The sequence below is a fragment of the Odocoileus virginianus genome, chromosome 20 (assembly GCF_023699985.2).
Source record: "Odocoileus virginianus isolate 20LAN1187 ecotype Illinois chromosome 20, Ovbor_1.2, whole genome shotgun sequence".
In the NCBI taxonomy this organism is placed as follows: domain Eukaryota; kingdom Metazoa; phylum Chordata; class Mammalia; order Artiodactyla; family Cervidae; genus Odocoileus; species Odocoileus virginianus.
In genome coordinates this window covers 10104176-10174513 of record NC_069693.1, presented here as the reverse complement: position 1 = coordinate 10174513, position 70338 = coordinate 10104176, and the positions used below count along the sequence as shown (strand labels likewise).

General features: G+C 47.5%; 3 protein-coding genes across 5 annotated transcripts; all 3 read right to left on the bottom strand.

Moving 5' to 3' along the window:
- Window positions 1-14885: 14885 nt before the first annotated feature.
- Window positions 14886-19608, bottom strand: LYPD3 (LY6/PLAUR domain containing 3). Its single transcript, XM_020871112.2, has 5 exons — window positions 19214-19608; window positions 18345-18476; window positions 17393-17563; window positions 16986-17147; window positions 14886-15930 (listed from the first exon to the last, which is right to left on the bottom strand). The coding sequence occupies exons 1-5, from the start codon at window positions 19296-19298 to the stop codon at window positions 15404-15406; spliced, it is 1077 nt and encodes a 358-aa protein (XP_020726771.1). The 5' UTR covers window positions 19299-19608; the 3' UTR covers window positions 14886-15403.
- Window positions 19609-24759: 5151 nt separating this feature from the next.
- PHLDB3 (pleckstrin homology like domain family B member 3) lies at window positions 24760-50501 on the bottom strand. Of its 3 annotated transcripts, none has more exons than XM_070450759.1 (16): window positions 50421-50501; window positions 49600-49952; window positions 48783-48965; window positions 48433-48570; window positions 43053-43181; window positions 42656-42817; window positions 41254-41364; window positions 41050-41133; window positions 40312-40422; window positions 32193-32292; window positions 31948-32038; window positions 31777-31858; window positions 31623-31679; window positions 27357-27576; window positions 26669-26754; window positions 24760-25187 (listed from the first exon to the last, which is right to left on the bottom strand). In XM_070450759.1, the coding sequence occupies exons 2-16, from the start codon at window positions 49831-49833 to the stop codon at window positions 25053-25055; spliced, it is 1923 nt and encodes a 640-aa protein (XP_070306860.1). In that variant the 5' UTR covers window positions 49834-49952; window positions 50421-50501; the 3' UTR covers window positions 24760-25052. The 3 variants fall into 3 exon arrangements, with proteins under 3 accessions (XP_070306860.1, XP_070306859.1, XP_020726770.1); XM_070450758.1 differs by having other exon boundaries at window positions 31777-31864; window positions 50421-50498; XM_020871111.2 differs by lacking the exon at window positions 40312-40422 and having other exon boundaries at window positions 31777-31864; window positions 50421-50500.
- Window positions 50502-51686: 1185 nt separating this feature from the next.
- Window positions 51687-69581, bottom strand: ETHE1 (ETHE1 persulfide dioxygenase). The gene is made up of 7 exons (XM_020871106.2): window positions 69423-69581; window positions 68823-68967; window positions 68502-68650; window positions 53976-54105; window positions 52712-52801; window positions 52223-52339; window positions 51687-51896 (listed from the first exon to the last, which is right to left on the bottom strand). Exons 1-7 carry the CDS (start codon window positions 69501-69503, stop codon window positions 51844-51846), a joined length of 765 nt encoding a protein of 254 aa, XP_020726765.1. The 5' UTR covers window positions 69504-69581; the 3' UTR covers window positions 51687-51843.
- Window positions 69582-70338: the final 757 nt, after the last annotated feature.

Genomic DNA, 70338 nt, shown 5'->3' with positions numbered 1-70338 from the left:
ACTGAAATAAATGCATCATGAAACAAAGCATAGTCTTGCTTAAAAAGATCATAACACATAAATCAAATATACTTCAATAAATTTTTTAAAAGTATAATAGTGAATGGATTATCATATTAAGTGAAGTAAGCCAGACAAAGACAAATATTATATGATATCACTTTTACGTGGAATCTAAAAACTAATGCAGATAAATTTATAAAACAGAAACAGACACACAGACACAGGAAACAAGCTTATGGTTACCAAAGAGGATGGGGGGAGGGATAAACTGGGAATTTGGGATTAACAGATACACACTATTATATATAAAATATAAACAACAAGGACCTACCATATAGCATAGAGAACTATATTCACTATCTTGTAATAACCTATAATGGAAAATAATCTGAAAACAAGAAGTACACCTGAAATGTTGTATATCAACTTCAGTTTTTTAAAAAAAGGTAATATCAAATATGGTTTTATAAATGGTTAACATAACACAGGAAGAAGAAATTCTAAGACACACAGAAAAGAAACAGACTCCAAAAGCACTGGTGGAGACTTACTAAATTGACTTCCTGACCTACAAATTTTGTCCACAAGCATATTATTAATATAAGAGCAAATACATATATAGGTTGTATCATGCCCTGGGCACTGTTCTAAGTACTTGACAAATACTGCTTAATCCTCACAACAATCTTAGGAGGAAGGTAACATTCACTCCCATCTTAAAGGTAATGATACTAAAGCCAAAAAAGTTTAAGTAATGTGCCCAAGGTCACGCAGCCAAGAAAAGGTGGGGCTGGCTTAGAATTTTAGGCTGCCTTCACAAAAGGCCTTGCAAAAGGAATATGATTATCCCTCATTTGACAGATTGGGTAACCAAGGCTCAGAGAAACTAAATGACCAGTCCGTGGCCAGGCTCATGCTGAAAGCAGAGACTAGTTCTCAAGAACAGACTTGCATAATCAGGGAGAAATGATGTCAGTGCTTAGATCCCAAACCAGGAACCACTGTTTGCTCATCCAACCCAGTTACAAGAACAAGCCTCCTACTTTCACCAGCACTCAGGCTGTCGAACGAAAGCTTCACTGTCCAGCATGGTAGTCACAAGCCATAGCGGCTGGTTAAATTTAATTCAAATTAAACAAAATTAAAACTTTGATGTCTCTCACTCACCACCTTTAAACATGCAGCTCATCGTTACCACAAGGCACAACATAGGCTAGAGACCATTTCCATGCTCACTGGAGGTTCTGTTGGACAGGGTGGAATCTAGAGATTGCCTTGCAAGGGCTTGACAATTGTTTTTTCAAAAGCAGGGACTGGGATACTCTGGATTTTCTTTAATTATATGCTAGAGCACATCCTATCAGATTTTTTCCTAACAACCACATTTAAGTGTGTTTTTATTGAAGTCATGGTCTTCCCTGGTGGCTCAGATAGTAAAAAAGTCTGCCTATAATGCAAGAGACTCAGGTTGGATCCCTGGGTCAGGAAGATCCCCTGGAGAAGGAAATGGCAACCCACTCCAGTATTCTTACCTGGGAAATCCCAGGGACAGAGAAGTCTGGCAGGCTACAGTCCATGGGGTCACAAAGACATGACTGAGCATCTTTCACTTTTTTTCATTCATTGAAGTCACACTATAAGATTTTTCATATAAACTAACAAAGTAGTAAGTAAATAAAGCCCACAAACTCCAACTTGGGTTTCAATCCATGGCCGTGATTCCTGATGGCACTTGTGAATTCCCACTTTATTTATTTATTTTTATTTATTTATTTTTTAAATTTTATTTATTTATGATTTGGCTGCACTGGGTCTTAGTTGTGGCACATGGGATCTAGTTCCCCGACCAGGGACTGAACCCTAGCCCCCTTCATTGGGAGCTTGGAGTCTTAGCCACTGGACCACCAGGGAAGTCCCTAAACTCCCACTTTATGAATTTCTTTTTTGTTTTTGTTTTTTCTGGCATGTGGAACTTCCCCAATCAGGGATCGAACCTCCACCCCTTGCAGTGGAAGCTCTGAGTCTTTTCCACCACCAAGGAAGTCCCACCTTGTAAATTTCTAATCCGTGGCTTGAAACCCTAGATCTTGCTTCTAAATGTGGCATTCTGGGCCACATGATGTTTGTATTGCCCTGAAGAATTACAAGTGCAGAAAACAGAAAGTAAAGCGTCTGCAAATGACAGCAGCTACCAGTCATTAAATGTTCTACCCACCTAGGGCTGTTACAGACCTAATCTTCACTATTTTCATGCTAACCCTAACAGGGCTTCCCTGATAGCTTAGTTGGTAAGGAATCTGCCTGCAATGCTGAAGACTTCGGTTTGATTCCTGGGTTGGAAAGATCCACTGGAGAAGGGATAGGCTACCCACTCCAGTATTCTGGCCTGGAGAATTCCATGGACTGTAAAGAGTCAGACACAACTGAGCGACTTTCACTTTAACCCCTAGGAAGCACATGTGATGATCTTCATTTTACAAAATGAGACACAGTGACTCACAGAGGTAAAGTCACCTGCCCAAATCCTCATAGGTAATAAACATAGAATACAAACTAGATCTTTCCATCTCAAACTCCACATTCATCTTCTTCCTTTACCCGACCTAAAGAAGGGCTTCCCAGGTGGCGCTAGTGGTAAAGAACCGGCCTGCCAATGCAGGACATACGAGTTTGATCCCTGGGCCAGGAAGATCCCCTGGAAGGGGCATGGCAACCCACTCCAGTATTCTTGCCTGGAGAATTCCATGAACAGAGGACCCTAAAGTCGCACAGAGATGGACACAAATGAAGCGACTTAGCACGCATGCAACCTAAAGCAAACCAAGGAGAGGCACGATTCTAGCACAAAAATAATTCTGATTCAGCCCACTGGAAATTCATCATGATATGGATCAAAGCAGTTAGGATTACAATAGACTAGCAACTGAATTTATGCTGATGATAGACATGTCAGAGGGAGGGTGGAGGGTAGGAAAAAATAACAGGCATATGGGGGCAGATGAAAAAAGCCTGCAAGAAAAAAAAAATAAAGATTAAAGCTAAGAGTGAGGAGAGGAAATGTCCAACTGGCTAAATTTTTCCCCAGTCTGTTGCTGACACACCCTCTAACCGGGCCCCAGTGCTCATCAACATCACCTCTGCTGTGAGGACTGAAATTATACACCTTTTCCATCTTACCCACTAGGGTCCAGTGCTGTGACAGAAGAAATTTTCATATGTTGAGATACAGGGAACTCATTCTGGCTTATGTATGAGCTAACAAACTTTCTTTTTTTTTGGCCTCGCTGCTCAACTTGTGGGAACTTAGTTCCCCCACCAGGTATCAACCCCAGACCTTCAACAGTGATAGCGCAGAGTCCTAACCACTGGACCACCAGGAATTCCCAAGCTAACTTAAATTTTATGCTAATTAGAACAGCAAGTTTTGTGGCATATCAGAAGAAGTTCATCTGCTTTAACCATGAAAGAAAACGCATTTAAAAATTCAAATGGCGTAACTGTGGTTCAGTCATTAAAAACGGAGCTGAGAGGCCACTGCGGATGTGGTTTCAGACACATTCCTGCATCACTTGAGAACTTGCATTTTTTGAACTGTACCGGATTTGAGGATACCTCCAGTCATGTTCAAAACAATATCCACTAGCAGCTGCCAGCTGCAACCTTATGGTCTCAAGAACCCCCGTTGTAGCTAAGCAACCCACTTTGGATCCCAACCAATCCTTGCTTAAACAGCACCCTTCTCGCCAGCTCCGGTCCTGACTCTTGACAAACAATTTATGTAATTTTGTGGTTTTTGCTTTTACAAGCCTCCCTCATTTTGTAGTCTAGTGGAACGCAATTCAAGTGCTTCTGGAATCTGTGTCTCCTGGGTTATTGCTCTGCTTGGCTCAAACAAAAACTCAAATTTTCTATTCCTATTACAGTTTGTCTATTGCTTATGTCCACTGACAGCTGTAATAATGGGAAGTTTTATGTCTGTTCATACAAGGGCCACAGGTGGTAACCTGAACACTGAAAGAGCACTGAGAAATTGAACTTAAATTTTTTATTTAATTTTAATGATTTAAAGTTAAATGTAGGGACAGGACTTCCCTGGCGGTCCAGTGGTTAAGAATCTGCCTGCCAATTCGTGGGTCACAGGTTCGATCCCTGGTCCAGGAAGATCCCACATGCCTCACCTGCAACTAAGCCCTAGCGCCACAACGACTGAGCCCGTGCTCTGCAGCAAGAGAAGCCGCCGCAATCAGAAGCTGGAGCGCAGGGGCCAGAGATTAACTCCCGCTCAACCGCAACTAGAGAAAGCCTGCAGGCCGCAGTGAAGACCTAGCACAGCCAAAATAATAAAGTTTCAAAAGAACAGGAAGTGGAATCTAAAAATAAGTTAGATAAATGTAGCCACATGTGGCTAGCGGCTACCGTATCGAATAGCATAGCACTAAATGGTATGATGCAGAAGTTAGGGCAGGGCTTTCCCATCTGTGTCCCCCAAAATCTAACATGTGAACTAGTTGTTTTAAGGGGCACCATCGGAGGTCAGACTCCCTGAGTCCAAATGTCTGTTCTGGGAAACTTTGAGGAAGCACTTAATTTTGTTTGTACCTCAGTGTTTGCATCTGTAATATATATATATATATATATATATATATATAAAAACAGAGTATTACTCAGCCATAAAAAGAATGAAATAATGCCATTTGCAGCAATATGGATGGGCCTAGAAATTATTGTATTAAAGTGAAGTAAGTCAGAGAAAGACAAATATCATATGATATCATATTCTGGCTATTGTAAATAGCCCCAATGAATACTGGGGTGCATATATCTTTTTGAATTATGATTTTTTTTCTGGATATATGCCCAGGAGTGAGATTGCTGGGTTATATGATAGTTCTATTTTTAGTTCTTTAAGGAACCTCCATACTGTTCTCCACAGTGGCTGTACCAATTTAGAGTCCCACCAACAGTGTAGGAGGGTTAAATCTACTAGTTTAAACCTGTATGTTTTTTCCAATACTACAAGCAAGTAACTCAATTCTGACACTATCTACTGAGAGATAGCATCAGATTCCATAGGTCAAAAGCTCAGTCCAGCCCTCCTGCCACCAACTACAGATGTCAGTCACAAGTCCAGGTTGTCACCTGTGCTTCTGACTGACGGGCTATAGTTTAGAGGTTTCCACAACCCTCTCCTTGGTGTTGGTTAATGAGCAACTCAAAGAACTCAGAGAGGGATTTCCCTGGTGATCCAGTGGTTAAGACTCTTCTCTCCCAATGCAGGGAGCCTGAGTTTGATCTCTGGTCAGGGAACAAAGATCCTGCATGCTGTGCTGCCAAAATAGAAGGGGGGAAAAAAAGATAACTGAATAAAATGAAAATACAACATAATCAACTTAAAAAAAATTTTAATAAAGAACTCAGACATTTTACTTACTGGATTACTGGTTTATTACAAAAAGATGGAACTCAGAAACAGTCAGAAGGAGGAGATGCACAAGGCAAGGTACCAGGAAGGGGCGGGAGAGTTCCAGACACACCATCCTCCTAGCACCTCCACAATTCATTGACCCAGAAGCTCTCTGAACCCTATCTTTTTTGGGGTTTTGGTGAAGGCTTTTGGGGTTTTGGGTGGAGGCTTCATTACACAGAGTGATTGATTAAATCATTGGCCATTGGTGATTGATTTCAACCTCCAGCCCCTCTCTCTTCCTGGGAGGTGGGGGTTGGGAGGGCCTGAAAATTCCAACCTCTCTAATTACATGGTTGATTCCCCAGTAATCAAATCAAATCAAATCAATCAAACCAGCCCCCATCCTTAGGTGTTTTCCAAAAGTCACCTCATAAGCATAAACTCAGGTGAGGTTAAAAGGGGTTTATTATAAATATCGAGACTCTTTTACCACTCTTATCACTTAGGAATTTCCCAGCATTTTAGGAGCTCTGCGTCAGAAACCAGGATGAAGACAAATATAGGTTCCTTATTATAAATCACAATATCACAGTATCTATGGTTGAATCTTGCTTGAATTGTCATTATAAAGGTTGTCAAATGGTGACCTTTATAATGATAATTATTCCTTCTACATCATTCTTTAATTTGTAACTCTAAGAATGTGCTTTTGCTCCTTTTTATTTATTTTAAATCAGTCTGTAGTCATGAATTCTTGTTCATTCAGTGGATTATAATTCTTTTTTTGTTGCTGTTGTTTAGTGGCTAAATTGCATCCAACTCTTTTGCGACCCCATGGACTGTAGCCCACCAGGCTCCTCTGTCCATGTGATTTCCCAGGCAAGAATACTGGAGTGGGTTGCCATTTCCTTCTCCAGGGGAAACTTCCCGACCTGGGGATCGAACTCAAGTCTCCTGCATTGGCAGGTGGATTCTTTACCACCATGCCACCAGGGAAGCCCGATAATCCTTTACTATCTTTATTTAATCTGATGTTCAATTTGTTCCAGATTTGGTCATAAGAAGCCTCTTTAAGATGTCTTCCTGTGTCCTTCTGACATCCCCATCATTCTTTGAGTATTTCCTTACTTCTAGATTGCTTTTCTTTTAAAGATGGAGAAACTGAGGCACAGGGAAGTTGAATAACTTGCCCAAGTGGTCCTGATGTTAGTTGGCAGAACCAAGATTTGAACACAAGCAGTGTGGTTCCAGAATCCAAGCTCTTAACCACTCAACCATATTCCAGCTCACAGGGGCAGGAATCATGACTTTTTCTTGGTAGCTAGTTCCCTGACCAGGGATTGAACCCTGGATGCCAGCAGTGAGAATATGGTGCCCTAACCACTGGACAGCCAGGGAATCCCCCTTAATATATATATATATATATATACAGTGGGCTTCCCAGGTGGCTCAGTGGTAGAGAATCCACCTGCCAATGCAGGAGATGCGGGTTTGATCCCTGGGTCAGGAAGACCCCCTGAAGGAAGAAATGGCAACCTGCTCCAGTATTCTTGCTAGAGGAAAAAGTCCCATGGACAGAGGAGCTTGGTGGGCTACAGTCCATGGGGTCACAGAGAGTCAGACACGACTGAGCAACCGAGCACATACACGCACATATATATTAAGTATACATGCTTGGATTTATTCTGGCATTCTCTTTTTTTAACTGAAGCATAGTTGATTTACAATGTTGTGATAGTTTCAAGTGTGCAGCAATGTGATTCAGATACACATATATCTATATCTATATTCTTTTTCAGATAAACCATGACTTCTTGTTCAAAGCTATATCCCCATCAGTCAGCATGATGCCTTACCCATGGTAAGTATTAAATATAATATGTTAACCCTAACCCTAACCCTAACCCATAATATATTAAACAAATGGATAGATTGTCTGTCATGCCCCTCAGGTCCTAAAGCCCCTCCCTTTCAACCTTAAATTCTACTCTTCAGCCATAGCATCACATTTTTGCATATACGCTCAAGTCCCTGACTTGATCTTGTTTGTAAGGCAATCTGCCAATACCCAACTTTCTCCCCACTCAGTGCTTGTACCAGAGTGATGTAAGTGACAAGAGTTGGTGTCAACCCCCAAAAAAGAATGCAAATTAAAAAAAAGAGTTTATTGGTGGTTTTACGAATTGCAGTTTGGGAGACATGGACCAGGTTAAGGCAAAAGAGTTCCGAGGAAGAGAAAAAGTCAGAGGCTCATAAGCACAAAAAGCCACAAGGTTGGTAAAAGTTGCCTGGCGAGAACTATGATTGACTCTAATGAGAGTCAGAAAATATTTGTCCTTAGGGAATCACAAGTTGTTTTAGGGTAGAAGTCCAACAAGTAGACAGATGGTCACGAGTCATTTTAGGGCAGTGTGTGATAAGTATCTTGATTTTCTGGCAGGTGATCTGATCAAAAGATCAGATTCCATCCAGGCTGAGCATGCAGAAGTCACACTTCCTTACTGGCCTCCTGGCTTCATCTCAGAGTCCCCACTTAGCAATACCAACTCCATTTTATAAAAACTTTTTATTTGTATTGGGGCATAGCTGATGAACAACATTGTGATAGATTCAGGTGAACAGCGAAGGGATTCAGCCATACATACACATGTATCCCTTCTCCCCCAACTCCTCTCCCATCCAGGCTGCATAAAACAATGAGCAGAGTTCCATTTGCTATACAGTAGGTCCTTGTTGGTTATCTGTCTTAAATAGAGCAGCCTGTACTGTACTATATTCCAAACTCCCTAACTATCCCTTCTCCCCATCCTTCCCCTGGACAACCATAAGACCAACTCCATTTTTACCTTCCTCTCAAACTAGAAGAAAATCATTCTACCCTGTTGAAAATTCTGACTTTAAATCTGTGATGTATAACCTTGAGGGGGCCCTTAATTCTGCCTAGAAATCAGCCTAGACTTTTCTGGTCCCATATACTTGCACGCTCTATTTTCTTCTCCACGCTCCACGAAGCTCCTCCCATCATTCTCTTGGATACCACACTAGTGAAAAGTTACTCGGAATGATTAGGGACTAGGGCTCCCCTGGTGGCTCAGAAGGTTAAGAATCCGCCTGCAATAGGGAGACTTGGGTTCGATCCCTGGGTTGGGAAGATCCCCTGGAGAAGGGAAAGTATTCTGTATTCTGGCCTGGAGAATTCCATAGGCTGACTGTATAGTCCATGGGGTTGTGAAGAGTCGGATACAACTAAGTGACTTTCACTTTCACTTTCTGGCGGTCCAGTGGTTAAGACGCCACACTTCCACTGCAGTGGGTGGATAACCGATTTTGAAAAGGGTCTGCTAGTTTCTTATTAAACTTAATATACCCCCATCCCTGAACACAGCAATTCCATTCAATATTTATGCCAGAGAAATGAAAGCCTGTGTTCACAAAAACAAATATACAAGAACACTCACACCAGCTCTATACATAATAGCCCCAAACTGGAAACAGGTATCCAGCAATAGAAGAATGAATAAACAAACCATGACAATACCATATTTCAATGAGTGAAAGAAGCCTTACCCCAAAAAGGATACACAGTATATCTTCATTTATACAAAGCTCTAAAGCTTTAGATATTGAGCACTTAAAATGTGGTTAGTGCAAACTGAAATGTAACATAAGCATAAAATACACATGGGACTCCAAAAACTTAGTACAACCTCCCCCAAAATATCTTATGAATAATGCTTTCATATTGACTATATATTTAAATGATAACGGAAAGTTAAGGTGTTGGTTGCTCAGTCCTGGTCTGACTCTTTGAGATCTCCATGGACTGTAGCCCGCCAGGCTCCTCTGTCCATGGGATTTCCCAGGCAAGTATATTGGAGTGGGTTGCCATGCCCTTCTTCAGGAAATTTTTCTCAACCCAAGGACTGAACCCGAGTCTCTATGTCTCCTGCGTTGGCAGGCAAGCTCTTTACCACCAGCACCACGTGGGAAGCCAGCCACAGGTAAGAGAGAACACAACAAATACACTTAATGTTCACTCTTGTTTTTGTTATAATAGGATTTCTATTATGTATTAAATAGTGTGCACATAAGACTATGAGGAAAAAGCATTTTGATGCCCTAGATTTGGTTCAAAAGACTGGATTTAGGTTTTCATTTTTTTTGTTGCTGTTCAGAATATGGTATAAGAAGAGATACTGTTTTGTTGTGATAACATTAAATATGTATGCACTGTAAAATATTTTTTAACTATAAAGATCATATAAAAATGAACTGGATCTTCTCTTTTTACCTGTTTAACATGAATACTAGAAAATTGTTATTTACATATGTAATTTAAGTGTGTTTTGCAATATACTTCTGTTGGGCCATGATGGTCTAAAACTTAGAAATAAGATAAAAGGGGAACCACATATAACAGACCCACTCAGGGATTATCTGAGTCTCTGCGGGTAATAGGGATATGTCTTCTTATTTATTATTGATTAGGGCCCACATTCCATAAAGTTTAGATATTAACTTTACAAATGATAAGAAGATTGGTATAGAGTAGTACCAGAGCTGAGATTTAAATACAAAGAACACAGTTAATTCAAAAGCCCGTGGAGGAGCAGGGATCTAACATGCTTGAGGCTACTAAACCGAGCCCATACACCTAGAGCCCAGTGCTTGGCCACAAAGAAAAGCCGCCACAATGAGGAGCAGCTCTGTTTGCTGCAACTAGAGAAAGCTTTCCTGTGGGGAAACCTGGGGAGTGTGGGGACCTCGGGTTGTAGGTAACCTGGGGAGCGCAGCCAGCCGGGGGAGGGCCGGAATCCCGACTGTAAAAAGGTGCCCAAGTGCCCAGCATGGTCAAATAGAAAACCCAGCAGAGTCAAATATAAAAATATATAAATAAATAAAGTAGTATTTATAAAATAATATAAATATATTATATATAAAAGTATAAATAAGTATATATAAATATATATATAAAGTATATATAAAAGTATAAAATAAATAAATGGAAGTATATTTAGTCAACAAAAGAAAGAATGCTGAAATTTCCCTGGCAGCCCAGTGGTTAAGACTGTTCACGTTCCGGCGCAGGTGTTCGGGTTCCATCCCTGGTGGGGGAGCTAAGATACCACATGTCTCATGGCAAATAAACAAACAAAAACAAAAAATAGAAACAACATTGAAACAAATCGAATAAATACTTTTTAAAAAATGGTCCACATTAAAAAACTTTTTTAAAAAATGAGACTGAAAATGAATTCTTGTCTTACAGGGTTATAAAACCTTACTCTCTGGGGCTTTCTTGTTTACTGGGCAGAAGTCATTCTGTCAGAAATTATTTTCTTTACCAGTCAAAAGTCATTAGAAATGGTCCGAACTGTGAATCAATAAATTTCTGTTACCCTAATCACTAACAGTCCAGTGGTTAAGACTTTGCTTTCCAACGCAACAGGGGAGCAGGATGTAGGGTCGATCCCTGGTCAGGGAACAAGATCCACATGCCTTGCAGTCAAAACACTGAAACATAAAGCAGAAGCAATACTGTAACAAATTCAATAAAGACTTTTATAATGGTCCACATCAAAACAAATAAAAAAAAATTTTAACTATGATAGTAATACTAAAATGATATAAATTGATAGCAATGCAAAAGATTCCTGCCTGGCAGATTACAGTTGATTATTTCTCTCTGGATACTGACCAGTTCTTTTAGCATTTCTGATCGCCTATATGCATATGCTCTCGGAATTCTTCTTTGAACTGGCTGTAACATTTTATGTAAGGATCCTCTCATTCATAAATGAGTTAAATAAAATCTTGGACATCCTGGATCTGTGTAAGAAATGATTTTACTTTTTGAAAAATATTATCCTTCAGCACCCACTTTCTGAATTTGGAACTTCCTTTGAAAATTAGAAAAATCCCACCCCCCACCCCACCCCCACCCCCCACAGAATGAGAGATGATAAAAGGATGATTTCCAGCTTCAATACCCTCAGAAATTCAGGAGTCCTCTGGATTATACTGCTAAGATAGCAAAATACAGACTCAGAGTTACCTCTAAAGAGTGTAACCCGCTGGTTAGCAGGTCTTGCTTGTCAAAGCGAAAATCACACAGGATAAGTTAACAATCTTCATTCCAAGGTGTTCCAGGGCTTCCCTCTTGGCTCAGGGGTAAACAATCTGCCTGCCAATGCAGGAGACATGGGCTCTATCCCTGATCTGGGAAGACCCCACATGCCTTAGAGCTACTCAGCCTAGGGGCCACAACTATCAATCCCGTGCTCTAGAGCCCAGGAGCCGCAACTACCGAGCACATGTGCCCTAGAGCCCACGCTCAGCAACAAAAGAAGCCACCGCAACAGGAAGCCCAAGCACTGCATTGAGAGTAACCCCCTCTCTCCGCAACTAGAGAAAGCTGACATGCAGCAATAGAGACCCAATGCAGCCAAATAAATACAAAAATAAATAAAATTAGATAATAGTAATAATAATAAAAAAAAGATGTTCCAATAAGGTGGACTTCCCTGGTGGTCCAGTGGTTAAGACACAGTGCTTCCACTGCAAGGAACACGGTTTAAGCCCTGGTCAGGGAACAAAGATCTCACATGCCTCACAGCATGGTCAAAAAATAGAAGGAAAAAAAAAGGGCATTCCAATTAAGAGACAGAGGCTAGAATTCGGTCTGAACTCAACTTGGCTGAAACATAGGCAGTTGAGTTTTTAAGAACTGGGGTGAGAAGTAGGGGTGGCAGGTCATCTCTGTTTGCTAATTGTCTTCACCCAAGGGAAAAGTAAACTGTCTTGCATCTTCAGGACAAGGAGCAATGTCACAATTTTGAGAAAGGCCCCCACTGAAGTCAGGAAACTGGGAGACAGACATAGCTGTCTCCTTTGATGTTTATATTTCAAAGAGATAGATCTCAGGTCCTTTCTAATGACAGTTCCTGGGTTGTAAAACTGGCAAGAGGCTTTTAGAGATTTATATGCAACCCACTTCAGTATTCCTGACTGGAGAATCCCTTGGACAGAAGAGTCTGGCAGGCTAAAGTCCACAGGGTTGCAAAGAGTCAGACATGACTGAAGTGACTTAGCACGCACGCATACATCTCAAAAGGGCAAAGAATTTATGACCACAAGTTTTCTAAAGTACATGCTCTAAGAAACAGGAGGTTTGGGGCATCTGTGGTCAGGCTGTCTGGATTCTGGAAGGGATGACGGTGAGAGGGAGTCAAGTGGCTTAGAGGCAGAAAAAGTCTATCTAAAGTTTAGTTAAGCTGAGGGGAAAGTTACAGTGCTTGTGATCATGCTCTATAAAGCTGCTCAGCCTGGGTTCAAACGAACTCCATTGCTTATTAGCTGGGTGACATGAGGTAAGTTACTCAACCTCTCTGGGCCTAGTTTCCTCATCTTATAAAAAGCAGATGATTACTACTTAATTCATTAATATTTAATTCAAACAGCAGAGACATCACTTTGCCAATGAAGGTCCACATAGTCAAAGCTATGGTTTTTCCAGTAGTCATGTACAGATGTGAGAGTTGAACCATAAAAAAGGTTGAGCACCAATGAACTGATGCTTTCAAATTGTGCTGCTGGAGAAGACCCTTGAGAGTCCCTTGGACTGCAAGGAGATCAAACCAGTCAATCCTAAAGGAAATCAACCCTGAATATTCATTGGAAGGACTGATGTTGAAGCTGAAGCTCCAATACTTTGTCCACCTGATGTGAAGAGCCAACTCATTGGAAAAGGCCATGATGCTAGGGAAGATTGTAGGCAGGAGGAGAAGGGGAGGACAGAGGATGAGATGGTTAAGATGGTGTCACCGACTCAATGGACATGAGTTTGAGCAAGCACCGGGAGACAGTGAGGGACAGGGAAGCCTGGTGTGCTGCAATCTATGGGTTCACAAAGAGTCGGACGTGACTTATCAACTGAACGACAATACTTAATTCACAGGATGCTTGGTTAGATTAAATATGTTAATCCAAGTACAGCCCTTAAACCACTACCTGGGACATAATAAATATATGACTTGCTGTGGTTTAAATTACTTTGCCGTTCCTAGCCTGCATTTCCCCAAATCATGCCATCTAAGAAGTATCTGGAAAATTAAATGAGAAGATGGATGCCCACAACCTTAGCCCAAACTGGCATCTGGTAAGACTCTTTTAAAGGACCAATATTCCCGTAACTATAGTTACTATTACTGATACTTGTATTATTTGTTGCTCAGGCTCTTATTCCCTATTTTGTTACAATAATCACTATTTACTATTATTATTAACTCACATACTCCCTATTGTGAATGGTAATATCAGCAATATTACTTTTTTTTTTTTTTTAGCCACCCCAAACTGCTTTTGGGATCTTAGTTCCCCCACCAGGGATTGAACTCCGGCCCTCTGCAGTGAAAGCACAGAATCCTTAGGTCTTCCCTGGTGGTCCAGTGATTAAGACTCTGCACTCTCAATGAGAGGGCACATGTTCAATCCCCGGTTGGGGAACTAAGAATCACATGCCATGCGGTGCAGTCAAAAAAAGAAAGCACGGAGTCCTAACTACAGGACTGTCAGCGAATTCCCAGTATTACTATCTCACTATTCCGTACATCCGGTCTCCCTCTGTCAGGCAGTCTGGAAGCCGGCCAGGGTTTCTCCTTCCCAAGCCAGGCTTTTCCTTGCTGGCCCCCCCCCCCCCCGACCCTTCATCTGATTGGAGAAGGTGGTGGTGAGACTCAGGCCCCAAGCTCCCAACAGGAAGCAAAGGCTGACAGCAGCACTTGCCAGCCCTTCGGACAGGTGGGATGCCTGACCGAGCACTGAATGATTCCTTTTTTCTTTTCATCATGAAGCGAGGCTATTTTTTCCTATATAATTTTTAAAGGTTACTTTCCATTTACAGTTATTTAAAAAATTGCCTATATCCCCCAGTTATACAATGATTCTTAAGAAACCAGACAGCAAGGTAGGTAAACCCATGGTAAAAAGGTAGTTTTACCCAGGTAAAACTCCTCTCTGCGCCCAAGCATTGCTCACAGTCCCATTCACTCCTCCACACTGCTCAGTGGTCTCACCCGGTCTCCTCCTCACCGGGTGGGCCAGCCTGTGTGCACTGCTCAACTCAGGAGGTGAAAGGTGTTCAAACGCGACTTCCCCCAGGAGCTATAACTCTGGATCTCAGTTTCTCTATCTTGGTCTTGGCATTCCCACCCTAGCTCAACTTCCCACGAGTCTGGTGTCAGCAGTGAACTAGGAATAACTCCTATAAAACACTACACAGGACTTCCCTGGTGGTCCAGTGGCTAAAACTCTGCATGCTTAGACTCTTTCAAGGCAGAGGGCCCAGGTTTGACCCTTGGTCAGGAAACTAGATCCCATGTGCCGAAACTCAAAGATCCCTCACAACTAAGACCGGGCACAGTCAAATAAAGAAATAAATTTTTTTTTTTAATTTTAAAACAAATAAAACACTATACAAAGTAATCAAACTTTTATTGAAGCCTTTATGTGCCAGACATTGACTAGACCAAGACATAAGGCACGGGCCCTGCTCTTGAGGAGCTCACAGTCTAGAAAAGAGAAGATGCCAAAAAAATGATTCCCACAAAGATGGATGGGCATGGGGGGTGTGCAGAGCCATGACCCCCCCCACCTCTCCTATTCCAGGTTGGCTGGAACAGAAACAGAGAGCTTATCACCGTCTCTACCTCCTTCCCTGGGACGGCTCTGACTTCCCACTGTCCTAAGCATCAGGACACCAGGGAGAGACAAAGATGCAGGGGATACAACTGCTGCCCTCAAAAAGCTAGAACATCCCGGCAGGACATATATATATATATGTACAACGGTAACTTTGTGTCCCAAAGCCGCAAACCAGTGCAGCAAAAGCTGGGGAGAACAGGGGCTGGGCCAGCCCAGTCCAGGGAGTGGGAAAAGAAGTAACGGAAAGGGAGGTGTCCAGGGCCCAGGAAGGAGGGCAAGAGGAGGAGAAGCTCATAGTAGGGCGCCAGCAGCCACAGCCAACAGAAGAGCCACCCATCCCGCCCCAGGAGCCGCAGAGCCTGTACTATGGGGCACGTCTTTTATGGGGTACTGCCCCATATTTCTGCGGTCCTGGTGGCTACTAGCCCCTCCAGCCAAGCTATCTTCCTCTTCCCGGAAGGTCTCACGTCCCACCTCTTGTGGAGAAGTCTGGTTGGTCCGAGCTGGGGCGATAGGTTCGGTGGTGGAACGGGTGGTGGTAGAGACTGGGGTAGCTTTGGTGGTGACGGTGGAGGATGGGGCAGAGGTGGAAGTACTGACAGATTTGGTCGGGGCCAGGGTGGTGGACCGAGGTGGGGGCAGCAGGACAAGAGGTGGGAATTGAGGGGAGAAGTAGGTCTTGTTGCGGAGGTCCGAGTTACAGCGGGACCCCTGGCAGCAGGAGCCGCTGAGCATGAACCCTGGGCCTGTCGCCGAATCCCGGGTGCAGAACTCGTCCTGGACGCAGCCCCGGACAGGCAAGGACACAGTCACATTAGCTGCAGGAGAGAGACACGGGTAGGTCCATGGTGGTGGGGAGGGGTAGGCACAGCCAGAACGAAACTTAGGGGCAACACGAGATCAAGAACATCCAAAACAGGTGGTGGAAGGGCTCTGCATCCATTAATCCCGGTGTCTCCATTTGGGCCCCACTTTGAGAAACACTGTCCCACTGTCTTTTGTATTCGGTAGACCACATTTCCCATAGGACTTAAGAGGGAAAATGTATAGAATGAACTACAAGTCCCACAATGCTTTGGAAGAAAGGTTTGAACTGGGATACAACACCTCTCAACAGGACGAAAGAGAAGAGCATTGCCTCCCTCTTCCTCCCCTGACTCCACCCTTGCCAAAATTCAGTCTTAGAGTCAGAACTCAGTTCAGTTCAGTAGCTCAGTAGTGTCTGACTCTGCAACCCCATGGACTGCAGCATGCCAGGCCTCCCTGTCCATCACCAACTCCCGGAGTCCAACCAAACCCATGTCCATTGAGTTGGTGATGACATCTAACCATCTCATCCTCTGTCATCCCCTTCTCCTCCCACCTTCAATCTTTCCCAGCATCAGGGTCTTCATCTCCCATAACACACCTCGCAGAGGATGGGATTTGAAAATTCGCATGGTTCCCTGAGGCAGAGACTTGGAGGCTGAACCACATCTCTCCTAATACTTCGGAGTGGGATAAAGTACTAGGACACACTAACCTTTGAGTTTTAAGGACTAGATTCCCCATGATGCCTGGGCAGAAGCTTGGAGGCTTAAATACATTTCCTATTGCACATCCTCCCATTCTGCACCTGGCAAGCCTCTGTGAAAACATATTTCTTCCAAAACTCTGGGATAAAAGCATTCCTATTCCCGTGATATCCTGGGAACAGGACTGCGTTTCTCATGATGCTCTAGGACAAGCCACCAACTTAGGCCTACGGTTCCCAGAAGGCGCTTGAAAGTGGGGGAACACTTTGGGTAAAGGGGTGCTATTACCTACCACCCATGAGGCCTCAGAAAAGGCTACCACGACCCGTGCAGGCCAGGTGCTTTGGAGCTCTGCTCACCTGCTGTCAAGGTTACATTGCCGTCGAAACAGCCTTTGTAGAAATGGTCGCTGGCGTTGTAGCAGCTCACGACGGGCGGCGCCCTGCCCTGGCACTCCTTGCGGCTCAGCCCCACGCAGCTGTAGCACTCGACGCCGTTGGGCTGGTAGGCACTCTCATTGCCTGAGAGGGGGCGAGGAGGAAGGAAGCGGTCCAGGGGGTTCAGGAAACACTGACCTGCTCTGGGTCACTCAAGTCCACGTCTCCGCCCCTCGACGGACCAGCAGCTCGGCCTCTAACCCCGCCCCCAGGGCGTGACTCCGCCCCCAGTCCTTGCGGAGTTTTCCCGCCTCCTGCTTGCTGCCTCCCCCAGCCGCTCGGCCCAGGTGTGGCTCCGCCCCTGGGCCTGCGGCTCCGCCCCCACCGACCTGCGGGGTTGAGCGCTCTCGAGGTGAGGTTGAGTTTCGCGTTACAGCGGTCCTGGGGACATTGCTGCAGCTGGATGAAGGCCAGAATCCCGTAAAGGTCCAGTCCGCGGTCATTCTTGCCGGGGAGTCCCGAACCGCAGCCCCGCACTGCCACCGAGAATTGCCCGTGGACTGCGAAGAGGGGAGGGGGCGGGGGTCAGAGGGGGCGGGGCCTATGGGCGGGGCCTGAAATAGACCCGCCCCAGAAGATAGGCAGGCCAGGGCGGGAGCACAGGGGAGTGGGGGTTCAGAAAGAGCAGATCCGAGGGGAAAGAACAACGGACTTGAGAGATCTGAGTATGAGGGGACAGAGAAGCTGACAGATGCTGTACACAAAAGCTGGGATTGGTAAGAGTGGAGATAAGAAGGGGCACGACCACAGGGAGTTTCACCCGGAAAGCAACATCAGAAAGAACCTGAAACTGACGAAAAAGGCACAGGATCAGAGACAGATGGAGCCTCCTAGGAGCTGCGACCTCAGACAAGGGAGGGTCAGAGGGACCCGGAACCTCAGCCTTGGGACCCTAGGAGAGTATCTCTAGGGTGGATCTCCATCACAAGGGCCCCATTGGATGAGGGAGGCTTGGTCGGGGTGGAGAGGATTTTGGAAGGGCCAGAAGGCGATAGCGAGATCTCAGTGAGCCAGACTGTGCCCTTGAAGGAGATGAGGTCCCATATCTGGATTCTCCCTGGTCACCTCACCCCTGCGTAACGCTCAGTCCTCACCTCTCTAAGCCGTAAAGGCACGGGTGTGTTGAAAGGCCCAGGCCCTTGCAGACTGAAAGGGAAGAATGGGGATGCGTTCGAGTGGGTGTGGCCAAAGTTAGAAGGAGGGGCGGGACTATAATAAGGAGGCGGAGCCCGGATGGAGGCGCTGGTAGCGGGTACGCAAGAACGAGGAGGTCCCACTCACTAGTCTCCACGGCCCCCACAGCCTCTGTGCAGACTTCCACGCCTGGTGCACACTTCACCGTCTTCATCTTCTGCGGCGAGCACCCGTCATCTGCATTCTGCACGCAGCTGTAACACTCCAGGGCCTTCGCTCCTGGGGGTGCAGAGGCAAATAGAACTGAGCCTCCCCAACTGAAGCCGCCTCCCCAGAGAAGAAATAGTCCTTCCCACTCCCTCTGGCCCTGTGCAACTGTACTGCACATGATTTTCCAGGGCAGGGATAAGGAAATGCGTGCGTGCTAAGTCGCTTCAGCTACCCTTTGGACTGTAGCCCGCCAGGCTCCTCTGTTCAAGGGATTCTCCAAGCAAGAATACTGGAGTGGATTTCATGCCCTCCTGGGGATAAGGAAAACCTAGCCGCAAATCTGAGACCAGGAGATACATTGTGTCCTTTTCATGCCTATAGTGGGAGTATATTTTTCTCAGCCCCTTATGCCCAAGGTGGGGGATCCCTGACTTAAATGGGGGGGGGGGGGACTCCTTCCTTCAGTTCTCCACTTGGTACGGGAGAATTTTACCCACAGTCAAGTCATTCGGTGAGACATCCCTCCCCATGCAACCCCCGATGTCTACTCAGGATGGAAGAAAGTTTCCACAGTCCCTTCTGTCCAGGGTAGCAAATCCTTCCTAGAGCACCCACTCCCCGACCGAAGCGGGTGATCTTTCCCACAATCCCCCTGTTCCAGGTGGAAGAATTTCCCCCACAGCTCCCTCTGCTCAGGACAGGAGATTCTTCCCGCAGCCGTCTCCATTGAGGGGTGCGGTGGAGGGGAGACTCTTCCTTAGAGCTCCCACTGTGCCCCCTCCGCCCCCTTCTGGCAACAGACTCACCTTCTGGAAGCAGCAGCGACAGCAGGAGCAGCCAGCCAGTAGTCCAGATCACTGCCCAGGAACCTGCTCTCCTGGCGGGGTCCATGGTTCCGTCCTGCTCTCTCGGCTTCCCCCCTAGGTGTGCCGCCTCCCAACCCAGGTCCTCTTACCTGAGCCCGGGATGAGTAACCTCCCCCCAGGCAACCCTAGCCTTGCCCAACCGGGCCAAATCAGCGTCCGCTGTGGGGCGTGACCCCCGCCCCTGGGCGCGTCGTCACCCACAGCTGCCAAGGAGGGGAACGGGCGGGAGTCATGGTTCCCTGGCAGTTCCCAGGAGAAAGTCTGTGTGTTTGGGGTCTGAGGCGGGAGAGAGAAGGGAGGACTGAGGCTCACAGAAGGGGTCTACTCAACACTCAGCATCCAGTAAATATTGAATGAGTGCAGGTTTGGGGTTGGGTGATGCTGGAGACTAAACAGAACCAGTACTGGTCCTCCCAGAGGTCACTTTCTGATGGGGGAGAAAGATACGAATTAAATAATCATCCAAATTGTTATTTCCAGCCAAGGCAATGAAACCAAGGCCAAGGCAATGAAGTGGAGGGAGCTAAAAGGAGGTGTGGCGTCTACAATTAGGGGGCTGATCAGTGAAGCATCCCTGGAGATGTAAATCACTGAGTTGCGTGATAATCTTAAAGACTTGGAGGTTCAAACAGTGGAGCAGGTTGGGATGGGGGCAGAGCACATGGCAAAGCAAAGACAGCAGCAAGTGCAAAGCCCTCGGTGGGACGCAACATGGACCATTCAAACACAAAGAGGAGAGCAGTGCCCCTGGAGTTCAGAAGGTGAGGGGAGGGAGAGGGAAACTGAGGCACAAGAGCCAGACAGGGGTCAGACTCTTCCAGGCATGCCAAGCCCTGCAGAGAGATCTGAATTAACTTTGAGAAAGCTGGAGAATGTTTCTAGGGGTCTACATCTGTAGGCCACAATCAGATTTGCTTTTTGATCTGTCAGTCTGGCACATGAGGCAAAAACTTCTCAAGAAATGAATTCACTAAATCCAAGGAATTACCCAGCAATGAAAATAGGTCAACTACTGGCCTGGGCAGCAACGTGAATCTCGAAAACTTTATGTTGAGCTCAAGAAGTCTTAAACAAATAAAAGATACCATGTGACTCCATTTCTATGGAAGTCCTAGAACAGGCAAAGATAATCAGTGGTGATAGAAATTGGGGTTATTTTAGGAAGGTATTGCCCAAAAGGTTAATAGTAAGAAGCCCCTACTGTCTTCATCTGGATGGCAGTTACACATGTAACAACATTTATTTAAAGAATCAACAAACTTTATGTTGTATATTTATGCACTTTACTGTGTGTACACTATTCTTACAAAAAGAAAGGGGAGGGTCTTCCTTGACAGTCCAGTGGTTAAGACTCTGCCTTCCTATGCAAGGAGTGTGGGTTTGATCCCTGATTGAGGAGCTAAGATCTCACACGTCTCATGGCCAAAACACCAAAACAGAAAACAGAAACAATATTGTAACAAATTTAGTAAAGACTTTAAAATGGTCCACATCCAAAAAAATCTTAAAAAAAAAAAAAAACTGTGTTAAAAAAAAGAAAGGGATAAAGGTGGAGTGGAATGCCACTGTGGCCTCTGTAAAAAAGACTATAATAGGGGTGAGAAAAGGAGGGCCGGAGACATGGGAGGGAGCAGGGCAGTCTCTCGGGTGAGAAAGACAGCAACAACCCTGATGACTGGGAGTTGGAGGCCTGTGTGTACCGTTCCACCACTGCCCCAACACAGATGAGGCCCACACTGCGAGCGTGATGGAGTCAGGACCACTGCCTCCCACGTCTGAACACAGAACCAAATAAGAACTCTGGGCAAACCGCAAAGTGACTAAACATCCCCATATATAAACTAATGTAAGTGACTATGTATATTGTATATCATTTATATTCTATTATTATTTAAAGCTACAGCTTTAATTTTACTTTGTTTCTCCTGACTAATAGATGATGAGATTTACCTGTGGCAGGGAAATAGCGGCTGTGTTCATAAAAATTTTATCCGTTCCCTGGACCCCATGGGGTACTTCCCCACACACACACACCGCCAGCAATGACTAGCACCTCAGTCACCTAGGCTGGGTCACTTGGCATCATGCCGCAGCTCAGACAGAGAAAGTGAGTGACTGTGAAGTCATTCAGTACTGCCCCTACCTCCCTGTCTCCCAGCCTTGGAATCTCAGCCCCACTTATGGTTCGCTGTGTGATCCTACCTAAGCGTCTTCACCTCTCTGAGCCTCTGAGGTGTCTTATAATAAAGAGAGGAGAGTCTTTCATGGTGGATCGAGGCTGTGGACAAAATTTCAAGTCTGGAGTCGGACAGACTAAAATTTTACCCCTGCCTCTGCCATCCTCTTGCTCTGTGACCTCCAGCCACACCATCTCCCTCTCTGAATTTCAGCTGCCTCCTTTGCCAAATGAGTCTGAAACCCCCTATCTCCTGAGAGATGGAGTGAGGCAGGGTGACAATACAATTATTATTGTGTGCTCCAGAGCAGGAGGCCCTGCAGGCAGGCCCCAGCTGCGTGGGAGAGTTTCAGGGAGGAACCCCAACTGGCCAGACCAGAAGAGCTGGCGTCTTGGGAGGGAGTGGGACCCAGGGTGGGGAGTCTCCTCTTGCTCAGGCCTGCCTGCATCCTGGGTGCTGACAGCCTGCCCCCTCCCACCCCCTGCAACGTGGCCTGTGACCAGAGAACAGGGGGAGGTTTAAATGCAGGGTCTATACTTATAACTACTCTATGACTCTCCCCAGCTCTCCTCCACAGGGGTCAATGCAAACAGGTTTAGAATCTGTTCCCGAGAGATGAACAGAGGGATCAGTATGGAGGCACCAGGTTCCCAGCTCCAGAGGTCATGCCAGGGCATCAGACAAGCCTGGGGACATCTGCACTCTGGGTTTCCTGTCCCCTGGGGAAGGGTGGGCTCTGGGCCCGGTGATGTTCCCAGCCTCCCTCAGACCCACTCCCTCTGGGATGTATCAGAGTAGGGGTGGGGTCAGAGCCAGGGTGGGGTCAGAGCCAGGGCTGGCTACATAATTTGCGGGGCTCAGTGCAAAATGAAAATATGGGGACCTGGTTCAAAGGGCAGGAAAGAGTGTAATGCAAGGTATTAAAGTAGAAATGCTGGGGATTTCTCTGGCAGTCCAGTCCAGACCCTGACCTTCTACTGCAGGAGGTGTCATGGGTTCCATCCTTGATCTGGGAACTAAGATCCCACATGTCGCATCGCATGGCCAAAGAAAAACAATTTAAATAAATGCTACTTTCCTTTCTTTCTCCGTCTCTCCCAACCCCATATGTCATGTTCCCTTGGTCTAATGTCTAATGTCATGTTCCCTTGTGCATGGAATACTCATGGGACAAGCACAGACCCTCACACGTATCTAAAGACCCTGCCCCACAACTAAAGCATTCTGGTTGCTGGGTTCCCCTTCCACCAGTTGCCCGCTGCTGTGCCCCACCTGAGATGCCAGGAGGCACAAGTGTCTGACTCTCCTGTGGGCTCCCAGGCCCCTGCTGGGGCTGGTGGATGGCAGAGGTCACAGTGCAGGAGCGAGGAGGGGAAGGCAGGCAGAACCTATCCCAGGGAGGCGGGAGATGACAGGTGTGGGACTTTGTTTGAGCCGAGGCCCCAACCCCCCCCCCCCCCAGATCAAGCTTCACGTCCCTTCAGACTTCACTTCCAAAATGCAAATTCAAATGCAAAATTAAGAATTTCCAGATGGCAATCGCAGATGCTTAAATCCAAGAAAGCTCTTCTGAACGCGGGGAACTGTCAACCCCATGAGTCACATGCCTGGGAAGCTAGCCCCTGTAAGAAGACCCAGTTTGCAGACAGGCTGAGGGATGAAATAATCCAAAGATCCAGATATCTCATACCTGGAGGTAGAGGCCAAGGAACAGCTGGGGTCCCCAAAGGCCTGGGGTTGGGGTTGTTTGTATTCTGGGGCTTCAGGAGGACAACTGGATCCTTAAGGAATCCTGGGACAGGACACCCAGGACTGGAGGCGACGGGAACCAGAGGAATTGAATGCCTAGTTCCAGAGACGTTAAAGGGAGGAAAAGGCCTGTTCCACACAGAGACAGCCTAAAGGGATCAAGGTTATACCTGGGGAGCCCAAGGGACTGTGGAAACCCATCAGGGATCAAGGAGAGCTTCCTGAAGGAGGGGACACCTTGTTGCTATTGTTGTAGTTGTTTAGTCACTCAGTCGTGTCCGACTCTTTGTGTACGATCAACTGCAGCCCACCAGGCTTCCCTGTCCTTTACTACCTCCTGGAGTTTGCTCAGACTCATGTCTATCGACGCTGTGATGCCATCTAACCATTTCATCCTGTTGCTCCCTCCTCCTCCCGCCCTCAATCTTTCCCAGCATCAGGGTCTTTTCCAAGGGGGCACCTTGGGTGAGACCTAAAGGGCGAAAAGTTCTGTCTGTCCTGTTCACCACCGCCCCATCCTCAGCATCTCTCATCAATTTATTCAACCATCAGACATTCCCTCAACACCTACTTTGCATACGGGCCCTTTGTTGTGTGTCAAGGACTCAGTAGTGATGCAAACAGTCCAATCCCTGCCTCCTGGAGTCCCCGCCCAGCACAGGAAACACACTCATCAGCATGGATGACCCAGAGTTCTCAAGGCTCCAGGGGGAAGGTGCAGGCAGAAGGATCAGGGCTGGGACAGGAGGCTGTTTCCCTGAGGAAACATCTGACTCAGAAGAATCAGGGAAGGCTTCCTGGAGAAGGAACCATCTGAGTTATGACCTAAATGATGAGTAGGGTGGAGTGGGGAAAGGTGACTTAGCAAAGGGAGTATTGGGTATATTATTTACCAAGAATGAGAAATGAAAGGATAACTTTTTTTTTCCCTTTCATGGAATGAAATGTGCCCTATGGTGCTGGGAATACAGCTATGACCAGGACAACCCTGGCTCTGCCTTCTTGGAGCTCCCAGTCTGTCGGGACATAGATCCATCACCAGTGATGACCCAGGATGTTCAGGAATGGACTGTGCGTGCCTGCTAAGTTGCTTCAGTCGTGTCCAACTCTGTGACCCAATGGACTGTAGCCCAGGGGAGCTCAAAGAAGAGGGTGTGTTTGATTCAGGTGGGGGAGTCAGGAAGGGTTTCCTGTAGGAGGTGACAATCCAACCAAGACGCTAAGAACAAGGAGATAGCTGGTTAAGGGAAGGGCAGAGGGAATAACATGTGCCAAGTCCTGGAAGGCAGGAGCCTAGGAATTCCTAGAAATTGCCAATAGCCCAGTCAAGTCCAAAAGGATGGAAGCAGGCGGACCCACAAACTGAAAAAACAAAATTGCCACACGCCTCTCTACACCCACCCCCTGTTACCATCCAAGACCATGGGGTTGAAGAAGACCTCCATTCCTTAAATGTAGAACCAGCTGAGGGATGGTTGGTTGTCTTGGGTCCCGTAACTCAGATGCCTTGCCTAGCGGTCGAGGGGTTCCGTATGTCTGTGCTGGGAATCTCAGAAAAACTGTTTTCTTCCATGTTTAATTCAGTATCACAGAAGCAACAATAAATAGTTCCTTCCCACCCCCGCAATCTTCCTCGAGCCCGGGGCAGAGCCCGAGGGACTGGCTTCCCGTCCGGAGAAGGCACCTGCAGCCCGGGAAAGTCGCGGCTCAGACCAGCCAAGCCATCAAAACCCACAAAACTCCCTGGAGAGTTACGAATGGGCGGGCCCAGGCTTCCCAGAAGTGGGCGTGGCTTCGAAGCAGAGCACGGGGGCGGGGCTTCACTGAGACTCCCCCCCAGAGGGTGTGGTCGATCAGGGGGCGTGGTTCTCATCAGCCGCTGTAACGATGACGTCCATCCAAATACGCACGGCCTCTGGGCTGGGAGCCACCATGTAGAAAAGGCGTTCGTAGGTTTTGACACAGAACGTTAGGCGAGGGTTCGGGCTCTGGAATAAGTAGCGGAGTGGAGGCGGTTTAACAGAACAGATATGACTCCACCCTAGTTCAAATTCCAGCCTTGCTATTTACAGGCTGTGTAGGGTTGGGCAAGGAATTTAAATTCCCTGAATGTATGCGGATCTGTCCTCCTAAATGATGCTACCTACTTTGTAGGGTTATGAGGGTTAAATGAATTAACACAGGAAGGCGCTGAGAATTATGGGAGCAAGAGGAATTTAAAGGACCCATGTCCCAACCCCCCAGCTCTACTTCTCCTGTATTAGAAATCGTTGTTGTTCAGTTGCTAAGTCGTGTCCGACTCTTTTGTGATCCCAAGGACTGTAGCCTGCCAGGCTCGGCTTCTCTGTCCAGGGATTTCCCAGGCAAGAATATTGGAGTGAGTTGCCATTTCCTCCTTCAGGGGGTCATCCCGACCCAGGAATCTGCAGGAGACCCTGGGTCTCCAGCACTGCAGGCAGATCCCTTACCACTGAACCCGCTGTGCTGCTCTTAGTCTCTGAGTCATGTCCAACTCTTTGTGACCCGTAGACTGTGGCCTGCCAGGCTCCTCTGTCCGTGGGGATTCTCCAGGCAAGAATGCTGGAGCGGGTGGCCATGCCCTCTTCCAGGGGATCTTCCCAACCCACAGATCAAACTCAGGTCTCCTGCATTGCAGGCAGATTCTTTACCATCTGAGCCACCAGGGAAGCCCTACTGAGACCCCTAGGAAGTCCATATATTAGAAACACAAGCATTCAAATTTCCTCTCTTCCAAATCTAGGTCTCCCTGGTTTGTAACTGGGAAAAATTTAGTCTACAACCTATTTACTGAGTACCTACTTGCCAACCCCGAATTAAGTAAACCCTTTATGTCCATTATCTGTCTTTAACCTCAACTCTGGAGACATAGGTTGAAGAGTGCCCATTCTGCAGGTGAAAACACGGAGGCTGGAGAATGGAAGTCACACTTCTGATGTCCCACAACTGGGATTCCAACCTAAGCTCTAAAAAGCCACAGTTACTCTCCAGAGCTTTCTAAACATTGTGTCAATTTTTGGCACTGTGCTTTTATAAACGTTCCAATTCCAGAATTCTCTGGGGAAAAATAAATCTGATATGACACCGTGGGACCCATTTCCATTTGGCAATTGTGAGAAGATGCTAAGTAATGATCCTCTCCTTTCAATTCTCCCAGGCAGCCTCAGTCCTCACCTTGCCCAGTTCAGTCATTCATTCTTAACTTGGCATCTGAATTTGCCAAATTTCTGCTCTCAAACGTTTGTTCCAAGAAAAATAACTGTGGCTGAGAGTCAGGGACTGAGCTCTTAATTTTTGGGCCCTGCAGTGAAATGACCTGTTTGGTTTCCTGTGCTGGATGGAGGACCCTGACAAAAGGGGCTGTGGGTAGCCCTTCTCCAGGGGATAAGCTAAGATTTGACTGGCGGGGCTCCAACCATGAGGGCAGGGCAGCATCAAAGAGGGGCTTCACCTTGAAGGCACAGCGTAAGTGGTCGTAGTAGACTTCCTCGATGGCCTGAAAGTAGATGACACCTTTGAGCTTGGTCTCTTCCTTGTCTGATGGAGCGGGGTGAGGGAGAAACAGAGCCAGTGAGAGATGGGTTGCCGGGTGGGGAGGAGGGTACTAAGGGGGAGAGGATTCTCTGAGCCCAAGTCCAGAGACTGGGGTTGGGGTGAGGAGCATGGTGATAGAGTCTGAAGGTCCCTAAAGTGCTGTGGTTAGGAGGTGAGTGAATGTCAATGGGAGACTGGTGTGGTGACTGGATAAGGCTGGGAGGTGGGGTCTGGGGAGCTGGAATCCTAGGTCCCCAAGTCCCTTGGCCCCTGAGAAGGGTGGAGACTCAAGGAGAGGTTCAGAATCATCGATTACCTAAGAGAAGAAGGAGAGGCTTGGAATAGATCTGGAGGCTGGGCACTGATAATGCTTCTCCTGGGTATGGGGAAACTGGGGGCTGGAGAGCTAGAATGGTACACAAGTGATACCCAGTGAGGACTGGGTCGCTAAAGGAGGAAGTGATTGGGGGGTCCAGACACATACATGGACCTAAGAGAGAAGAGACCTGGGGGTGGGGCGGCTAGGTGTCTGGGGCGAAGGTCTGGAGTGCTCTCTTTCACAGGTGTGGGGGCCCAGGCACCTAAGGCAGCAGGGCTGGGCTTACCCGCGTAGTAGGCCAGGCGGCGGGCCTGGCGGTCAAAGCAGAACCATCGCTTCCTCCAGGTCTTGATTCGGCCACCCATCTTCACCAGGGGTCCGCGGCAGCAGCCCCCGGACACCCGTAAGTGCGGGCAGTTTTCTGGATTGTGGCCCCAGCGCTCCAGGTGCTGCCGGAGATCCAATACCCGAGGGCTAGCAGGGCTGGATGGGGGTGTGGGCGGGGCCTGGGGAGGGAAGAGAAGGGGGGCTGTGATGTCATAGGGTCAAGGGCTGGGAGGGGGAAGTCTGCAGCCTGGACCCGCGAGGGGAGCCCGTAGGATTAGCTCAAGTGTAAGGACCAGCACAGCCTTTAACTTTGGCAATGACGATTAAGATGGTATTTCTGACAGCTACTCCGGTTGACTGACGCACTGCCCAGGGCTTTACCAGCATCCATTCCTCAACTCCCCATGGCCACTCTTGGGTCAAGGCTACTATGAGTCCCATTCTGCACATGAGCACACTGAAGTACAGAGAGAAATAATCCACCTGAGGTCACATAGAGCTTCTAAGTGGCAGAGCAGGGATGCGAAGCCAGGTCTTCCTGACCTTAGCGCTCACCTTGAAACACCAGAGATGTGTTAGGGAAGTGATAAACCCCAGTAAGCCCTCATCTATTGTATCTGTAAAACAGTGAGTGATTAATAATGAGAGTGCTGATTCCACTATTGTTGTATGTTAGAGAGCATTCTTGCTGTGATGAAATTGGTGATTATTATCTGTGCTAAAAAAAAAAAAAAAACTTTATAATCTCTTTGCCCCCCTTCTCCTCAGGAGGTAGGTCCATCATTGTCCCCATTTTACAGATGTGGAAACCAAGATTCAGAGAGGGTAAGTCACTAGGCCCAAGTCACACAGCCAGAGCTGACGAGCCAGGACTCCCCAGGCAGAGCGCTCATCTCAGGTGGCCATAATGTGGAGCAGATGAAGGAAATCAAAGTGTCTACTGTTACAAGGTCTAGCCTGATCAAATCTATCCTTCCCAAATACTTCCTGCAAAGAATGGTATATGATCCCCATGGTCACACTGAGGCCTCAGACTCCAGCATGCAAGCAGACCCCTAAGGGATTTTGTTAAAATGCAGACTGGGATTCAGTTCAGGGATGCTGATGCTGCTGGTCCACGGACCACTCTATGAGTACTGAGGGTTGAAAACACTGAAGTAAGGCTAAAGCAAGAAAGGATGAGAAATAGAGGGGAGATGAATTGCATGGAGACAAGGGAGAGAAGGGGGGAGGCGGGAGCTGGGGAACACACAGGAGGGGAAGGAGTGGTTAAAAGGGCACCCCCTGGGTCATCCTGCCCACTCCACACAGTAACACTAAGTGATCACCATGTAGTGAAGGTCTGCTCTGTGGCCAGCACTGCGCCAAGTGATCACCTCACTGCTTCTCCTAAACAACCCATTATTGTCCCCATTTCACAGAGGAGGAAACTGAGGCTCTTAAAGAGGCAGTGACTCACCAAGGTCACCCAGGTAGGACATGGGTGGAGCCGGGCCCCAGGCGAGGAGAGCAGGGATGGGCTTGGGACTGACAACTCCCCCTTTGTCCACCCGAGTCACCTCCAGGGAACGCCTGCCCCTCTCCAAGTCTTGGCTTTCCTCATCCCAGCACCCTCCTCATGGGGCTGTTTCAGGGATGAGCTGGCTGTTGTCACCTGGTGATTCCACCCCCCCCACCCGCCCCCAGGCGCAAACCCCAGGGACAGCATGAGGAAGGCAGCTCGAGGTGTGAGGGGGTGGGGATGGGGGACAATTCAGTCAGCAGGGGACTGATTAATAAATGATGGTGCTACACAGCAGGAGCGTTTCATTTTTAATGAGGCAGAGCTTATATGCCTGACAACCCGGAAGGCTCCACCAGCCTTCCTGCTTTATTTTATTCCCGGCTCTTATCAGCACCTGACATGCTACTTATTTTACTTATTGATGCTGCTTTCCATCTCTCTCCCCTGCTAAATGCCAGCTTCCAAAAGGCAGGGATTGTCACTCTGCCGTCACTAGAGTGTGTGCTTGCTGTCTACCACACAGTGCGTGCTCCGTCACGCAGTCACGTCCGACTCTGCGACCCCATGGACTGTAGCCCACCAGGCTCCTCTGTCCCTGGATTCTCCAGGCAAGAATGCCGCAGTGGGTCGCCATGCCCTCCTCCAGGGGATCTTCCCCACCCAGTGATGGAACCTGAATCTCCTGCATCTTCTGCATTGACAGGCAGATTCTTTACCACTGAGCCACTTGGGAAGGCCACCATAAATAGGCACTCCATAAATATTGGATTGAAATGAATAAGGAAAGGCCTAATGTTTGAGAGAACCAGAAATGGGTTGGGAATAATGTACTTGTTTGTGAGGAACATAAATCCACCAAATGCAGTTTGATCAGTGTATGTGGGAAAGTATAAACCCAGATGCAAAGTCTCCTCTATGACAGAAAGCACTTGGCCTCCAGGTGAGAGAACTTCACTTCCCTGAATTCTAAAGTGTTTGCTATAGGGGCTTCCCTCGTGGTCCAGTGGCTGGCACTCTGGACTCCCTCTGCAGCGGGCACGGGTGCAGTCCCTGGATGGGGAACTAAGATCCCACATGCCACACAGGGAGGCCAAAAAGATAAATAAAGTGTATGTTGTAACAAAAAAGTATTCATATTCTTAGTATAGGTAGAAATAAAAGCTTAATGAGGAGCTGTCAGCTAAATTCAGGGTGTGAGAAATTCCACAAGATAAATGCCTTTTCCCCCCAATAAATGGCACTTTTTTTTTTTTTTTTAAAGCAGGGAGGGAGGACTCAATCTCAGAGATTTAAGACATTTTTACTAAAGGCACTGTGTGTGCTTTGTTTGGATCCAGATTTGAATAACCAACTATCAAAATATATTTTGGAGACAATTTGGAGACAGGGATTTTGTTCAAGTGCAGACTGGGATTCAGTCATTCCAGGGTGGGGGTCTGGAGAGGAATGAAGTTCAGGGATGCTGATGCTGCTGGTCCATGGACCACTCTATGAGTACTGAGGGCTGAAAACACTGAAGTAAGGCCAAAGCAAAAAAAGGATGAGAAATAGAGGTGAGACAAATTGCATGGAGACAAGGGAGAGTGAGGAGGGGGTGGGGGGAGGGGCTGGGGAACACACAGGAGGGGAAGGGGTGGTTAAAAGGGCACCCACTGGGTCATCCTGCCCACTCCACACAGTAACACTAAGTGATCACCATGTACTGAAGGTCTGCTCTGTGGCCAGCACTGTGTCAAGTGATCACCTCATTGCCTCTCCAAAACAACCCAATATTGTCCCCATTTCACAGAGGAGGAAACTGAGGCTTCTAGAGAGGAAGTGCTCACCAAATGTTGATATGGACCATGTATTAGAATGTTACAGAATTAGTAATAATTTCATAAGCTATGACAGTGGAACTTACATTAAATATATATATATATATATATACACACACACACACACATATGTATATATTGTAGGTACATAATGATGTATGGAGGGAATGATAAAATATGTGGAATTGGCTTTAAAATATTCTACTGCAGCATGGGAAGTAGGTGCGGGTGCAGTACAGAAAAGTCAGTAAGTAAAATAAGATTCAATATTGATAATCACTGGAGCAACATGGAGGGCTTCCCTGGTGGCTCAGTGAATCTGCGCCTGCAAAGAATCTGCCTGCAAATGCCGGAGTCGCAGGTTCAATCCCTGTGTCGGGAAGATCCCCTGGAGTGGGAAATGGAAGATCCCCTGCAGTAGCAACCCACTCCAGTATTCTTGCCTGGAGAATCCCATGGACAGAGGAGCCTGGCGAGCTATAGTCCATGGGGTCACGAAAGAGCCGGACGAAACTGACCGACTAAACCACGGTCATGAGTTGCATGGTGGGTACATGGGAGGTTATTAATCTAGTCAACCTTTGAACAATATGCTTGAATATTTCTTAAGTAAAAATTTTTTTTTTTAAAGAATCAAACAAATAAATCAAAATTTTAAATACTATTTAAAAGTCCCAGTTTGTGGTCGCCCTCATACCAGCCCCCACTTACAGAAGAGGAAACCGAGGCACAGAGAATTAAGCATGCCACATACCATGGATTCAGATGACCCTGATGGGAAGAGAAACTAGGTCTTTAGAGTTCCCCTTCCCTTGCCAAGCCCAGGACACTTTCTGGAGGACAGGAGAGGGTGAGATGTCAAAGGGCAGAGGCCAGGGGAAGTGGGGGCAGGGGCGAGACTCACCATGATGGCAGGTACAGGGGGGCCCGAGGAACCTTCCTTGCTTCTTCTTGTCCCTTCCTGTGGGTGCAGAAAGAGTCACCAAGACTGCAAACCAGTAAGAAGTGGGGGGAATGTACTGCGTTCCTGGTCGGAGGGAGGAGGAGCTGGGTCTCACCCTGGCCTGGAGCAGCCGCTCCCTCTCCGCCACGGCCTGCTGCAGGAGCTGCTCCATTCGGGCGATGTCTGGGTAGAGGGCCCTGCAGCTGGGAGCAGGGAGCAGAGACGGGCCAGTGAGAGGAGCCCAGTCTCCTCCCCCCATCTCCCCACCTTCTCCCTGACGTCTCACCTGTTCCTGGGGCCGCAGTTCAGCAGCTGATAGAGAGGGTGTCTCCCGGAGTCTCCGGCTTCAGGCGGGAGGGCCGAGGCCTCCAGGGGTCCTGGGGGGAGAAGGGCTGGGGCTAGGGGCTGGGATGCTTCCTGGTCTAAGCTTCTACCTCTCTCCCCAAACGGGGGCATCCAGGTTTCTCCATTCTGTGCACAGGGAGGGTGGTGATGGGAGAAGAGGGTACGTGGGGTGAAGTTGGTACTCACCAGTACAGTGGAGGGACAGAGGCCGGGGGCAGCCTCTCTGACTGGCTCTCTCTCCCCTCTTCCGGGACAGGCTTCCAGTCCTCTGGAGGCCAATGGAGCCCTGAAGACACACAAAGCCCAGGCACACAGGAAAAGATGCTCAGTCTCCACCATCAGATGGGAGAACCACCAAAGAAAACCACCATCTTGAGACATCCCAGGTGGTCCAAGGGTGAAGACTTCGAGCTCCCCATGCAAGGGGCCCAGGTTCAATCCCTGGTCAGGGAACTAGATTCCACATGCCGCAACTAAGAGTTTGCAGGTGGCAATGAAAGATCCTGCATGCCCCAGTGAAGACTGAAGATCCCCAAGCGACCCGGCGCCACCAAATAAATAAATATTTTTTGTAAAAAAAGAAACCACCATCTCATTGGCACGGATCAGAAAGCCAATGTAAACACAATGCTGAGTGAATGCAGTAGTTACAAAGGACCACACAGTGCACTGAGCAGAATGGGCAAACCCACAGAGACAGTGATTGCCGGGGGCTGGGAGGAGAGGGGAATTGAGGGGTGATGGCTGAAGGGTACAGGGCTTCTTTGTGCGTGCGTGCTAAGTCACTTCAGTCATGTCTGACTGTGCGACCCCATGCACTGTAGCCCACCAGGCTCCTCTGTCCATGGGGATTCTCCAGGAGAGAACACTGGAGTGGGTGGTCATTCCCTCCTGAATATTCTCTAAAATTGCTGATGGTAATGTTTGCACAACTCTATGACTACACTGAAAACCACTTTTAATGGGCGAATTGTAGGGTAGGTGAATTATAGATCTACATAAAACTGTTTTTCTTTTTTTTTTAAAGCCTACTGTATTGGTGGAGATGTGGGAAACCCAGATGTTCTCCCACAAGGCTGAGGGCTGTTTTATTGGAAAAAACTTTATGGAGGTCCGTTTGGCTCTTTTTAAAAAATAAAAATGGGAAAAAAGAAGAATAAAATGAATTTAAAAAAAGAAAGGAAATAAAATCAAAATGACTTCCCTGGTGGCTCAGTGGTAAAGAATCCGCCTGCTAATAATGTAGCAGACATGTGTTCCAGCCCTGGTCCAGGAAGACCCCACATGCCAGGGAGCAACTAAGCCTGTGTGCCACAATTATGGAGATCTAGAGCCCGGCAGCTACAACTACTGAGCCTTCCTGCCACAACTACTGAAGCCCATGCACCCTGGAGCCTGTGCTCTGCCACAATAGAAGCCACTGCAATGAGAAGACCGCAACTCCAGAGCAACCCCCTCACCACAACTGGAGAAAATGTGGAGCAGCAATGAAGACCCAGCACGGCCAAAATTAAATAATAAAGAATATATATATGAATAACATTTGTGGACTTGAATAGTACTGTCTCAATGTTAGCTTCCTGAATGTGATCGGTGTACTGTGGTTGCATATGGGAATGGCCTTGACCTCTGATGATAAAAAGTAGAAGCATTTAGGGATAAAGGGGAATCATGCTTCAGTAAAGAATAAACTGTGTGTGTGGGTGTGTGTGTACAGACAGAGAATGATGAAGCAAATGCCAAATGTGGTAAACTGTTAGTCACAGAATCTGGGTAACAGGTATACAGGAATTCTTTCTACTCCTCCTGCAATTTTCCTGTAAGTCTTAAATCATTTCAAAATAAAATAATAAAAAAACTACCAAGTGAAAATAAACTTATTTGAGAGTAACAAAGGAAGCAAACTGAAATCATTTCTTTAAAAAAAACAGCAAAAACTCTGCTTGGATAACAAAAAATAATAAGAATAAATAAGTTGTATAATTTGAGCACCAACACACATCGTGCATGCCAAGTTGCTTCAGTCGAATAAGACTCTTTTGCAACCTCATGGTCTGTGGCTGCCAGCTCCTCTGCCCATGGGATTCTCCGGGCAAGAATACTAGAGTGAGTTGCCAGGCCCTCCTCCTGGCCCAGGGATCAAACCCAAGTGTCCTGCATCTCCAACATTTCCGGCAGATTCTTTACCAAGGAGCAATGATGGAAGCCCATCAATGTGTATGCTCACTATTCACGAGTTAATACTAAAAGAAAAATCGAACTGGTCACCAAAAGAACCAAGTCTTTATTTTGAAGGTAGGTGAATGAAGTGAAATCGTCAAGCACTTTCTTTTCCTACAAAAATCATATCCCTGGGTAACCAAATAATCAATAAAGGCAAGTCCCTCTTTAGAAAAAAAATTGTCAATTAATAAATGAAGGAGGAGGACTTCCCTGGCTATCCAGTGGTTAAGACTCTGCACTTCCAATGCAGAGAGCACAGGTTCCATCTCTGGTCAGGGAACTAAGATCCCACATGCTGAGTGGGCAGCCAAAAAATAATAACTGGTTTTTTTTTTCTTTTTTAGATTTCTTTAACTAAATTTTTTAAAAAATGAAAATAAATGAAGAAGTAATAACAGATGAGATTTTCCCACTCATGACCTCCAGGGAATCAATCAATGGATGCCACAAAAAAAGAGACACATGCTCCCGGGATGACTTGCCAAAATGCCAATCATGCAACTGCTCAGCCCCCCACATCCAACTTTACAGGAAATAAAGAGGCAGAGAAAGGTGGTGTTGACCCCCACAGATGCAATCAGCAAACCCTGCCTGCAAAACTCTACAGAGCAAATGCCTGGTTTATTCACCAAACAAATTTCAAGAGGGACAATAAAAGAAATGCGAGTCTGTGGATTCTAGGAGATTTAAAAGAGATGCCCTGTGCTTAGTCGCTCAGTCTTTTCGACTCTTTGAGACCCCCATGGACTGTAGCCCGCCAGGCTCCTCTCTGTCCATGGTGATTCTCCAGGCAAGAATACCGGAGTGGGTTGCCGTGCCCTCCTCCAGGGGATTTTCCCAACCCAGGGATCGGACCCAGGTCTCCCATATTGCAGGCGGATTCTTAACAACCAGGCGAAGAACCAGGGAAGCCCACAGTCACACACACAAAAAGTTAAAACTGAACTATAGTGTTTAGCGATAGACACTGAATTGGCGGAACTTTCAATGTGAGACTAGGATAAACGTCAGGCTAGTGGCTATTCTCCGGGAGACCGATAGGGGTCACCATTGAGCGGGGGTATGTCGTGACCTGACACTTGGGGCCGTCACCCGAGTGTTCCCATTAATAATCGTTAAGCTGTGCGTGTGCTCGATGTGATTCTCTATGTCTGTATTATTTTAAAACGTTTTTAAAAATAGTAACCATGGGACTACTGGGCTTCCCAGGTGGCTCAGTGGCTAAGAATCTGCCTGTCAATGCAGGAGACGTGGGTTTGATCCCTGAGTCCGGAAGACCGCCTGGAGTAGGAAACGGCAACCCACTCCAGTATTCTTACCTGGAAACTACTATGAACAGAGGAGCGTGGCGGGCTACAGTCCATGGGGTCGCAAAGAGTCGGGCACAGCTGAGCACACACACACACAAACACAAAACCATGGGACTCCCCTGGCGGCCTAGTGGTTAAGACACGGGGCTACAGCGGGTGCAGGGTTAATCCCTGGTTTGAGAATAAGATTCTACATGCCACGCAGCTTCGTTCAAAAGATAAAAAATGAAAAATAAAAATAATAACCAGTATTTATCAAGTGCTCAGTCTTTGCCTAAGAGTGTCTGTGGCACACCGCAGACCCATTTAAGCTTCTAGAAGCCCTGGGAGTCAGGAAAGGTTCAAACCCCTTCAAAAAGATGAAAGGGAGCCCCAAGTTCCCGTGGCTCTTCACTCTTCCCTTCCCTCAACTGATGTTCCCGGCACTTCCCAGGCGAGAGAACTCAGATTGTTGGCACTGAGGAAGCACGTAGGAAAGACAGACTCAGTCTCCCCTGGTGGTTCAGACTATAAAGAGTCTGCCTGCCAATGCAGGAGACCAGAGTCCCATCCCTGGGTTGGAAAGGTTCCCTGGGGAAGGGAATGGCAACCTACGTCAATATTCTTGCCTGGGAGAATTCCATGGACAGAGGAGCCTGGCAGGCTACTAACACACACTGGCAAAAGAGATCCAAGTCTTGTCTGCATGGAGCTGAGTGACGTGTATATGTGGTGTGTGTTTAGTCACGTCAGACTCTTTGCAACTCCATGGACTGTAGCCTGTCAGGCTCTTCTGTCTGTGGAATTTTCCAGGCAAGAATACTGGAGTGGGTTGCCATTTCCTACTCCAGGGAATCTTCCCAACCCAGGGGTTGAACCCAAGTCTCTTGCATCTCCTGCACTGGCAGGCAGATCTTCACCACTGCACCACCTTGGGAAGTCCCAAGGAACTGAATGAGTCATCATACAAGATGCGTATCATCTGACGTTGCTGTGAGTGAAGAGTGTTACAAAAGAGGGTTATAAAAGGGTAATATAAAAAAGGATCACCTGCAACTGGAAGACCAGGAACAGCCTTCTGGACACTGACCCTGAGGCCCAAAGGATAAGAGTTGGCCAGGGTTGACTGAGGTGAAGGGTGTTCCAGGTGGCAGGATCGGCAAGTGTAAAGGCCCTGAGGCAGGAACAAATATGGCGTGCTGGGGGGTTAGTGCCCCTGCAGCTGAACAGTCAGTACAGGAAGGGGGATGGTGAGAGGTGGGCAGGGGTCAGACCACACAAGGACTTGTGGGCCACACCAAGGAGCCTGGGGCAACCATGGAAGGCTTTTGGGGGGAAGGGCTGAAGTAGGAGGGATGAACATCACTCTGGCTGTTGTCTGGGAGCCAAAAACTAAGATGGAGAAAATCAGTGAGGAGGCTGGTAGAAGGTCACAAAAACCAAAACTGAGGGTGGCAGTGGGTGGAATAAGAATTATAATAATTATAACAATATCAGGACCGCCCTGGTGGTCCAGTGGTTAAGAATCCACCTTCCAATACAGGGGACATGGATTCGATTCTGGTCAGAGAGCTAAGATCCCACATGCTGCGGGGCAATGAAGCCTTTAAGCTGCAACTAGAGAGAAGCCCAAGTACTGTAACTAACTAGCCTGAAAATGAATTTTTTTAAAAAAGGCTGGTCTTCCCTCATTAAAAAATATAATAATATCAATCATTATATAACCAGAGTAACAGGTGCCCACGTTTACTAAGCACCTGCTATGTGCCAGGCATCACACTAAGTACTTTAATGCATTAACCAATGAATGCTGTTATTATTCCCATTTCGCAGCTAAGTAAACTGAGGCACAGAGCCATATCTCAGGTCAACCAGCTAGGAAGTGGCACAATAGGTACTGGAATCCGAGCAGAGTCAGTACTCTTAGGCATCACATGATCCTGGAAAGAAGGGGTAGAATTTGAGAAGGATTTAATAGGCCTTGGAGGGAGAGAGGGGCAGGGGCAAGGAGGAGTGATTTGTTAATCCCTGAAGTTTATCTGCTTGCCTATTGTTTCTCTGGCTGTGTAAACAAACACTCCCTGTGCTTTTTGTGGGGCATCCCCCTGTGGCTCAGGGATTCAAGAATTCGCTTGCAATGCAGGAGACTCAGGAAATGCAGGTTCGATCCCCTGGAGGAGGCCATAGCAACCCACCCCGGTATTTCTGCCTGAAGAATCCCATGGACTGAGGAGCCTGGCGGGCTACAGTTTGTAGGATTGAACAAAGTTGGACACAACTGAAGCGACCTCAACAAGCACGCACATACAAGCTCTTCGTCATCCCTGAGGTCCCTCGTCACTGCCTATGAGCTCGTGTTAACCCGGTGCCCACCTGGGTTCTGAAGTTTCCTTGAGAAACCCTCGTCTCTGAAAGGCACAGGCTGAGCAATCAGGCAGCTTCATTTCACACCAAGCTCTGCCGCTTAGTTGGGTGTGTGACTTTGGCAAGTCACATCTCTTCTCAGGGCGACTCCCCCCTCTGTAAAGTGAGCAAGGTCCCGCCGCCCTGCCGTAGCTGATGCAAAGATTCTTACACTGACCTCATGCAAAACACACAGAAGAGTGCCTGGCACGGCCAGCAGTGTCCAAGCACCAGACACTTGGTGACACCCACATGCAAGGGGGATATGGGATCCACGCCGGTGGATATAGGGTCCATCTGGCCTTAGAGGTTCCGTGACCACAGAAGCCACTAACTCAGGTAAGGACTCCATAGGAATGGACTGGGCTTCCCACCAAGTCTTTATAGATATGCAATTTAATTATAAGGGTCATATTTACCCTAAGGCACGTTGCCTGGCAACAGAACTGCCAATCCACCCTTATCAGGCTTCCAGCTAGAAAGTTACAAAAGCTCTGCTAACCCTTTACCTTAGTGGGACAATAATAGGACCCACTGCTACAGTTCCTTCTGACCAAAAAATAAAATTTTATATTAGGTGCATAAGCAATTTCATACATATATAACATATATTATTGAATTATATATTCATGAAACATATAATTTTAATATAAAATATATTAAGTTGAAGCATGTCAAACAGTCAGTATTTGACTGTTTCTCACCTTCACATGGGCTTCCCTGGTAAAGAAGCCTGAAGTGTGGGAGACTGGGGTTTGATCCCTGGATCAGGACGATCCCCTGAAGAGGGGAATGGTAACCAACTCCAGTATTCTTGCCTGGAGAATTCCATGGACAGAGGAGCCAGAAATTATATGTTTCATGAATACATAATTCAATAATATATGTTATATATGTATGAAATTGTATATGCACCTAATATAAAATTTTATTTTTTGGTCAGAAGGAACTGGCTTTTCATCCATGGGGTTGCAAAGAGTTGGGCACAACTGAGCAACTTTCACCCTCTTAGTGAGTTGCACCCTCTTAGGTGCAATTAAGCCTGCACTCAGCAACTACTGAGCCTGTGGGCCACAGGGAAGATCCAGCACAGCCAAAAGAAAAAAAAATTTTTTTTAATTCATAAAATAAAATAAAACAGTGCCTGGCACACTATAAAGACTCTACAAAAAAAAAAAAGGGGGCTTCACAAATTTTGGCCATCTTTATGATTGTTAGTGTTTATATCATTATTACAGGGCCATTGAAAAGGAAGAGGACCTCTAAATATGTCAAAAGAAAAAATGTCCACCACAATCTTGAGTTAGAAAAAAAAAAAGCTAACTAGTAGCTAATACACACGTTTTCGAAAAAAACATTTACATGATAGAACAAGTGCTCACCCTTTCTAAGCGCTGACTCCACATCCATACAATTGAAACAAAACAGTTTTCATCAAATATTCAGCCCTACGTACAGGCACAGCACTGCCACTGTCTACTCTGTTTCATTTAAAGTTGGTAGCAACATATTCAATAAATGTTTTAACCCATTCATAAGTTGGAATCCCCATTTTTCAGAAAATCTGGAAAAAAGAAACAAATAGCTACCAGGACCTCCCTGGTAGCCCACTGGCTAAGACTCCGCACTCCCGATGCAGGGGGCCCTGGGTTTGATCCCTGGTCAGGGAACGAGATCCCACAAGCTGCAACTAAGACCAGGTTTAGCCAAATAAATAAATACAAATACTAAAAAAGAAAAAGAAACAAATAGCTGCCCGGTTCTGAGGAGGAGGGCCAGGGCTCATTGGGCTGGGGAGAGGAGGACTGCTTATCAATATGCTCTGTCGGGTGGCTTTAAAAATTTACATCTGGGGGCCTCCCTGGTGATCTAGTGCTTAAGAATCCACCCGCCAATGCAGGAGACACAGGTTCGTTTCCTGGTCCGGAAAGATCCCACATGCCGAGGAGCAGCTAAGCCCATGTGCCACAACTACCGAAGCCCATGCACCCTAGAGCCCGTGGTCCGCAACAAGAGAAGCCACTGCGATGAGCAGCCCAGGCACTACAATGAAGGGTAGCCCCCACTCACCGCAACTAGAGAAAAGCCTGAGCGCTGCCACGAAGGCTCAGCACAGCCAAAAATTAATAAACAAATAAATCTTAAAAACTAACTAAATAAAATTTACACCTGGGTGGGCCCAGTTCTGTTTCTCCAGGGGAGGAGAGGTAGGATGTTAGGCAGAAGAAAGAAAAAAGATAATAAAGCTGGAGCTTGGTGAAAGTTAAAAATACGGCTTGATCAGCCTCTCCTTTCCCTCCCTCTCTCCCCCATGCCCACAGCAGAGAAAGCCACGGTGACCAGCGAGACCCCCCGGGTGATGAGATATTTGTGGGGGTCGGGGGGGGCACCTGGAGGGAGCTGTGAACAGAGAAGAGGCAGGAAGAGGTGGCGGCGGCCGTGTGGGCAGTGGGATCCTGGAGAACCAGCAACTGGCGGTCTGTCTTCTGGGTGAAGAGGAGCTGCAGGAGAAGGGGTAGGGTGGAGGGCTGCTGCAAGGATGCTCTGGCCTCCAGAGCATGGATGCCCGCTGCAAGGATGCTCTGGCCTCCAGAGCATGGATGCCTGCTGCAAGGATGCTCTGGCCTCCAGAGCATGGATGCCTGCTGCAAGGATGCTCTGGCCTCCAGAGCATGGATGCCCGCTGCAAGGATGCTCTGGCCTCCAGAGCATGGATGCCCGCTGCAAGGATGCTCTGGCCTCCAGAGCATGGATGCCCGCTGCAAGGATGCTCTGGCCTCCAGAGCATGGATGCCCGCTGCAAGGATGCTCTGGCCTCCAGAGCATGGATGCCCGCTGCAAGGATGCTTTGGCCCAGGCCTCCAGAGCCAGCCCATTTCTTGGATGGAAAAGGAAAGGCTCAAGGACCCAAGAGAGTGGGAATGTGGTCTCAGGGAGGGAGGACTTTTGGGCAGACTTTTGGGCTAGTTCTCTGAGGAGGAGGTTCTGGAGGTCTGTACTCCTGAGGCCCAGGTGTAAAAGGGATTAGGGGTTGAGAATGGTGGATCCCAAGGGAGAATGGAGGTGGGGGGCCTAGATTCCTGGGTCTGAGAGAAGAGAGGGCTGAAAGGCACATGAAATCTCCATACCTTGGTGAGGGCCTGGTTGGGCTCAGAGAAGTCCCCGCCAGGGGTTCCCTGAAGGCAGTTAAGCTCGAGCAGTCGGCTCCGTTCCTGGGGAGGGCAAGACATGAGCAATTCCTACACCTCAGGGGACATACGGGGTGCAGGCGAGGCAAGGGTATGCCCCAGCAGGAAGTGAAGATGCAAGACAGGTATCTGCAGTGAACTGACCTGCGTCAGGGCCTGAAGGGCCTCCTCCTTCTTCCGGCTCAGCCCCCGGCTCTCGGCGGCCATCTGCTCCCCCAGCGACTTGAGCTGCTCCTCCAAGACTTGGATCCGGCGCTGCAGGGCACCCGCCAGGGCCCGGGTTACTCAGCTACCCCCAGGTCCTGGGCTGGCACCCACAGAAGCAGGCCCTCCTTGAGAGCCTGCGGTCTGCTCCACCCCATAACAGAGACCCTGGCATCTGGATGCCTGGGAGGGCATGGGGGACTCAGAGTTCACCTTCGCTAGTGCCCTTCTCCCCTTTGAGGGCCCAGAAGAGACCTGGGGTGAGCTGGAGGGGTGGAGGTTCCCATATCCAGAGGCTGAGGAAGACAGAGACCAGGAGAAAGTCGACATTGCCAAAAACAGAGAGAGAAAGGGACTTTCCTGGTGGTAGAATGGCTAAGATGCTCGGTTTGCAATGCAGGGGGCCCGGGTTTGATCCCTGGTCAGGGAACTAGATCCCACATGCCAGAGCTAAAAAGATCTTACATGTTGCAATGAAGATTGAAGATCCTGCATGCCCCCACTAAGACCCAGCACAGCCAACCAAAGTAAATATTAAAAAAGAGAGAGAGAAAGGGAAAGACAAACAGACAAACTGGAAAAGATACAGAATAGAAGAGACAGAGACAGAAACAGACAGAGCCCGTGAGACAGGAATGGGGAGTGACAGGAAAAATGTCCAGAAATAGAGGTGGGGAAAGGAGACCCACATAGGAACTGTCTAATCCGAAACTCTGGGAACCTTTGTATTAAATACAGTCAACAGTTGAAAGTTAGTCTCACAGTCGTGTCCGACTCTTTGCGATCCCATGGACTGTAGCCCGCCAGGCTATCTGTCCATGGAATTCTCCAGGCTAGAGTACTGGAGTGGGTTGCCATTTCCTTCTCCAAAATACAGTCAAACTTGTGGCTTTTTCCAGCAGGACTTGTCAGACCCTTGGAAGTGAAGGTCCCAGAAAGGACTGGTAGGAGCATCATTTGAGATGAGGGCTGAGACACGGGGAGTGTAGTGGCGAAGACCTAGCAGGTTCAGGTCCCAGTTCGATTCTTTGGGAACTAAGTGACCTTGGAAAAGATGACTTGAGCACCTTGACCTTGAGTTTCTTCATTTAGAAAATGGCGGGGAAAGATATGAAGACCTGTCTCCCAGGACTGTTGTAAGGATTCGATGACTTAATATTCATGAAATGTTTAGGATCGTGCCCGGCACATGGTCAATGCTCAATAAACATCAGCGACCACCATGGCTGTTTTGAAGAACATGACACAGCGGGGACACGAGGACAGAGAAGGGATGAGACAAGTGCATGGAGGTGCCAGAGGACGATGGCGAGGGGAGCAGGGCGAGCCCAGCCCGACTCACCCTGTGCTGTGCCACGCTGGCCTGGAGCTCCTGGACCTTGGGGTCTAGTGCGCCGGCCCCGGGGCTGTCCCGATCTTCTTCTTCCCGCCGGCTCTCCCGCTCCAGCTGCTGGAACTCCAGGTCCTCATAGGCACGCTGGGCCACATCCAGCTGCTCCCTCATCTGTGGAGCGAACACAAAAGGACTGGAGGCCTGGACCCTTAGTCTTGGCCTGGAGCCATGACTCCTGGGCAAGGAGGGAGGAGGGACTGAGGATCCAGACCCCAGAGTCCTGCGGGTGAGGGGGATGGGGCCTGAGCTCCTAGGTGGGTGGGAGAGGAGGGGACTGAGGGCCCGGATGGCTGGGTCTTGAGTGGCCTGGATACCGGGTCCCTGAGCAGGCCCAGGGAACCCTTACCTCCTGCATTCCCTGCAGAAGCCGCTCATGCTGGTCTTCAGGCTGCGAGTCGAGCTGCTCCTGGGCCTCCTGGAGTCTTTGGCGAAGACCCTCCACACGATCCCGCTCCTGGCTCAGCCGCCTCTGTTCCTGCATCAACAGCAACCAGGCTTTCAGCCTCGGCCTGAACACAGGGAGGGAAACAGGCCATCCGGGGCCAGGCCAGCCAGATCTCAAGCTCCTCCTGGCCTGGCGTGTGCCCGCTCCAAGTCTGGGGTGCTGGCTCCACGAGGGCAGCACCTGTATCTCTGGTTCATGCTGTACAGGCCCGCCCAGAGCAGGCCAAGGAAACGGGTTTTTAAGGAATGAAGGAGGGGACAGATGAGTGGATAAAGATGTGGTACACATATACAATGGAATATTACTGAATGGATAAAGATGTGGTGCACATATACAATGGAATATGACTCAGGCCATGAAAAAGAAGGACATAATGCCATTTGCAGCAACATGGATGGAATTAGAGATGAGCATACCAAGTGAAGTAAGTCAGAAGGAGAAAGATAAATACCATAGAATAATAATCATATGTGGCATCTAAAATCTGACACAAATTAACTACATAACAAACAAACTCACAGTCATAGAGAACAGACTTGTGGTTGCCTGGGGTTGGGTGGGGGAGGGATAGATGCGGAGTTTGAGATTAGCAGATGCAAACTATTATACAGAGAACAAATAAACAAACAAGGTCCTACTGTATAGCACAGGGAACTGTATTCAATATCCTGTGATAAAATGTAATGGAAAAGAATATGAGGGGTCTTCCCCTCGGTCCAGTAGTTAAGACAGTATACTTCCACTGCAGGGGGCATGGGTTAGAGCCCTGGTCAGGGAACTAAGATCCCACATGCTGAGCAACATGGCAAAAAAAAAAAAGAATATATATATATATATATATATATATATATATGAATCACTTTGCTGTACAGTAGAAGTTAACACAACACTGTGAATCAACTATTCTTCAATACATTTTTAAAAGAGAAACGAATGAGGGAATGAATGCTAAACCTATCCAGGCTTGGTGACTGATACTGGGGACCCAGAAGGGGGTCGGACCTGGACCCTATACTCCAGCAAAGGACACAGCCAGCTATGGCCTGGGGCAATCAGAGCAGGGAAACACAGATTCTGTGGGAACCCAGGATGGGGAGAACAGTTTCTACTAGGGTGAACCTAGGCTTCCTGGATGTGAAGATTTTAAGATAAGCCACTGCCGGGAGCCGTTATGGGGGGTCCCGCCTGTGACGAGGTCATGAAGAAAATACCTGGCAGGCAAGGCCGTCCGGGACCCCATCCATGATGAGGTCACGAGGAAAAAACCTGACAGGCAAGGCAGTCTAGGATGAGGGACCCTCCAGGTTGGCCTCAGCCTCTACCCCTCCCTGGATCCTCCCCCCTTTTCTGCTGTTGGTCTTGTTTGCCCTGCTGCGGATTCTTGTGTTGCCTGCTGAGAGCTCTCCTGCTCCTCTTTCACTGAATGAAGACCAACTTAAAACCCTAATTAATAAATCTCCTGGAAGCTGGTACCCTATGAAGGGGCCAGGGATGAAGGAAATGCTTCAATTTTAACCCTTCTGCTGGCATTCTGGCTTGTTTGATAAATGTGTGCTCTCATTGCAAAAAATGCTCATGATTGTTCTAAACATCCTAAGCACAATACGCTAACAAAAGAAACTATTAAGCATAGGTCCCTCCACGGGGTGAGAAAAGCCCCACAAATATTACAGCCACATATGTGCCTAATAGAAAATAGTTTAGATAGAGATTAGCTGGTGACTTCTTGCAGGTAATTAACTTTTGGACTAAGAGCCTGTTCTGTGCCATATCTGCTGCTTTTCCAATCCTTTGCATTTCTGTTCCGTAAAAACTGTAATCCTATCTAGCTCCCTTGGAGATGACACCTAATAGAAAGAAAATAGATTAACCACAAAAAAGACAGGGTCGGCTACTAAAGTTGCTTAAAGTTGCACCAGGTGCAAGCCATAAATTGTCAACAGGCCTGAAAGCCAAAAGATATTATACATAGAGATTAACCATAAAAAGGGCCCTAATAGGCACAGAGCCCTTTGGGGGGTGAGGAAGCCCTATTAGAGAATACAAAAAATATTGTTTTAAAAGTGGTTATTAGATCAATGTTTGATTGATGTTAATGTGCTGAGGTTGTGCAGTGGAAACTATTATTAATATAGTTAAAGATATAGTAAAATGAGAGTTTAGCCCTAGTGTAAAAACAATAAGATAATTGTTAATTTTAGCCAAGAGTGATAAACAGGGGCTGCCTCACCAGAGCCACAGAGTCTTTGTGTGTTAAACTTTTTAGATAAATTTAGCTGAGAACTTCTGCAAAAAGACTGACTTTATGTTAACAGGATTGTATTTCTACTATGTTACAACCTGCTGTACCATAAGACTGCCACTTTTCTGTTTTCTGCTGAGCTTAAGGCCAGAAGATAATGTAGAAAAAATCTATGGGAAAAGACACTCATAAACAAAAATATACAGAGCACACCTGGTTTCCTGAAGGACAAGCTGATGTAATGTTAAACTAAGTCTGTGTGCTTATCTGCCCCTTAGAAATGTACAGACTTAGGGTATAAAGGCAACGGTAAAAAATAAAGCAACTGCCAGACTCTGCCACATATCCTGGTCTGGTCTCTCTCTCTCTCATTCGTTGACGCCGTTCATCCTGAGGGTTCCCCTGGATCCTGCTGGGGCTGGACCCCGGCAAGCCACAAAAACCAGGGAGCACTGAGACCTGGGGAGCTAGAGAGGGCTGGTAGGGCTTTCTGTGCTGAGGGAACAGCATGGTGAAAATGAATGGAAGTTGAACAGTACAGGAAGGACTTCCCTGGTGGTCCACTGGCTAAAACTCTGAGCTCCCAATGTAGGGGACCTGGGTTCAATCCCTGCTCAGGGAACTAGATCCCACATGCCACAAGGAAGAATCTGCAGGCGTGCTGTGTGCTAAACTGCTTCAGTTGGGTCCAACTCTGCAGCCCCATGGACTGTAGCCCACCAGGCTCCTCTGTCCATGGAATTTCCCAGGCAAGAATACTGGAGTAGGTTGCCATTTCCTCCTCCAGGAGATCTTCCCGACCCAGGGATCAAACCAGTGTCTCTTGGGGCTCCTGCATTGCAGGCAGGTTCTCTACCACTTGAGCCACCAGGGAAGCCCAAGAGTTTGCATATCATAACTAAAAGGTTCTGCATGCCACAATGAAGATCGAAAATCCCACGTGCCCCAACTAAAACTCAGCAGAGCCAAATAAATAAATATCAATAAATACTTTATAAAAGAGAAAAGAAAAGTAAAGGAAGTGTAGGGGGCAGACTGTGGTCAAGAAGAAAGAAGGTGGGATGGAGGGAAGAGATGGGGAATACAGGTGAGAGATGACAGTGGAAAGGCAGACAAGATGGAGCTCAGGTGTGGTTTGGACCGCCAGGCTGAGGAACTCTTATCCGGGGTCAGTGAGGAGTCATGGAAAGATTCAAAGGCTGGAGTAGGATCTGGGTATGGAATCATCCCTCTGGGAGATAGGTTTGAGGGGTTGAGACCAGCTCCTTCCTGAGTCCTCTGGGCAATAAGAATGAGACCTTAGACTTCCTTGGTGGTCCAATGGTTAAGAATTTGCCTGCCAATGCAGGGTACATGGGTTCAATCCCTGGTCTGGGAAGATCCCACATGCTGCAGGCCAACTACTGAAGCCTGAACTCTAGAGCCCAAGTGCCGCAACAGGAGAAGCCACAGCAACAAGAAGCCCCAGCACCACAACCAGAGAGTAGCCTCCGCTCATCGCAATTAGAGAAAGCCTGCACGCAGCAACGAAGACCGAGTCCAGCCAAAAATTAATAAATAATAATTAAAAAAAAAAAGGATGTGACCTTGCCTGAGGTCTAAGCAGGGCAGATATAAAGGAGACAGACTAGCAAGAGAGATTCAGGGAGCACAAAGAACAGGATGTGGTGACTGACAGGCTTGGGGTGAGAGATAAGAAGGCGTGCAGAGCGAGGCCCAGGACTCTGGCCTGGGGACCAAAGGGACGGTGAGACGGGACGGTGTGGAAAAGGGAGGTGCTGAGGTCAGCACTGGTCACCATAGTAAATGAGAAGGGGCCAGACTCCTGGATCTAAGGCAGGAGGGGTGGGGACCTGGACCCCTGGGTCTGAGGGAGGAGGGGCTGGGGTTTGGAAACCCAGGTCCTAGGGGAAGGAGCATCTAGGAACTAATATCCTAGAAATCAGGACACATAGGTCTAGATTTTGAGAGAGAAATCGGGGCTGGGAGAAATAAAGGCTCTTTGAGGTAACTGAAGACTCAGGATCCAACCCCAGGAAATTCCAACATGTAAGATAAGGGCAAAGAAAGAGACTGATAGAATTACAAAGTTACCATTTTCCAACCTACAAGCACTCTCCAGGTCAAGCAATGATCACCAATGAATGTTAAAGCCTTTAGGTAAATAACTATTAGGAAGGAATCAGAATGACCTCACTGGGATCTGGAGAATCAGAGACAACATCCCCCTGGCCCAGCGCCCAAGAAGCACCACAGCTCATCTGAATCTGATCCATCTTCTACATTTAATCAACCACCTGCTTCCAGGAAGCGAAACAAGATAAAGGACACCCCCGGCATGCAACTGGTCACATACTGACCATGGGACAGAGGACTCAGTTTCTTCAACAGAATATGGGGGGAAAAAACAGTAGGCAAGGACCGTTAGAGGAGAAACAGCATACACAAGGCGTTTCAACCAATTACAATATACTGGCCTTTGGGGAACTTGATTCAAACAGCCAACTGTTAACCATTGTTTTTGAGACAGTCTGGGACCCATGGAAATTGACTGGAGATGAGATAGTAATTCTTCAGATATGATAATGACATAGGGGTAATGTTTTCTTAAAGGAGTTCTTAAAGAACTAAAGTATTTACTGTCGACATGATGTCTGGTACTGGATTTCAAATCTAGGGACAGGGAAGCCAACGGGAGGACATGAAACAGGAAAAGAAGATTAATCCCAGCTGAACTGGGGAGCTCACCACATGGCAACCGGCTATTTTTTGTTGGTTTGACATTTTTCACAAAATGACATTTAAAGAGCAAAGAGAGATGGGGCAAAGAACACGCCCCAGTGAGTCAGGCCCCAAAGTCATAGAGGAAGGAGGGAGGAGGGAAACAGAGAGAGGCATAGGTCCCCGCCACTGCCCACCCCCAGCCCCAGTATCATGGCTTGGAGAACAGGGATGTAACCCCGGCCCCAGGAGCACCACAGGAATGTCTGTCCCACAAGGAAGAGAACCGACGATGAAGATCCAGCCGGGCAAACACACCTGTTCCCGCTGCTCCTGGCCGCCCTTCTCTGAGTCCACCTGCTGCCCTAGCAGCTCGCGAAGCTGCTCCTCCTCCCGCCGAGCGGCCACTCGCTCCCCAGCCAGCTCACCCCGCAGCAGGGCCACCTCCACCTCCATCTGCAGAGAGAAGGCAAGAGCTGGGACCCAGAGGCCTGGGTCTAAGAGTAAGGAAGGGGCGGTGGCGCGCGGACGCCTGGGTCTGAACGAAGGACCTGGGAATCCGAACTCCTGGATTCGGAGAGAGTATGAAGCTGGAGGCCTGAGACTCGTCTCCCGTGGTTGTAAAGGACTGGAAGCCTGGCCTGACGGGGTTGGGGCGACAGCCTCACCTCGATCCTCAGTTCCTTCCTCTGACGCTGTAGCTCCTTCACTCGCTGCTCCATCAAAGCCACGCGAGTCAGTGCCTCCAGCTGCTGCGCGCGAAGCCGCCGCGCCGCCCCTCGCACCGCTTCTCCAGACCGAGCGGGTGCGGGGGGCGTGGCCGGGGTCTGAACTGGAGACGGAGCCTCCGCCTGAGGTTGGAGAAAGCTAGTCAGCTGGGGAGGACTCGCCCCCAGCATCACTAAACAGGTCCCTGGGGCGGGGGCGGTGGGGGAGCTGAGTTAGCGACCCTCAGCCACCAAGCTCTTTTATCCGATGGAGGTCCGATGACCGCTCGGTCCCAGGAGGTGGCCCAGGGGCCCGCAGTCCGGGGAAGGGGCATAGAGCCGACTCAAGGACGCTGTTTCCCATTCTCTTGGCCTCACGTCTTCGAAGGTCCTGCATCTCTTTCTCTCTCCCGGGATCTCTGAGTCTTTTCCCCGTTTCTCTGGGCTTCATCTTCCTGATTCAGTATGTCTTCTGTCTCCGAATCGCTATTTTTCTTTCTCCCTCGAAGTATCTCCCCGTCTCAAGGTTTCTCTGTCTCTGTTTCTCTGAGCATCTTTGTTTCTGGGTTTCTGTCTGTGTCTATCCTCAGCACTCTGAGTCTCTTTTCTCTGGTCTCGAGGGTCCCTTGACTCCTTTGGATCTTTGTCTCCCCGTTTCCCTGTCTCTGGGTCTCTATCTGGTCTTCCTGTACCTGGCTCTCTGTGTCTCTGTCACCCGCTCGGCTCTGCTCCTCGGGGTCCCCCCCGCCCCGTGACTCTCGCCCCCCGGGTCCCTCACCGCATCGTGGCTGCTCTCGGTGCTGCTGCCTTCTCCCACTTCTTCCTCTTCTTTCGCCTGCTGCTCAGCTCCTTGGCCGCTCGGAAGCTCTGCCGGGGCCTCGGGCGCCTCCCGCTCGCGGGAGTCTTTGGGGTGCCCCCGGGGTTTGGGGGCCCCCTGAGATCGGACCTCTGTGTCGCACTCCGGGGCCGCCGCCGGAGGAGCCCCCAGGTCCGGGCTGCTCCGCGTCCCCATGGCCGCTGAGAACTCGCGTCGGGTGGGCAGGGCCTGGGGTTCCGGAGGCGTTGGGGGCGTGGCTCAGGGGGCCCGCGCGTCCCGCCCGAAAGCTCCGGAGAGCGCTCCAGAGGCGGGGCCTGAGAGTTCAAAGGATGGGACTGAACATTCCAGAGGCGGGGCCTGGAGCTTCTAGGGGCGGGGTTCGTGGCTCCTAGGGCGTCACGCCCGAAGAGGCGGGACCGGAATTTGAGTCCGGGTCCTAGTACGCCCCCTACCGGCGTCTCCCTGCTATCCAGGTGTCGAGCCTTGTACTTTCCCACCCGCCCCAGACTATCCCCTTGGACCACTTTAGAGCGACCCCATCACCATCTGCTTCGCGGACTCAGGAGTTGGGTTCCGCCCTGTCCTCTCTGGAGCCCCGTAGTCTCAGCTCTGACCCCGCTGTGTAAGGGAGCCGTGCCCCTGCCCCCTCACCCAAGGATCGGAGAGTCGGGTCTCCTGGTCTCCCTCTCTCTGGACAAACCAGGAGCCTTGAGTCCTCGGCTCCTCGGGACCGAGATTCCAGAGCTCCAGCCCCCGCGACCCCACAGCCCCGGCCCCCTCACCAGCTCAGGCTTCGGCGCGCTCCGTTCTGCGCTCCGGCGCAGCAGTTTCTGCCCACTGAACAGGTGGCTGGGGAAGAGGGAGGAGAGACAGGCTGCTCGGTCCCCCTCCCCAGCAGCCCGGAAGTGGAGGACAGGGGGACAACAGGTCCAACAGCTCTCGAGGGAGGCGGGAGCGACCAGCTTGCCCCGCCCGCAGCCGCGGGATCGGGCCATCCGGGCCCCACCGGCCCCACCCTAGGAAAACCCAGCATGACGACCCCCCAGCTCTGCCTCCAGCGCCCCAAGTCCTGCCCCGGGGGGCCAGGCGCCTTGGTCACCTGTGTAAAAGCGCCTCCCTAATGCCCAGACCCTGAGAATCCTGAGAGGAAGAGGGGAATGGAGGTAGGGGCCTCTCCCCTCTAATGAGCACTTTAGAAGGGCCCCAACCGGTTTGGGGAGCTGGACAAGAGGAGGGGGTGCCCTGAGCTGAGTCAGAGGCCCGCCCAGAGACAGCGGGAAGTGTGGCCCCCCCACCTCACTTTGGGTGGAGGGCAGAGGTTAAAGGTCTCAGCCAGACCCTTTCCTCTCTGGGCAAAAACAGGAAAATAACTGCTATGTGAGAAAGGATTTTTGGATGTCAGGAGCTGCCTATATAAAGTATAAACATTTTATACACATCAATTTATTTAATCTTTACAGCAGCTTACAGAGAAATTACTATCTGCATTTTATAGTCAGGAAACTGAGGCTGAGGGGGGCAAGTGTACCCAGAGTCTACACATGTTGTTAATGTGAGCACCGTATCAGTTCTCTGGAAAAATCCATAGTCTTTACCATTAGGCTTACTGTCACTCAGGCCAGGAAGTCCCTGAGAGATCATTCCGAAAGATAGTAACAATAATAGTTAACACTGATAGGAAATCTGCTGTGTAGGCAGTGTGCCAAGCACTTCACGTATATGGACTCATTGGATCATCAAACACCCTATTATTATTTCTATTATTCCCATTTTACAGACGAGGAAACTGAGGCTGGGAGAATTGAAGTACTTTATTCTGGGTCTCAAGGGGCAAGTGGTTTAAACTGAAAATTGTTCGAATCCAAGGAGCTGAGAAACCCTACCCCACATATCTGTTTGCTTCTCTCTTATGAGTTACAAAAATTTCCTCCTTCCAGGCTCCCTAGACCTTTATCCTGCCTTGCTCCCTGACCTCTCCAGGGACCAGAACTAACTACAGATACCTCAGCCCAGAAACCCACTGGTTCCCCCAGGAAACAGAAGTCAGATTCAGAGGAGAAAAAAAATATTTTTATTTAAGAAGCTTGAGGGGGCTAGTAAGGGAGGGGAAGAGGAGAGAGGCCCCAGTGATGGCAAGGCTCCCCTCACCCCACCTAGTGCATTTTTAATGGATGTGAGCTGTGAGCCCCTGAGAGTCAGGGTTGATCAGGAAGGGGGCGTCTGGATCCCACAGCGCATGTTAGCTGGAACAGCAAAGTCTGAAACGAAGAAGCCAAGAGTGAAACAAAGGGGCCCGAGCAGACCATCCGCTTCCCCTCTGCCCCACTGGGGACCCAGGCATCCTAATAGCTCTTCTTCTTTGAGAAACTAAGAGTCCAGACCCTCAGCACCTCCTCCCTCAGATCCAGGAGTCCAGACCCCCAGCTCCCTCCTCCCTCAGACCCAGGAGTCCAGACCCCCAGCTCCCTCCTCCCTCAGATCCAGGAGTCCAGACCCCCAGCTCCCTCCTCCCTCAGATCCAGGAGTCCAGACCCCCAGCTCCCTCCTCCCTCAAACCCAGGAGTCCAGACCCCTAGCCACTCACCTATCTGCTGAGGTTTAGGCAGGTTCAGTTTGTTCATGACCTTGACAAACTCCTCACAGCTGAGGGTGAGCCGAGGGTTCAGAGTCCTCTCCTCCTCCACAGTGGACACTGTGAGCCCTAATGGCCAAGGGAGTGGGGAGGAATGTCAGACTGTCCAGTGCCTCTGGCCTCCCAGAACTACATTTCCCAGGAGGCCTCAGGGTACCTTTCTGGCCCAGGACTAACAGATTGCTTTCCCCCTGACCAATGGGCACTATGGGAAATGTAGTTTCCCAGTCCCTTAAGTTCTACAGGAAAGCCTATGCCTTCGGAATTCTAAGCGTTATATTTTCTACATCTACCCTCAGTACACCTCAGCACTTGATCTTTTTGGCCAGAGAAATTCCTGGGAATTGTATTCCGAAAGCCACAAGAGGATTACAGCATTTCAGTGCTCACTCTCAAATGCTAAGATATGTAAATCACACACCTCCTCCAGGAAGCCCTCACCGTGGTAATCATGAGCAGGGTAGATCAGACAGTTTCCTGGAAGAGTGAAGATCTTTTCATGAACTGAGTGGTACAAGGTCTTAGCGCAGCCTGGAGAAGGAAAAGTCAGAGGTCAGTGGAGCAACAGATGGAGAGAAGCTCCTAAACCCCTTCCCTTCAGGAAAAAGACAGGAGGATAAAAATCACTGTAGCTAAACCTTCTCCCTCATTTTCTGCCAGTAGCTGTTTGGGTAGAGGAGAGGGAAGGGAATTCTAGGCAACTAGAACAGCACATGCAAAGACTTGGGGAATGGTAAGAATTCAGCATGATTGTAAGGAAGGTTGGGATAGGACCCTGAAGCACCAAGTCCCCTCACTCTGAGGATGCTAAGAAAGGATTCTGGGCAGGGAAAGTGGACTAGAAGGTAAGAAATTGAAGACATGAGGTCAAGGAGGAGGATAGAGCCATGGTTTTGACAAGAAGCTCTGAGTCCTAAGATGGGACAGGGGCAAACCTCTCATAATGTTCTGCCGTCTTTTCTTTCAGCCTTTGATCTCCTGACTGTGTTGGGGATGAATAAAGGGAAGATTAGGAGCTTCAAAGAGAAAAAGACAGAGACAGAGATGGAAAGATAAGGAAAGAGGAAGCAAGAAGCAGCCTGGGGACGTGGCTACCCACAGCCAGCTCACTAATACTGTCTCTTTTCTCTCTTCCAGCCTCGCCCTGCAAGGAGGCTGAACCCTCCCAATCTAGTGTCCATCCCATTCACACACATACTCAAAGGGCAGCTGAACCCTGACACTATGAAACTAAACACCCTTCCCACAGGGAAACTCCTTAATGTAATTGCCCCCAGCAGCTAAACCCCAAGTGTAACATCATGCATGCGACACTCAATGGTGTCCAACTCTTTGCAACCCCATGGACTGTAACCTGTCAAGTTCCTCTGCCTGTGGGATTTTTCAGGCAAGAATACTGGAGTGTATTGCAGTTTCCTCCTCCAGGGGATCTTCCCGACCCAGGGATCAAACCTGCACCTCCTGAGTCTCCTGAATTGACAGGAAGATTCTTTAGTGCTGAGCCACCAGGGAAGGCCAATGTAACATCACCCCCTAGCAATTAAACCACTGAATCTGACCACCTCCTAGCAGCTGAACTCCTGGAGTCTAATCCTGATCCCCTAAAAGTCTACCATTCGTTCATTCATTCTTACAATGGACACTTAAAATCCTGGCATTCATAAAACCATACTGAAATCTTGGGTCAGGGAAAAGGGCCTGTGACCTTGCTGGAAGTCTGTTCGCCCACACCCTCGGATAAGTAGGGCGTCTCCAGTGAAGGCCATACTGTGGTCATTCAAGACAAAGGTGACACAGCCAGGGGTGTGGCCAGGGCTGGCCCGGGTCTCCAAGGCCTGGCAGAGAAGGAAAGTACAGAGTTACCAATAAGCCTATGGTTTTACTCTCATGGTAAAACTGGCCTCAGATGCTCCCATCTCATCCCAGGGTCACATTTAGATAACCTTTTTTTGATTAAAAAAAAAAAATGTAAGTTAGGTCTTAGACTCAAACGTCACTCCAGAGTAAACCCGCAATGAATTACAAACTTAAAACAAGGAAATAAAATCATAAAACTAGGACAACAACAAGCATACAAAGAAATAGTAGGTTGGCCAAGAAGTTCATCCATGAAGTTTTTAGCCAACCTGATATATGATCTCTGGTTAGAGAACATTCATTGCAAAAAGCATAAATCATTAAGGGAAAGATCAGTGGTTTGAATTTTAATAAATTTGAGGTTTCAGAATGGCAACAACATCATAAACAAAATTTAAAGGAAATCAACACGCTGGCAAAATATTTTTGTAGCACATACATACCAGAGAGTAGTCAGGATACTTTATGTACAAACGGATCTTGCATATCAGTAAGAAAAAGCTAAGCACACTTATAAATATGAAATACTAAACAGTCATTTAAAATTATGTTACTGAAATAAAATTTAATGATGCTATACACAAATATTTAACGGCATGAAAAGATGTTTACTAGCCAGTAAGTGCAAAAAAAAAAAGGTTACAAAGCAACTTATACAATGTCTAGTTTTAAAAATTTATTAATTAACTCAAAATATTTTTTTCTTTAGACTCCTATATTATCTTTCTGTTTTACAGTGAACATGTCATTTTGTAATCAAAAATAAAACACAAAATTCAGGATAAACTAAATAAACACTAAAAAATACAAAAATTCTAGAAGGAAATATAAAAGAATAGATCTATAGTTATAGATACATATTATACTAATGTTTATATAACATTATGTATTATATATATACATATACATATAATATATGTATATATATAAAATCTTGAGGTAGAAAAGGTTTTTCTAAGCACAGCAGGAAATCCTGAGGCCACAAGGAAAAACAGGGACCACATAGTTTAACTTCATTATAGAAAAGGACAAAATCAGAGTGACAAAACAAAAAAACTCAAAGACAATATTAGCAGCATGTATAAGAAAGTGTTATAAAACCAGAATATCTGAACAGCTCCTAAACGTCAATAAGAACCCCCCAAAGAAAAATGGCTAAATAAAAGAACAGGCAATTCAGGGAAGAGGAAATAAACAGTCAAAAAACATCTGAAAAGATGTTTGATCTCCCTTTAAAAAAGGACAGGGAGAGAGAAATCTAAATTGTAAAACCTTTATTTTTCATTTATCAGGTTGGCAACTGTCAGAGTTGCTCAGGGTGTTTGAGACAAACCCTTTTATCCTCTGGGATGTGAGAACAACTCGGAATAGCCATTTTAGACGGCAGCTAAGCAGCGTCTAGCAACATCTCAAAAGCACATGTTTTCTGACCTCTCAAAGCCGTTACTAAGGCTCTACTGTTAAGAACAACCAACACATGAGCACAAAAACATCAGCCAGGGAACCCTGATTATCTAAATTCCCACACTCAGTTCAGTGAAGCAACTGTCAGAAAAAAAAATCATTACCCCAGTGATCTAACAATCACTTATAAGATTAGTTTCCACTCACATATCACTCCTCCTTTCTTAATAGAGGCTCCTGCCAGCATCCTTGTCCAGGACAGTCATCTGCTAATTATCAAAGGACACTATGTGCAGACTCTATATCCACACCCAATATCTGTTTTAACCTTCCCCACTCACAGATCTCCAGTTTGGTTTGGGGCATCAGTGTGCCCACAGAAGCACTTTCCCAGTCTCCCTGACAGCTTGGGTGGCCTCTGGCACAGTTCTCTGGCCAATAAGATCTCAGCAAGTATCCTGAGCAATTCTGGGAAAGCTTTCCCCTCCCTGATAAAAAGGGACCGGCACTTGCCCTTTCCACTTCATCTGGCTCAGAACACAAGATGTGATGGCTGGAGTTGCAGCAGCCATCTTGCAACCACAAAGGAAAAAAGCCAAGCTAATCAATCCCACAAATGATGGTGCTGCCAAATCAGAGAATAATTACCTTCTTCCAAATTTCCTGTTATAGGAAAAAGTGAAACTGTTCAAGCCACTGTATGGTTTTTTAAGTTTCTATCTGCCAAACACCTTCTTAGCTCATCTGCACTAGGGTATATGGGCAATGCAAAACAAGTGCAAAGGGAAATTACAAATCTTGCAAAATCTTGTGGGAAAAATCACATCCCCTGGCCCCTCAAATTAATATTGCCTTTTGGTAGTGGAGGGATAATCTTTCACTTTTTATTTTGTTTGTTTCCATACTCTCTGATTTTTTTAAACAAAAAGCATGGAAATCTTTTGAACTAAAAAAGGGGATGGATATTCAGGAGAAATGTTCAAAATATTTAACTTTGGTTATAACAAAGCTATGACAAACCTAGACAGTGTGTTAAAAAGCAAAGACATTACTTTGCTGAAAAAGGTCCATATGGTCAAGGCTATGGTGTTTCCATTAGTCATGTACAGATGTGAGAGCTGAACAATAAAGAAGGAAGAGCACAGAAGAATTGATGCTTTTGAACTGTGATGCTGGAGAAGGCTCTTGAGAGTCCCTTGGAAAACAAGGAGATCAAACCAGTCAACCTTAAAGGAAATCAACCCTGAATACCCTTTGGAAGGTCTAATACTGAAGCTGAAGCTTCAATACTTTGTCCACCTGATGCAAACAGCTGACTCATTAGAAAAGACCCTGATGCTGGGAAAGATTGAAGGCTGAAGGAGATGAGGGTGACAGAGGATGAGATAGCTCGATGGTATCACCAATTCAATGGACATGGACTTGGGTAAACTCTGGGAGATGGTGAGAGATGGGGAAGCCTGGCGTGCTGCAATCCTTGGGGCCACAAAGAGTTGGACATGACTTGGCAACTGAACAACAACAACAAATAACATGGGTATTGGCCAATCAGAAGGGCGTCAGTTGTAAACAACCAGTAATTAGAGTATATAGGGGCTTCCCTGGTGGCTCAGCCATAAAGAATCTGCCTGCAATGCAGGAGACCTGGGTTCAGTCCCTGAGTTGGGAAGATGCCCTGGAGAAGGAAATGGCAACCTACTCCAGTATTCTTGCCTGGGAAACCCCATGGACAGAGGAGCCTGGCTGGGTCCACAGGGTTGCAAAAGAATCAGAGCGACTAAACAACAGTTAAAGCAAATATGGTTGACCCTTGAATAACTTAGAATTGAACTGTGCAAGTCCATATATAGGAGGATTTTTTTTCAGTAGTAAATACTATGGTACTACCCAATCTGGCTTAGTGAATCCACGGATGTGGAGAAAACACAGATAGAAGGACCGACTGTATTAAGATATACCCCGATTTTTGAATGTGGGGAGGGTCTGTGCCCCTAACTCCCTGAGTTGTTCAAGAGTCAACAGTATATGGCATATTAATTATGTGATGTGTATAAATTAAACAGAATTTTAATATAAATTGAACACAATCCTGCTTGCCACAGGGATCAAAATCTCCTAGGCCCTTAATGGCCAAGTCTGTGTCATAGGTGGCTTTGCTAATGCTCATCCTCCCTGTATATCTTTTCCTTCTCTGGAATATCTAGAATTTACCATCTCTATCAACCCCCATAATCCTGTCCATCCCAGGCCTCGCCTGCTTGGGCCAACCACCAGCCTCCTCCCCGGCCTACCAGCCTCCAATCTACCTCCTACATGACCCGAGGGAGCTTTTCTACCACCCAGATCCAATTTTGTCCCTCTCTGCTCAAAACCCTTCCTGGGGGAGGGGGATTCAAGAGGGAGGGACACATATATTCCTATGGCTGATTCATGTTGATATATGGCAGACACCAATACCATGTTTTAAAGCAACTATCCTCCAATTAAAAATAAATAATTGTTTTTCAATCCAACAATTAAAAAAGCCTTCCCAGGCTCCCAGTGGCCCCAGGACAGAGTTCCAGCTCTTCAGCCCCTGCTCTGGTGCCTGCTCACGTTTCCAGCCCCGTGTCCTATGACATCCTCCTTTCCCCAGCTGCTTTGAATCCCATAGTCATTTCCAGAAAACACCAGGCTTCTCCACACTCTTTTGCCCCTGCCATTCCCTCTCCTCCCACCAGTCTGGTCTGCCTACTCTTTACCAGCCTGACTGACCCTTTTCCCTTCTAAGGCTCTCTTCTAAGGACCTGACGTGACTGAATTCTCTCAGACCTCACACATCCTTACGAGGTAAGTATCATTCCTGTCCCCACTCTACAGATGAGGAAACTGAGGCACGGGATGAGAATGAGCAAACTACACATGATGATGCGGATGAATCTCACAGACAGAACCATCAGCAAAAGCAAAAAAGCGGGGCAGATGTAAAGAGTGAAGTGGAGAGGGGTAGGATAGAGGGGGGAATCTCAGAGTGCCTGGTACACAGGAAGGTAAGTGGTATTTCTTGAAGCTGAGGTTTCAGGGCTGACCCAGGTGTAAAATATTTCTCTCACAGTGAAAGCGCATGGATTAGTGGTTAAGAGCAGTCCCTGGAGCCAGATGACATGGGCTCTAAATTTGGCTCTGCTACTACTAGCTGTGTGACCTTGGGCAAGCTATTTCACCTTTCTGGGCTTCTCTGCTCATTTATAAAATAGGGGTAATAATTGCCCCCACTTCATAGGGCTATTATAAAGATTAAATTATTTCACGTACGTAAAGCGTTTTAAAAATGCTCAGGAAATTCCCTGATAGTCACGTGGTTGGGACTCCACACCCTCACTGCCGAGGGCCGGGGTTTGATCCCTGGTCAGGGAACTAAGATCCTACAAGCCAAGTGGCACAATCAAAAACTAAAAATGCCTGACATACAATAATTTCTATTTTACAAATAATCATAATGTTTTAAAATTCTAAAATACTGATCTACTGGAACCACCAAGCCTCCAGGGTTCAAATCCTGGCTCAGCCAACTTTCTCAGTATAACTTTTGGGCAAGTCACTTTTCCTCTCTGCACTCCCTTCTCTGTAAAGTGGGAAAATACTTCTGATCTCACTACATGGATGTTGTTGTTTAGTCACAAAGTCGTGTCTATCTCTTTGTGACCCCATGGGCTGTAGCCTACCAGGCTCCTCTGTCCATGGGATTTCCCAGGCAAGAATACTGAAATGGGTAGCCATTTCCTTCTCCAAGGGGATCTTCGCGACCCAGGGATCTAACTTGCTTCTCCTGCGTTGCAGGCGGCTTCTTTATCCCTGAGCCATCAGGGAATCCCTACTATGTGGTTAGGAAGGTTTAATGAGATTTATCTGTCATAAAAGACACAGTGGAGGGTCAAGAACCAGGTTCAGCCATAGTAATGCTTTTGCCTGGACTGCTCAGTAGTTATTAAAAGTTTGAATTTGCTGTTGACCCTTATCGTTTGGAAGATTTCTCAAAAATGTATATTTGTAGCTTCTAATTTTAAAAAAAGACTGAGAGAAGGGCTTCCCTGGTGGCTCAGTGGTGAAGAATCCTCCTGCCAGCACAGAAGACATGAGTTCGATTCCTCACCCGGGAAGATCCCACATGCCATGGAGCCCGTGTGCCACAACTACTGAGCCTGGGAGTCGCAACCATGGAGCCCATCCATGTGCAGCGAGCGGCTACTGACACCCCGCGTCTAGAGCCTGTGCTCTGCAAACCAGAGAAGCCACTGCGATGGGAAGCCGGAGCACTGAACTAGAGGGCGGCCCATGCAGCGACGACACCCAGCACAGCCAAAAATAAATCAACTTTCTAAAAAGGAAGAAGGCTTGACAGCAGACAGACTACAGCCTGGAGCACGAATAATCAACTTGATTATGTAGTGGGTATTTCCATAAACAGAGCGCACACCCCAACACTGGCCATGGGCCCCACCTCTCCCTGCTTCCAGGAAGTAATATACGATTCTCAAAGTCTTGTGAGCTACACGCTGAGAAAATGTACTGCCAGAGCTTAGCACAATGCTAAGTAAGAAACAAACACTCAATCTTTGTTAACTATTATTAAGTTATTCATTATTATTATCATCCAATAGGACTTCCCTGGTGACTCAGCTGGTAAAGAATCCGCCTGCAATGTGGGAAACCTGGGTTCGATCCCTGGGTTGGGAAGACCCCCTGGAGAAGGGAAAGGCTACCCACTCCAGTGTTCTGGCCTGGAGAATTCCATGGGTTGTAGAGTCCATGGGGTCGCAAAGAGTCCAACACGACTGAGTGACTTTCACTTCACTTCACATCATCCAATACAGAAATAATCTGCATTTTACTTCAGTTAATAAATAGCAAAGGGAAGTTGTTGAAGAACAAGTTAAATGACACCAGGAAGAAACAGCCAGACACACCCAGAAAGTGGGACATTCTGCAAGACAACAGGCTGGGAGCTTCAAAAGTCAATGTCCGGGGCTTCCCTGGTGGTCCAGTGGTTAAGAATTCACCTGTCAATGCAGGGAATGCAGGTTCGATCCCTGCTCTGGGGAGATTCCACATGCCGAGGGCCAATTAAGCCTGTGAACCACAATTACTGAGCCCACAGTCTACAGCCCAAGTTTCACAACTAGACAGTAGCCCCTGCTCACTGCAACTAGAGAAAGTCCACACCCAGCAAGCAAGACCCATTGCAGCCAAAACTAATTGATTTTTTTAAAAAGTCAATCTTATGGGGCAGAAAGGCTATTAAACTGTTCTAGACTTGTTCAGTTGCTTAGTTGTGTCCGACTCTCTGAGACCCCATGGACTGAAGCACACCAGGCTTCCCTGTCCTTCACTATCTCGTAGAGTTTGCTCAAACTCATGTACATTGAGTTCTAGACTAAAAGAGACTAAATACACATACCAGCCAGATGCCATGTATGAATTTTGATTGGGTCCTCTTTAATAAAAGAATAGCTATAAAAATGATTCCTGAGAAACTGGGGAAATTTGAACATGGGCTAGATTTCAGAACTATTTAAGAAATATTGTCTATGTTGTTAGACATGACAGAGATTTTTTTTTAAAAGAATGGTTCTCAAGGTGGTGGTGTAGAGTGAATCCTCAGGGTCTGCAAGATCAAAACTGTTAAACTATTTTCATAATGGTGTGAAGAGGTCTTCTGTCCTTTTTCACTCCCATGAGAGTTCAGTGGAGTTTTCCAGAAGCTACATGACTTGTGATGATGTCATCACTCGGACAGCTGGCTGATTGTGTATTCCTGTGTTTCTTAAGAAGTCTCAGTTTCAACTTCTGATAAACTAAATGTTTTTTGCACATCAGAATACTTACTTATGTTTTCTTTTTAAAACTGAGATATGATTGACATATAACCAATACAGTAAATATTAACAGACAGAATCCAGGTAAACAAGAGCTTTTTAGGGCCCTCCATAAACCCAAAACTGTAGTCCACCAGTCTCCTCTGTCCATGCAATTTCCCAGGCAAGAATACTGGAGTGGGTAGCCATTCCCTTCTCCAGGGGCGGGGGGGGGGGGTCCTTCCCAACCTAGGGATCAAAACCCCCATCTCCCACAATGCAGGCAGATTTTTTTTACCATCTGAGCCACCAGCAAGGCTCTTTATAACTTTTAAGAGGGTTAAGGAATCCTCAGATCAAACGTTTGAGTTTGAGAACTGCTGATAAGGAAAACAATCTTAGAAGTCTTTGGGGTGGGGGGAGTCTGCAACTTTGCTTCTGACTACAAAAGGAGGGGAAAAGTATTAATATATACACAAAAGAGAGAAATAAAGCAAACATAGTAAAAATGTAAGCAACCAGTAAACATCAGGGGAAAGGTATGAGACTATTAACTGTACTATTCTTTTGATTTACTACAGTTTTGAACATACTAAAACTAAAAAGTTGTGGGTGGGGGCAGCTAGCATGGTGACCTAGCCCAGCCTCACCTGTTCCTAAAACCTGAGTAATCCTCTGCAGGGATTCTGTGGGACCTGCTTAACCCCACATTCTTTTCAAAAATTTATTCTTCCCGTTCATGATGCATCAAGGGCGTAATACAGCTCCACAGCTGCCCTTTCGCCTATTTCCTGCAGACATGTGCATGCTAAGTCGGCTTCAGTCATGTCTGACTCTTTGCGACCCTATGGACTGTAGCTGCCAGGCTCCTCTATCCATGGGATTCTCCAGGCAAGAAAACTGGAGTGGGTTGCCATGCCCTTCTCCAGGGGTTCTTCTCCAACCAGGGATCGAACCCACATCTCTTATGCCTCCTGCACTGGCAGGCAGGTTCTTTACCATTGCGCCACCAACTACCTGTTATGACCTAGCCTCTGAAGTCAGGCAGGATTACACCTGGAAGCCCTTCCTGCAGATGTGGTGCCTTACAAAACCTGCTCCCGTCAGCGAAACAACACGAGATGCAGACAAGCATGAGGCTCCTTCGCCTGCAGTTCCCATGGCCCGCACTGCCCCCTGGTGGCAAGTAAGCGCCAGCCTTTTCTCATTTGGTTCCCAAGTTCATTTCTCTGCTCCGTTATTTAAAAAAGCGCTTGGTCATAGTATAACCAACTGCTGTTTCTATACCCGCTAAACTTGAAGATCTAAAGTGTCATTTTCCATTGTAGCTAAATACTCTGAAGTTTCATCAGATAAACCTTCTTCCTTTCTTTTGCGAAAAAAATTAGATTTGTTCTGCTTAGGGGACCAGGTACTTAAAAATGCATCAAAAAATAAGACGAACGCTGTGTTGTACACATGAAACTAACAAGACACTGTAAACCAACTGTACTTCAATTAAAAAAAATAAGATGAAGTGATGGATAGATAGAGGTGTAGGCTGTAAATGTTTCTCCAACTTTTATGTATGCTCCAAGTTTTTCATAAAAATGTTGGTGGGGGGGTTAGACTTGTTCTGGGGCTTCCTGGTAGCTCATCTGGTAAAGAATCCACCTGCAATGCAGGAGACCCCAGTTCGATTCCCGGGTTGGGAAGATCCCCTGGAGAATCCCCACTCCAGTATTCTTGGGCTTCCCGGTAGCTCAGACAGTAAAGAATCTGCCTGCAATGTGGGAGACCTGGGTTTGATCCCTGGGTTGGGAAGTTCCCCCGGAGGAGGGCATGGTAACCCACTGAAGTATTCTTACCTGGAGAATCCCATGGACAGAGGAGCCTGGTGGGCTACAGTCCATGGGGTTGCAAAGAGTCGGACATGACTGAGCGACTCAGCACAGCACAGCACACAGACTTATTCTACAATATTTCATTCCAAATAGGAAGAACCACTGAAATCCTCAGGTGGGCCAAGTGAGAATCACCTGTGAGGTTTTAAAATATACTCATTTCTGGTGTCTGCCTCACACAATTAAATCAGAATCTCTCAAGTGGGACCTGGGGGTTAGTATCTTGAGCAGCACCCTCTCTGCATCAATATGTGAAAGTCGCTTAGTCATGTCTGACTCTTTGCGACCCCATGGACTTCTCCGGGCCCGAATACTAGAGTGGGTAGCCTTTCCCTTCTCCAGGGAATCCTCCCAACTCAGGGACTGAACCCAGGTCTCCCACATTGCAGGCGGATTCTTTACCAGCTGAGCCACCAGGAAGCCCAAGAATACTGGAATGGGTAGCCTACCCCTTCTCCAGCAGATCTTCCTGACCCAGGAATTGGACCAGGGTCTCCTGCATTGCAGGTGGATTCTTTACCAACAGCTATCAGGGAAGCTACATCAATATATGTAACAGGAAAGACTAACTTTCAGAATCTGCCACCCCTCATGGGAGCTGCTGGAAGGTTTAAGTCTCAATCATTACTTAATAAAAAAGAAAGTCCATTCTACAATGAAACCATCCAAATGTGGCCCACTGTGAATATAAAATCTACAGCCAGTTAAAAAAACTGGTGGTTTCTACTAAAATTAAATATGTGCCAGTTCTAAGACACAGAAAGACCACTCCCTGGAATTGAGGGTAATGCCTACCATTACTATTGAGGGTGATGTTCAAGAATCTTCAAGCCAGTGTTACACATAATAGGCCAAAACTGAAATCAACCATCAAAAGGATAATAGATATAAACTGCCAACAAGTCACATGATAAAATGCTCCACAGCAGGGGCTGGCAAACTATGCACCACATTTGGCCTGCCACCTCCTTTTATAAGCCCTGGGAACTAAGAATAGCTTTTCTTTTTCATGGTTGAAAAAAAAAAAAAGAAATCAAAATAAGAATGGCATTTCATGACACTTGGAAATTATTGAAATCAAATTTCCAGGGGCCATAAATAAGGTTTCAGTGGAGCCCGGCCGTGCTTATTCATGCCTGCACTGTCTATGACTGCTTTCAGAGCAGCAGGAGAATTAAATAGTTATAACAGGGATCATGTGGCCTGCAAAACCAAAAAGATTTACTATCTGGTCTTGGGCAGAAAAGTGTGCCAGCTACTGCTATACAACACAAAAGGAAAGAACTACAATTATATAGAACCATATACAAGCAGATACAAAAGAGTACACATGGATCCCTATTTATCAAGTCCAGAACAGACAGAACTAGTCTATGATTAAATAAGTCAGAATGGTCCCTTCATGTGACTGTCAATGGCCAGGAAGGTGAACACGGAAGACTTTTGGGCCAGTGGGCATGATTTGGATCTGGAGGTGGATACTTAGTATAGAAATATGTAAAAAAATTACTAGGCTTCACCCGTATAATATGAGTCCTTGTTACTATAATATGCATGTTACAATTAAAATTTTTAAAGTGGAGGGGAGGGAAATGAGAGGGGAAGAAAAGTGTCCATCTCCAAAGGTTTATAAAGAACTCAGAGGAAAACCAAACAAAAATGCTGAATAATCATAAAGACAGATAATAAAAAGTGTTGGCGAGGATGTGGAGGAACTGCAACCTTCACACAGGTGATGGGAACCTAAGATGGTGCAGTCAGGACTTCCTCGGTGGTCCAGTGGTTAAGAATCTGCCTGCCGATGCAGAGCATGTGGGTTTGATCCCTGGTTGGGGAGCTAAGCTCACATATGCCTCAGGGGGGCTACCGTCATGCGCCACCGCTACTGAGCCTGTGAGCTCCAGAGTACACATGCCACACCTAGAGAGAAGCCTGTGGGCCACAAGTATTTTTAAAAATATTTATTTAAGGGCTTCCCTGGTGGCCCAGATGGCAAAGAATCTGCCTGCAATGCAGGAGCCCCAGGTTCAGTCCCTGGGTTGGGAAGATCCCCTGGAGAAGGGAACGGCAATCCACTCCAGTATTCTTGCCTAAAGAATTCCATGGACTGAGGAGCCTGGTGGGCTCCTCAGTCCATGGGGTTGCAAAGAATTGGACATGACTGAGCGACTAACACACACACACATATTTTTTTAAAAGATCAATTTGAAAAAAATAAAATTGTGTAGGCACTTTGGATAACAGTGGTTTTTTTTTTTTGGCTGCACTGGATCTTGGTTGAGGCATGTGAACTCTTAGTTACAGCATGTGGGATTTAGGTCCTTGACTAGGGATTGAACCTGTGCCCTCTGCATTGGGAATGCAGAGTGTTAGCCAGTGGACCACCAGGAAGCCCTGGGTAACAGTTTCTGATAACAATTTCTCAAACCGTTAAACAGAGTTAGCATATGATCCAGCAATTCCATCCCATGTATACACCCAAGAGAGATGAAAACACACACCCACACAAAACTTGTACATGAATATTCATAGCAGCATCATTCATAATACCCTCAACGTGGAGACAGTTTAACTGTCCGTCAACTGATGAATAAATAAAATGCGATATATCCATACAATGGAATATTATTCAGTAATAAAAAGAAATACTGGATACACGTTACAATATAGATGAACCTTGAAAAATTATGGTAAGTGTTACAGTCACAAAGACCACATATTATATGTACCACATATTATGCCAATATGTATATATACCACATATTATACCATTTCTATGAAATATCCAGAATAAGCAAATCTGTAGAGACTGAAAGCAGATTAGTGGTTGCCTACAGCCGTGGGAGTGAAAGAAGAACACACTGGGGTGACAGCTAAGGGGTGTAGCATCTTCTTTCTGGAGTGATGAAAATATTCTAATATGAACTGTGGTGAAGGATGCGCAGCTCTGAATATACTAGGTCATTGAATACGTATTTTAAATGGGTGAACTGATACTAACGCATATATATGGAATTTAGAAAGATGGTAATGATAACCCTATATGCAAGACAGAAAAAGAGACACAGATGTATAGAACAGACTTTTGGACTCTGTGGGAGAAGGCGAGGGTGGGATGTTCTGAGAGAACAGCATTGAAACAAGTATATTATCAAGTGTGAAACAGATCACCAGTCCAGGTTGGATGCATGAGACAAGTGCTCAGGGCTGGTGCACTGGGATGACCCAGAGGGATGGGATGGGGAGGGAGGTGGGAGGGGGGTTCAGGATGGGGAACACCTGTAAATCCATGGCTGATTCATGTCAATGTATGGCAAAAACCACTACAATATTGTAAAGTAATTGGCCTCCAACTAATAATAAATAAATAAATGGGTGAACTGGATGGTATGTGAACTATATCAATAAAGCTGCTAAAAAAAAAAAAACAAAAAACACTAAGAGTTCCCTGGTGGCCCAGTGGTTTGGACTCCATGCTTCCACTGCTGTGAAAAGTGAAAGTGAAAGTGACTCAGTTGTGTCTGATTCTTTTTGACTCCAAGTCAGAATACTGGAGTGGGTAGCCTTTCCCTTCTCCAGGGGATCTTCCCAACCCAGGGATGGAACCCAGGTCTCCCACATTGCAGGCAGATTCTTTACCAGCTGAGTCACAAGGGAAGCCCAGGGCTGTGGCCCCAGTTTAATCCCTGATCAGGGAACTAAGATCCTGCAAGCTGCTCCACACAACCAAAAAAAGAAAAGCACTAAAACTGTCTTCCATAGCTAAACCCTTCCACACTGATTAACTGAAAATTAATCACTCATCCAATATATCAAAGGACTCACCTTGACACATAACTCCAACTGTTTCTAACTCCTCTAATGCTTATTAGCACCTGCCTATTACATACAGTGTACAAAAATAAAATAAAATAAATAAATACAGTGTACATAAATGTCTGATGCATTTTCTTTTTACTTCCTTCCAGGAAAAGACTTGAAATAAGGAGGCTGTAACCAGCGGAGCCTCTGATCCCAAATTAGGAGTCTGGGGTTAACATACACACTACTATATAGAAAATAGATAACCAACAAAGACCTACTGTATAGCACAGGGAACCCTACTCAATATTTTGTCATAACTTGATACGGGAAAAGAATCTGAAAAAGAATGGGTAACTGAATCACTTTGCGTACACCTGAAACTAACACAACACTGTAAATCAACTAAACGCCAATATAAAATAAAAATCAAATTTAAAAAATAACAATAAACCTTCTGATCCCACACACAGACCTCATTTCCACAAAATCCTCTGACTCGGATAAACTGACCTCGTTCAGCAAAACCTGGGGGCAAAGTGCTCACCCTGTCACCTAAAATTCTGTCTACAAAGCCAGCCAAACTCTCTTCAGTCTTTAGCAACTCTGATCAGAAAAGAGTTCTGCCAGCTGTTTCCCCTTCCCCCTGAGGGCAACTCCCCCTAACACCCTCCTCTCCCATCATATTGCCCTGGGTTGAAATTCTGGCCGAACCCTGCAGATTTTGCTCCTAGCAAAGAAAGGAGGTAGGAACCTTCAGACCATTGTTGTGTGAGGCAACACCGATCTGGGGTTAGGGTGACGCAAACAGGCTCCTAAAGGGACACAACATTTAAGGAGGCGCCCGCTCGAAGGTGCCAGCCCTGCCATTGCACAACCATGAGAATGAGCGCTTCCTTAAATGTTGCACCCTAGGCACCTCTCTCGCCTCACCCTTGTTAGTCCTGGCTCTGGGCTACTGGTTGCACCTTCTTCCATCAGTGATTCTCGGAAGACAGGGCTGGGTCTCTCCCTCAACGGAAACCTTGGAATTCCAGCTCTCAGTCAAATATTATGAGACTCCAAGGCCAAACTCCAGGAGTTGGCGATGGATAGGCAGGCCTGGCCTGCTGCTATCCATGGAGTCCCAGTCCAAGAGTCGGACACGACTGAGCAACTGAACTGAACTGAAGGTCAAAGGAGTTGTCCCAAGGTTACAGAAAACTCATTAAGTGTTGTTGACTTAAGGGGCTCAGTCAGAGACACACCTGCCAGAGACTCTTGGCCCACTTTTCCACCTGGGTTTACGGCGCCCTCCTCCCAGAGACAGAAACTCAGGGATCAGGAACTCAGGCCTGGCGGCCCCTCCTACCCCAGATCCCAGAAGCCCAGGCCTCCACCCCACCCCACCCCGCTTCCCTTTAGCCCAAGATGTCCAGGCCACCACCCTCTTAGACCCAGCATCCAACTCACGAAGCGCCCGAACTGGATGGAGTCTCCATCCTCAATGTGCCAGTCAGCCTGGGCCCCGCTAAGGCGGGAGATGACAGACTGGCAGCCGGGAAGTAGGGACCGGAGGAGCCCGGAGCCGGTAATGTGGTCCGCGTGGCAGTGGGTATTCACTGGGAGAGAGAGGAGGGCCAGGTCCGGGAGGGCACAGAGAGGACCCGGGATTCCCGGCCCCCAGCCCCCCAGCCCGCCCCCGCCCGCCCTGAGACCCAGGAGTCCGGGTCTCCGGCTTCCAGCTCCAAGCTACGGCCCCGCGCCCTCAGGCCCCAGGAGCTCCACACTGACCCGCATACAGCAGCCGCAGCCCCAGCTCCTTGACCAACTGGGCATCTCGCTGCGCTGTCTCCAGAACCGGGTCGATCAGAACCGCCTCTCGGGACTCTCGGTCCCCCAGAAGATAAGTATAGGTGCAGCTCTTGGGCTCAAACATCTGGGAAGGGAGGCGGGTACAGCTGAGAGCGCAGAATCGGACTTCCACTCATTGCGGACCCAGGAGTCCAGACCTCAACTCTATTGTCTTCCTAAGATCCCGGCCCAGAAACTCCAGACCCGTTTTACTCCAGGAGTCAGGAGTCTGGGACCCCTGCACCTCACTCTGTCTAAACCAATGAATCCCAACATCCGTCCGTCCCCAAATCCGGGTCCCCATCACCCATTCTGAAATAGAAGCAGGATTCCGGCCCCCAACCCGGGGGATTCCAGAACCGCCCCACCACCACCACCACCACCACCTTTAAAGGACGCAAGAGTCTAGCCCCACACCCTTTCTTCAAAGAGCCAGGATTGGGGCCAGGGTCTCTCTCCGGATTTAAAGGACCCAGGAGTTCCGCCCTTGCACCCGCTCAGGACCCAGTAATCTCGCTCCCGGGTCCAGCCACAGCGAACCTGCCGTAGGAGAACGGGGGCTCCAGACCCTGTGTGTTGACTGAGCCGTCGGCCGGCGACCCTCAATGCAGACCCCGCCATCGTGCCCGAAGCAGACTGGGGACGGAGCGGAGGACGAATGCCCGCGGAAGCCTGGTGCTCCGCAGGCTGACCCCGGGAGGGGCGGAGCGGGGCGGGGCCCGCCTTAAAGGAGCCGCGACTGCACGGACCGAGGGCGGGGCTGAGCAGAAGGATGCTGGTGAGTTTGGAACGACAGAAAAGAAGAGACAGTAAGACCCAGAGAAACAAAGACCAATCACCTCACACTGGCCTGAATGGCCATCATCAAAAAAGTCTGTGAACAATAAATGATAGAAAAGGGAACCCTCCTACATTGTTGGAAGAGTTACAACCACTATGTGGAGAACAGTATAAAGGGTCCTCAAAAAAAAAAAAAAAAAAAAGCATCTGCCTACAATGTGGGAGACCTGGATTCGATCCCTGGGTCGGAAGATCCCCTGGAGAAAGAAATGGCAACCCACTCCAGTACTCTTGCATGCAAACTCCCATGGACAGAGGAGCCTGGTAGGGTACAGTCCATGGGGTCACAAAGAGTGGGACACGACTGAACGACTTCACTTCACTTCTTCACTTCAAAAAAATAAATAAATAAAAATGAACTACCATATGATCCAGTATTCCCCCTCCAGGGGCATATATTCAGAGAAAACCACAATTTGAAAAGATACATGCACTCCAATATACATTGCAGCACCGTTTACAGCAGCCAAAACAGGAAGTAATCTAAATGTCCATCAGCTGGGGGAATGGACAAAGAAAATGTGGTACAAAAATAAAAGGGAATATTACTCAACCATAAAAAATGAAATGATGCAATTTGCAGCAACATGAATAGACCTAGAGATTATCATACTAC

Bases quoted from the DNA above. Each gene is read 5' to 3' on its own strand.
- LYPD3 (XM_020871112.2), bottom strand. From the start codon at position 19,298: ATGGACCCCGCCAGGAGAGCAGGTTCCTGGGCAGTGATCTGGACTACT. The intron at 17,564-18,344 runs GTGAGTGGGACC...CCCTCTTCGCAG, and splicing joins TGTGGGGGCCGTGGAGACTA to TCCACGGGCAATTCTCGGTG. The intron at 15,931-16,985 runs GTGAGCAGAGCT...TCTCTCCTGCAG, and splicing joins CAATGTAACCTTGACAGCAG to CTAATGTGACTGTGTCCTTG.
- PHLDB3 (XM_070450758.1), bottom strand. From the start codon at position 49,833: ATGGGGACGCGGAGCAGCCCGGACCTGGGGGCTCCTCCGGCGGCGGCC. The intron at 43,182-48,432 runs GTGTGTTTGCCC...CTGTTGATGCAG, and splicing joins GCCAGGAGCAGCGGGAACAG to GAACAGAGGCGGCTGAGCCA. The intron at 31,680-31,776 runs GTGAGACCCAGC...CTGCACCCACAG, and splicing joins AGCGGCTGCTCCAGGCCAGG to GAAGGGACAAGAAGAAGCAA.
- ETHE1 (XM_020871106.2), bottom strand. From the start codon at position 69,503: ATGGCGGGGTCTGCATTGAGGGTCGCCGGCCGACGGCTCAGTCAACAC. The intron at 68,968-69,422 runs GTTCGCTGTGGC...CTCCCTTCCCAG, and splicing joins CCCCCGTTCTCCTACGGCAG to ATGTTTGAGCCCAAGAGCTG. The intron at 54,106-68,501 runs GTGAGTTGGATG...CTTCTCTGCCAG, and splicing joins CCATCCAGTTCGGGCGCTTC to GCCTTGGAGACCCGGGCCAG.